General features: G+C 45.7%; 2 protein-coding genes across 2 annotated transcripts; both read left to right on the top strand.

Annotated features, from left to right (window-relative positions):
* Positions 1 to 14,236: 14,236 nt before the first annotated feature.
* LOC140209573 (SLAM family member 7-like) lies at positions 14,237 to 31,156 on the top strand. Its single transcript, XM_072277848.1, has 4 exons — positions 14,237 to 14,291; positions 20,531 to 20,851; positions 28,334 to 28,619; positions 30,982 to 31,156. Exons 1-4 carry the CDS (start codon positions 14,237 to 14,239, stop codon positions 31,154 to 31,156), a joined length of 837 nt encoding a protein of 278 aa, XP_072133949.1.
* Positions 31,157 to 45,557: 14,401 nt separating this feature from the next.
* Positions 45,558 to 61,470, top strand: LOC140209572 (CD48 antigen-like). The gene is made up of 6 exons (XM_072277846.1): positions 45,558 to 45,663; positions 50,617 to 50,997; positions 57,746 to 58,030; positions 58,433 to 58,564; positions 58,723 to 58,811; positions 60,182 to 61,470. The coding sequence occupies exons 1-6, from the start codon at positions 45,609 to 45,611 to the stop codon at positions 60,296 to 60,298; spliced, it is 1,059 nt and encodes a 352-aa protein (XP_072133947.1). The 5' UTR covers positions 45,558 to 45,608; the 3' UTR covers positions 60,299 to 61,470.
* The last annotated feature ends 10,619 nt before the right edge of the window (positions 61,471 to 72,089 follow it).

Genomic DNA, 72,089 nt, shown 5'->3' with positions numbered 1-72,089 from the left:
AAATCTCATTTGGGTGGATTGTCACATACCCCGTGACGAGTTAAAGAACCAGCAGAAATGCAAAACACTTTGGAGTCCAGTATTGCTATTAACTAATGGTATTTATTAGTAACTATGCAATACAGTAATGTAAATGCAGATAAATCAAACAGGTTAGCAATGATTATATATATATATATATATATAAAAATGTAAGTGTGGAAATATATGAAAACCAAGCTTCTTCAAGTCTAGGGGTAAATGGATACAGTCTTACAGTGACGAGTAAAGTTCAGTTCAGTTCGTGGTGTTGAGTTGAGTATTGATGGAGAGAGAGAGAGAGAGATTTGAGTCATCAGGTGAGCTGACGCCGTCGATCTTCCCGTTGCCCTCCAAAATCCTTTAGAAGTCACCAACCATGACCACAACAAAGGGGACTGTTCTTCTGTGGTGGAATTATCAACCCAGGCGAGGGCTGCTATCTCATCAGGGGTGATTGGTAAGTTCGTGGCCTAAGGTAGAAGGAGATGAGTTATTAACTTCAAACTTTCTGCATAATCACTCAAAGAGTTGAACTGCACAAGCATTTAACGAGAGCTGTACAACTTATCCCCTCTACCCTAGGCCACGAACTTATCAATCACCCCTGCGGTCGACCACTTCTGGAGGTCCAAGACACCGATTTCTACGAAGGAGGGACCTGTGTGCTCCACTACCGCTGGACTAAGTGTGTAAATGTAGGAGGGGACGCTGTTGAAAAATAAATGTATTAGGTTTTCTAAAATTGACTCCTTCTGCCCTTGGCCACGAACTTACCAATCACCCCTGGTACTAGCTGATAGTGGTCCTTCACGATGGATGTCACCTTTCAGGATGGCTTGGGTAGTACAGAGGCTAGTAAGCAAGATGGAGCTGACTAATTTTACAACTCTCTGTATCTTCTTTTGGTGCTGTACAGCACCCCACCCCCTCCATACTAGACAGTGATGGAGCCTGTCAGAATGCTCTCCATGGTGCATCTATATACATACGAGCTTTGTGGCTGTGTCTGGTGATTCTGGAAGCAGCTGTTTTCACTGGCTTTTGCTAGAGGGAGAGGGAGAGATGAAGAGAGAAGACACGAATGGAGTGATTTGGTAGTCTGCCGGATGGGGTGGACTCGGAGCGAGGGACCGAAGGGCAGGGACGATCGAAGGAGGATCAGTGAAGGGGAAACCGTGAGCTCTAACTTTGTGCACAGAAAGGTTAATAAGATTTGGGCCCTTTTTCTTCTATATTTTGTTTCTCTACTAACCATATAGTCAAAGTAAGAGTCATAAAGCTTAATTGTTTAGTCACATATTGTGTACTCTTTGTTATTTCGGGGTACTGATTTGTAACAGGGGACGTATCGCGCAGCATCCACCCAAATGAGATTTCTTAAGTTTGGCAGGGCAGGGGGTTATCGCCCCCTATATTAAGCCACTAGGCGAAGCGAGTGTAACACATATATTATACAAGCTTGAGATTCATCTCCTTATGGACAGTCACAAAACAAGAATCTTAAAAGAACCCATGAAACAGAACGACAACAAACACCCAATGTGCAGAGAGAGATAGAGAAACAACACACCAATTGTGCAAACAATAAAAGGCAGCCAAAGCATTCAGAATGAAAGTGAGCCCAGAGAGCATCCGGAGCAGGCCACACCCTCAGCCTCAGTTCATCACACAGCAGGGCAAAACGTCACGGAGTTGGCATACATGAACCCTGGACCACTCGGAGCAGACCCAAGCCTCAGTCTCAATATGCAACAAAACATGTGACACTCACCTCCAGACCCAACGCACGGCCTTTTCAATCCATCTGGCTCAGCGTTTAAATCATCCACTGAAACACCGCACACAGTTCCAGCCATGATCTGTGCCGATCAAAGTCCCAGGTTTGCTGCTCTTGGACCAGATTCAGACACGGTCTGGGCTGGGTCACACCTGGGTGTAGAAGGGAAACTGGGACAAGAAGACAATAAGATATAGGAACAGAAGTAGGCCATTTGGCCCATAGAGTCTGCTCTGGCATTCAGTCATGAACTGATCCAATTCTTCTATTCATCCCTACTCCCCTGCCTTCACCCCATACCCTTTGATGCCCTGGCTAATCAGGAAACGCTGCCTGGGCAGGGCGAAATGCATTACCAGTGACGCATCTCACCCTAACCATGGACTTTTTACTCTCCTCCCTTCTGGTAGGCGCTACAGGACCCTCTGCTCCCGCACCAGCAGGCGCAGGAAGAGCTTCTTCCCTGAGGCTGTGACACTGCTGAACCTCTCATCACAGCACTAAGCAGTATTGCACCCGTATTGTACTGTCTCAGTACTTGTATATTTGTGTGCTGTAGCACTTTTTTTATTCGCAGTTATTTTGTAAATAACATTATTCTTTGCATTTCTGGTCAGATGCTAAATGCATTTCATTGGCTTTGTATCTGTACCCGGCACAATGACAATAAAGTAGAATCTAATCTAACCTAATCTAAATACACCCAATGACTTGGCAACCACAGCCACTCGTGGCAACAAATTCCACAGATTTATCACCCTCTGATTAAATTAATTTCTCCGCATCTCAGTTCTAAATGAAAGTCTTTCAATCCTAAAATCGTGCCCTCTTGTCCTAGACTCCCCTACCATGGGAAATAACTTTGCCATATCTAATCTGGTCAGGCCTTTTAACATTTGGAATGTTTCTATGAGATCCCCCCTCATTCTCCTGAACTCCAGGGAATACAGCCCAAGAGCTGCCAAACATTCCTCATACAATAACCCTTTCATTCCTGGAATCATTCTTGTGAATCTTCTCTGAACCCTCTCCAATGTCAGTATATTCTTTCTAAAAGAAGAAGTCCACAGCTGCACCCAATACTCCAAGTGTGGTCTCATGAGTGCCTTATAGAGCCTCAGCATCACATCCCTGCTTATATATTCTATACCTGTAGAAATGAATGCCAACATTGCATTCACCTTCTTCACAACTGACTCAACCTGGAGGTTGCACTTACAATAGTGACAACAGATGTGGGCCGGAGAGGCTCGCTGGGAATCAAAGCTATAAACAGGGCACTGTGGATTTTTTATGGATGGTTGTGGGCAGTGGTTGAGGAAGTGGGAACTTACTCCAGCAACAACTGCTGAAATGAAGGTTGACGGAAGGGCTAAAGTGTTAGTTGGAATGAACTGGGACTGGCTTAAAGTTCACTTGGGACTGTCGGGGACAGAATGCAAGAATCGGGGATCAAGGTGTCCATGAGGATCTCCTTAACTCATCTTTCATTGTTCCTGCTCAACCTCAGACTCTGTGTCAGGAACATACATTATGGTTTATTCATTTTCATAGATGCTGCCTGACCCATTGAGATCCTACAACATTTTGTGTGCTTGCTTGTGGTTCTGAACATTACTGGGACCTTTGACCTCTCCTGAACCTGTTCCATGACCTTCAGCGCCCCATCAGCTTCAAGTGGTGAAGGGAGGAGAAGATGTGAGAGACACCAGCATACATCACCTCTGGAATCATGAAGAAATGGTGGAGGTTCATCACACAGCTTAACCCGTACATGGGCAGTGTGATGGGACAGTGTAGATGGAGCTTCACTTTATGTCAAACATGCACACTTATTTTGCAAAGAGTGGTTTATTTACAATAATTACACTTCTCTTTTCACTCTCTACAAATATTTATACAATTGAAACATCATGTTAAATCATGATTATCCTTCTCCAGGATGCAACCCAGCCCTTGTAATGCCCACTGCCACCTGAACGCATCCAAGGTGCCAGTGAACAATACGTACTCTTTCCAAAATCCCTAAGGATTGAGCCGAGTTACTGATTCTCAGCAGATCTGCTGCACTGGAGCCAGATTCAGTTAGCAGTTTGCAGTGTCCTGCCATTTTTCAGTTGAGTAGCAGTGCACAATGTGGACTGTTGCCTCAATTGAAAGACTATTCTGAGTGATCCCCAGAGGGGATGATCCCTCAGTATGTACTTCTGTCTTTCATGAGGACCGTGGGTCTCTTAATTGTTGTCCAACCTAGAATTGTTAAAGCCTTGTACATTCTGTTTAATCTTGTCAAGCCTATTCTGACTGACACAGGTTTTCTATGCACTGTGATTATTTAAAATGGAGTCCCAATTAACACCCAATCGTGGGTCCTTGTGTTTCGACAATGATTCGTTTCACAGAGTCGCTCGCACATGCCACCGATGTTCTGTTGGGATTCCAATGCATGAACTCATCTTCTATCTCCACATGGGAGTCTGTTGCTCCTCTGCACCTGGGCTCATTTGTCTCCCAGCACACACTGTGACACACACTGTGACACTGTCTGCTACAATGGAGGTAATCATCACCTAGGTCCAGGTATAACTCTAGGCTCAGCAGATTTTTTTTTTTGAAATGGTTCATCTCAGACTTCTGTCTCTTTGTCGTGCTCTTCTTGTACACTTAATAGAAGTGAAGGTCATGAGTCTTGCCCACATCCCACCTAGACTTCAAAAAGGGAAGGTCCAGAAACTTTGGAATGAATCCTGGAGTTGGCCACCTTCCAGCAGCCAGTTGTGTCACAATGGGGTGCTAGGAACAGACCAAAATGCGAGACGCAGACACTGAAGTACAAGGAACAGGACTTGATGTGACAGGATTCAGACCAGGAGCAGGGACAAGAGCGCAGACTTGGGCTAGGGAAAGAGGGCCAGGACTAGAAACCATGGACTAGGAGACAAGGCTTCAACTCAGAGTCTGAGACTGGACAAGGACCCAGAACCTGGGTATTGCCTCGGGCTCGGACCCCAGAACCAGGCAAGGACATGACATAGCTTCAGGACAGGATGTGGCTGGGGTCTAGAGGCTGGAGGCTGGGGACGTCAGGCTAGGGCTCTTGGAGCTCGGCCGCGGCATCCTCGAGGCTAGGGCTCTTGGAGCTCGGCCGCGGCATCCTCATCTTGAAATATGTAGGCTGATAACTTGGAGACTGGAGCTGAGAGAGACTGGGAACTGAACATCAACATAGAGCCAGGACTCATCTTTAACATGACACCAACATGAGACAGGACAGTACATAGACATAGTGCCAGGACTTATACTTAGACAAGCCAGGACTGAACTTCATCTCCACACCAAGGTGGGACAGGTCCCTCCATCAGCTAACAGCAGAACAGCCAGACTTACCCAACAGAGGCGAGGACAAGACAAGATCAGACAGGACCCCCCACAGGGCAACAGCAGAACAGTTGGACTTACCCCACAGAGGCAAGGACAAGACAAGACAGATCCCCCCACAGGGCAACAGCAAAATGGCCTGGCTTACCCCACAGAGGCAAGGACAAGAGACAAAAACCAAAGAACAACAGACAATTCCATCTCTGCTGCAGGGAAGCTCCAAGTTTCAGTTCAGCCAGCAACCTCAGCTGGCTACAGAAACAGCTGGATCCCTACCTAGCTCAGAGTGGCTGGCAGCTACTCAGCTGGCCCAGGAAACAGCCAAATCCATACCACAAAGACAGCTCCAACTACCAACAGCAAGGCTTCATGAAGCAATCATTCTCCAACACAGCCTAAAGATGGTAAGTGGCCACTCCAGCCCTCCACCAGCAGCATGCTCCCAGGGGAACTGACAAGACAAACCAGCTACTCACACTCAACCCCAAGGCTACTTATATTCCAAGCTGCAAGATGGGAATCAGGTGCCTATGATTAACTCAAACAAGGGACAGCTGGAAGATCCGGAGTCCTTAGTCCACGGACCGGACTGTGAACTGGAATGCGGACTTCACAGACCGGACCATGACAAGTTGTCAAAGTGCTTACGTGGACCCCACTTGTGTGCACGGCAGGATGAACTCTGCCCACACCAAGTGATAGATTGAGTATGATACTCACCTTGTTGTGGATATCAGAGATGTTTGCTGCTCAAATTATAGATGGTCTCCTCCTTCAGCCCCCTTCAACTGTTACACCAATGCTTGATCACACTGGGACTGGAGCAACACCCCCTCTGAGGGGTAGATTTGAATTTCAACAAGGAGGCACTCCCACTGGAAATTAAAATGGAATGATTCATGTTGAGCTCCCCCCCCCCCCCGCCCCCTGGCACCCAGGGAGACAGGTGGCTACAATTAAAATGGGCTCCATGGGGTGTGGAAACTTGGCACAACCCGAGTGAGACTCACCACTTTTTATAGATGCACCGTAGCAAGCATCCTGTCTGGATGCATCACAGCTTTGTACGGCCACTGCTCTGAATATGAAATGGCAGAGAGCTGTGAGTGCAGCCCAGTCTGTCACACAAAGCAACCTCCCTTTCATGGACAGAAACACGAGGAATTCTGCAGATGCTGGAATTTCAAGCAACACACATCAAAGTTGCTGGTGAACGCAGCAGGCCAGGCAGCATCTCTAGGAAGAGGTACAGTTGACATTTTGGGCTGAGACCCTTCGTCAGGACTAACTGAAGGAAGAGTTAGTAATAGATTTGAAAGTGGGAGGGGGAGGGGGAGATCCAAAATGATAGGAGAAGACAGGAGGGGGAGGGATGGAGCCAAGAGCTGGGCAGGTGATTGGCAAAAGGGATATGAGAGGATCATGGGACAGGAGGCCTAGGGAGAAAGAAAAGGGGGAGGGGGGGAACCCAGAGGATGGACAAGGAGTTACAGTGAGAGGGACAGAGGGAGAAAAAGGAGAGAGAGAAAAAAATTAATAATAATAATTAATAAATAAATAAATAACAGATGCGGTACGAAGGGGAGGTGGGGCATTAACGGAAGTTAGGGAAGTCAATGTTCATGCCATCAGGTTGGAGGCTACCCAGACGGAATATAAGGTGTTGTTCCTCCAGCCTGAGTGTGGCTTCATCTTTACAGTAGAGGAGGCCATGGATAGACATGTCAGAATGGGAATGGGATGTGGAATTAAAATGTGTGGCCACTGGGAGATCCTGCTTTCTCAGTGGCGTGTGTGTGTGTGTGTGTGTGTGTGTGTGAGAGAGAGAGAGAGAGAGGAGTCGAGAGATCTTGAGAACTGAGGAAAAATGCAGACAGAGAGGGAGAGACACAGACTAAGAAACCGAGAGAGGAACGTGGACACAAAGACTTCTGAAGAGAAATTAAAGGTACATTGAAAGAGATGTGTGGTCAGAGACTATGAGAAAGAGGGAGAATCAATGGACAAGAGAGATAGACAGAGAGGTTGTGGGTAAAGGTATGGAGTCTGAGAGAGGGAGAGAGCAAGAGATGGACAGAGACTGTGGTTGGAGATTCAAAGATTCAAAAATTCAAAAAACTTTATTGTCATTGTAACTGCACATCAGCTCTGCAGGGCAGAATGAGACAGCGTTTCCCAGGAGTAGTGCAATCATAACATAACAAACGCAACACTAAATAATAAACATAACAATAAATAGTAAAACACAACAGCCACATGTCCGTTAAAATCAATTTATAATTATCCAGTGCAAGTTAAAAGTGTCCAAAGCAGAGTTAGGTGGAGCAGCTATTTAGCAGTCTGACTGCCTGTGGGAGGAAGCTGTTTAGTAGCCTTGTGGTTTTAGTTTTGATGCTCCTGTAACGTTTGCCTGATGGCAGAAGAACAAACAGTTCATGGAGAGGGTGTGAGGGGTCTTTAATGATGTACCATGTCTTCTGGAGGCATCGACTCTGAAAGAGGTCTTGGACAGAAGGTAGGGAGACCCCAATAACCTTCTCTGCTCCCCTAACCACCCTCTGCAAGGCTCTGCACATCTTTGCAAGATGTGGAGAGAGTTAATGGGATGTGTTTGAGTTTACTGCTTGTGCGCTTTGCTTGTTTGGAGTAGTATTGCCAGCTCCCCATCACACTGTATTGGATAGGTGTGACAGAGCCAGTTTCCATGCCTTTAGTTACTACCCCTCGACCAGCAAGCTCTTGTATAAAAGTGGATAACTACCCTCATTGTCCCATCATTAAATGTTCTTCCACCAAAGATCTCACTTTAAAGATTCATAATCTCATTATCTCATGTTCCCAACATTCATTGCTATTTATTTATATTTGCATTTGCACAGTTTTTTTTGTCTTTACTCTGGTGGATCTTTCATTGATTCTGTTTTAGTTACTATTCTGTAGATTTGTTGTGTATGCCCAAAGGAAAATAAATCTCAGGGCTGTGTATGGTGATATATATGTACTTTATTAATAAAGTTTACTTTGATCGCTTTGAAGTTTATTTGATTCTAATATTTGTTCTCCAAGCTGAACCAAATGAAATACAAGTTTTAAATTCAAGCCCAAGTTTCAACTTTAATTATCATTCAAATATACATGGATAGAGCCACACGACAAGGTGCAAAACACATACCAACAGCATAGCGCATTGCTTAAATCACACATTTGTTTATTCATCAGTTCAGAAAAACACAGTCACAAAGAGAAAAAAATACATAGCCGAAGACTTTGAGTTGTCCTGGTCCAGCTTGTTCTTCCAGCAAGTGAACACTGGAGGGCAGCACAGACAGGAGGTTTCAGACCCCAACCCAGTATGAAATCTGATTTAGACAATCCACATAGTGGAGTGAGAATGATTGCGGGGGCAGTGTATTCTGTGTGGTATGTGGGAAGTCTGGGACACCTCCAGTCTCCCAGATAAACACAACTGCACGAAGTACACCAGGTTTCAGCTCCTGAGAGAACATATTAAGTAAAGGATCTCAGCTTGATGACCTTTGACTCATACGGGAGAATGAAGAGGAGATAGAAAAGAACTAGAGAGAGGTAATTACCCCTGGATTGCAGGAGTGAGGTAACTGAGAGACTGCCAGGAGAAGGAGGGGAAATGCACAGCCAGTGCAGAGTACACCTGTGGCCATTCCCCTCAATAATAACTTCAGATACTCTTGAGGGGGATGACTTACCAGGGAGGAGCCACAATGACCGGGTCTCTGTCACTGAGTCTGGTGCTGTGGCTCAGATGAGCAGAGAGGTGAAGAGAACTGCAGTACTGATAGGAGATTACTTCGTCAGAGGAACAGAGATGAGGTTCTGTCGGTGAGTTAGAGACAACCTGTATGTTGCCTCTCTGGTGCTAGGGTCAGGGATATCTTGGTTTCTGACCATGGCATTCTCCAGGGCGAAGTTGAGCAGCCGAAGTATTGGTACATCTTGCCACTAATGACATAGGTAGATAAGGTGAGGAGGTCCTGAAGAGAGGTTTTATGGAGCTGGGTAGAAAGCTGAGAAACAGGACCATCAGGATGGTAATCACTGGATTGTTGCCTGTGCCATGTGCCAGTGAGGGTAAGAATAGGATGATTTGGCAGGTGAATATGTAGCTGAGGAATTGGAGCGTGAGGCAAGAGTTCAGATTTATGGGTCTTTGTGATCTCTCCTGGGGCAGCTATGACCTGTACAAAAAGGATAGGCTACACCTGATCCCGAGGGTCTCCAATATCCTCGTGGGCAGGTTGGCTAGAGTTGTTTAGATGGGTTTAAACAAGTTCAGCAGGGGGTTGGGAACTGGAATGATAGTGCTGAAGATAAGCCCTATCAGATGCAAACAGATGCAATGTGTAGTGAGACTCCTAGCAGGGAGAGCTACATGATAGGGAATAATTGCAGACAACAGGAAGAGTTGTAATGTAAAAGGTGTTCAAAATCGAGAAAGGTGAATAAAGAACTAAACGTATTAAATTTAAATGCAGGCAGTATATGGAATAAGGTTGAAAAACTTGTAGCACAGTTACAGATTGGCAAATATGATATTGTAGGCATCACTGAATAGACAGGAAGGCAGAGGAGCTGGCATGGCTTTGTTGGTAAAAAATGAAATTAAATCATTAGAAAGAAGTGACATAGGGTCAGAAGATGTTGAATTGTTGTGGATAGAGCTAAGGAACTGCAAGGATAAAGACACCCTACTGGGTGTTATCTATAGACACCCAAACAGTAGTAAGGATGTGGTCTACAAGTTACAATGGGAGATGGGAAATGGCTGCAAAAGGGTAATGTTACAGTCGTCATGAGGGATTTCAATATGCAGGTAGATTGGGAAAATCAGGTTGGTGTGGGATTCCAAGCGGGGGAATTTCTAGCATACCAGATATCTTTCTAGAGCAGCTTGTGTTTGAGCCCAGTAGGGGATCAGCTATTCAGGATTGTGTGTTGTGCAATGAACCAGAATTGATCAGAGAGCTTAAGGTAAAAGAAACCTGAGGGGTAAGGTATCATTATGTAGTCAAATTCACTCTAAAATTTGAGAAAGAGAAGCTAAAATCAGATCTTTCAGTATAACAGTGGAGTAAAATATATCACAGAGGTATGAGAGAGGAGTTGTCCAGAAATGATTTGAGAAAAAAAAATCACAGGTAGGGATGACAGCAGAGAAGCAACGGTTGCAATTTCTGAAAGCAATTCAGATGCTCAGGATATATAAGTCTCAAAGAGTGAGAAGTATCTTAAAGGCAAGATGACACAACCATGGCTCACCAGGGAGGTCAAGGCCAACATGAAGGCCAAGGAAAGGGCTTATAATAGAGCAAAAAAATTGGACAGAAGGCAACTAAAAGTCATTAAGAAGGTAAATATGGAGTAAAGCTAGCCAATAATATTAAAGACAATACCAACAATTTCTTCAGGACCATAAAGTGTAAAAGAGAGGTGAGAGTGGATATTGGGCCACTGGAGAATGATACTGTTCTGGGGACAAGGAAATGGCAGACAAACTGGATAAATATTTTGCATCAGTATTACTGTGGAAGAATCAAACAATGTGGTGGCAGTTTCAGATATCAGGGGTCATGTAATGTGTGAAGTTACCACGACTACAGAGAAGGTCCTTGGGAAACTGAAAGGTCTGATGGTGGATAAGTCACCTGGAACAGATGGTCTACACCCCAGGCTTCTGATAGAGGTGGCTGAAGAGATTGTGGAGGCATTAGTAATGACCTTTCAAGAATCATTGGATTCTGTAAAGGTTCTGGAAGACTGGAAAATTGCAAATGACACTCCACACTTCAAGAAGGGAGAGAGGCAGAAAAAAAGGAAATTACAGACCAATTAGTCTGACCTCAGTGGTCGGGAAGATGTTGGATTCAACTGTTAAGAATGTGTTTTCAAGGTATTACAAGAAAGATTCGTGCATGGTTAAAGCAGTAGCTGATAGGCAGGTGGCAAAGGGTAGGAATAAAGAGAGCCTTTTCTGGTTGGCTGCCGGTGAGTATTGATGTTCCATTAGGGTCTCTGTTGGGATTAATTCTTTTTACATTATATGTGAAGGATTTGGATGGTGGAATTGATGGATTTGTCGCAAAGCTTGCAGATGATATGAAGATAGGTGGAGGGCAGGTAGTTTTGAGGAAGTATAGAGATTACAGAAGAACTCAGATTAGGTAATGGGCAAAGAAGTGGTGAATAGAATACAGTGTTGGGAAGTGTATGGTCATGCAAATTTGGTTGAAGACATTAAAGTACTGATGATTTTCTAAATGGAGAGAAAATACAAAAATCTGAGGTGCAGAGAAATTTAGGAGTCCTTGTATAGGATTCCCTAAAGTTTAAGTTGTAAGTTGAGTCTGATCACATTCATGTTACAAGGACTACAACGTAAAAACAAGGATAAAATGTTTAGTATTTATAAAGCCCTGGTGAGACCACTCCTGGAGTGTTGAGAGCAGTTTTGGGACCTTTATCTGAAAAAGGATGTGCTGAAACTGGAGAGGCAACAAAGGAGGTTCAAGAAAATTATTCCAGGATAAATCAGCTTGTCATATGAAGTGCGCTTGATTGTTTTGGCCCTATAGTCAATGGAATTTAGAAGAATGAAGGATGACCTAATTAAAAACCACCAAATAGTAAAAGGTCTCGATAGAATGGTTGTGGAGAGGATGTTTTCTTTGGTTGGAGTTTTGGAGACCAGAGGGGACAGACTCAAAATAGATTGGCATTCTCTTTGAACGGAGTTTAGGAGGAATTTGTTTAGCTAGAGAGTGGTGAATCAGTGGTATTTGTTGTCACAGGCAGCTGTGGAGGCCAATTCTTTATGTATATTTAAGGCAGAGGTTGATAGATTTTTCATTGATCAAAACATGAAGTGATACAGGGGCAAAGCAAGTAATTGAGGCTGATAGGAAAAATGGATCAGCCATGATGAAATGACAGAGCAAACTTGATGGGCCAAATGGCCTAATTCTGTTCCTATATCTTATGGTCATCTGGAGATCCAGCAGCACATCTTGCTCACGTAACAACTAAGTCAATGCACCTCCCCGTCATTGGTCTTTCCAAAGAGCGAGTAAACTTCATGCTGTGGACACTCCCTCCTCTGCTCAGCTGCTTTGTCCATTCTCTGACTTCCTCTGCTGTCCATAGTGTCAAACAGCACCAAAACCGGCCCTTTGATCCATGAGTGAACACCGATCATCAAACACCACTTTACAGCAATACCATTTCATTCATCCCATCACCTCCCCCACATTCTACCCCTCACCCTCTCAGTGGGGGCAATTTATAGTGGCCAATTAACCCACCACCCTTGTCTCTTTGGAATCTGGGAGGAAATGGGATCACCCGGGGTAAACTGAGCCTTCACTGGGAGAACATGCAAACTCCACACAGATGGAATCTAAAACCAGGTTTAAACTGGGTTTGCTGGAGTTGTGAGACAGCAGAGCTTCCTGCTGCCCATCTGTATGTGTTTTCTCTCTCACTCCAGAGACAACTGGACTCCAGCACCATTTTCTGTTTCACAGCCTCAACCACTTCCTGCCACCATGTTACAACTTTGCAAGACTTTCACCAAGGTCACACACTTCTTGTGTCGCTGAAACCCTTCATTCGTATTCTCTGCCTTGTCGATTAAACTGTTGTGTTTCGATTTCAGTGGCTCTGTTTCATCTGACTGACCTGTGCCAGCCTCTCACTGGATCTGGCACAAGGCCACAAACAGTATTAATTTATTGCTCTTGCCCCATGTCACTTCCTTTGTTCAACCCAGTTCATCCAAATACGCAGCTCAGTCTTCCTCAGGTCACACAGGCTGTTTCTTTGATAAGCCTGTCAGTCTGACGAAATCAAAATGAGCTTTTTATTTGGAAATGATCTCTTATTTATCAGATTGTTGACCCCACTGCATCTACTTTTTGCTGCTCTGATGAAACCATCCCCGGGTGGAGCCAGCTCACAAAATGGTGGCCGCAGAGAACACACATAAAATGGCAGCTTCCATTCCTTCCACTACAAAGAATATATTTGTTTGTACTGCTTCCCTGTCCCTGGCTCATTTGGTGTTCTAAAGTTTTTTAATCCCTTCATGACTGACAATCAGGTCTGCTTTCAATCTCTTGCTTTGTTGTATGAAAGCTTCAGACATCAGGGAGATGAGATTGTTTGGTCAGGTGGGCAGAGGAAGAGGCAAATGGAGAATAAAATGGAGTTTGTGTTGGATCAGGGTAAATGGACATACCTGTATTCGGAGGCTGTGTCCTCTTGTCCTACACTTCTCCACCATAAGAAGTACGGTCTTAAGAGGACTCTTATGCCCTCTGTTGAAGTCTTTCAACGTTCGATAGGTTTCAATGAAATTCCCACTCATTCTTTCAAATTTCAGTGACTCCAGGCATTAAATACTCCTCATATACTCTACAACATGAAATCCTTGAAAGTGAGTCCATCGATTGTGGAATCAATTCAGAGTGGCGGTGTGTGAAGTTATCCACGCTGGTTCAGGAGTCTGATGTGTAACTGTCCCTGAACCTGGTGGTGTGGAACCTGAGGTCCGTACCTCCTTTCTGACAGCAGCAATGAAAGGGGATTATGGACTGGATGATTGGAGTCCTTGATGATGCACGTTGCTTTCTTGTCGCAGTGCTCCTTGTAGATCTGCTCAGTGGTGGGGAGGGTTTTTCTTGTGATGGACTGGGCCATATCCACCACTTTATGTTGGCTTTTCTATTCTTTTGGTCAGGACTGTAGAGATGAGATAAAAGATCAGTCAGAGTCTCATTGATTGTGTAGCAGGAGCAAGGGGCCAAAAATTCTCCTGGTTTTATTGTTCTTATTTGGTGTGGGGTGAAATACTGACATCAGTCAGTCCGCTCTTGATGTCAAGCGCTGTGGCTTTCTGCTTCTGATCACACCTCTGTATTTCACCTTTTACACAACACCTACTTTCTTGTCAACTGCTCATCACAACGTACCCACTAGGAGAGGAAGCTTTGTGCAGCCCACCAGCGTCTATACTGTTCTGTGAGAACAATGAACACCAGGCATCTGCTGATCTCCTGCTGGCTAACTCTTTGCGCCTCACTCTGTAAGTTTGGTTCAGAGCAAGTTTTTGTCTTTAACATCCTTCTCTCCAGGTTCGCTGTTACTTTCTGGACTCGGGTATTTCTGGATCCCACACTACCAGGGCAAGGAGAGTGTAGGTTGGGCACAGTGAAGCTGCTTCTCCTGTCACAGTTTCATAAAACACGAGATTGACATAGAGGGCAAGAAAAGTTTGGTTACTGGTGGGTATTGGGACAGAGAATTGGCTCTTTCTGTAGCCATAGAACCATCCTGCTTCTAATTCTGGAAATGGAGCTTGAGAAACAGGTATCAGTTGTTCACAGGATTGAGAAGGATTGGCAGAGATGTGGAATTAAGTACATATGACCCAGGACCCCTCAGATCCCTGGAACTGGGTCCTGGTCTGGAGATGTTTCTTTCTTTTTAAATCTTTTTATTAATTTTTCAAAATTATAAACTCAGTAACAAAGTTGGTACAAAGAGATTGGAAAAATGTTCATCAGCATATATAAAATGAATTTTAAGTAACATAGATATAGAAGACTTCCAAACTCATAATGAGATTAAACATTAAAAAAAAATAAAAAGCAAGAAAATATATATATAAACAAAAAAAAACCCCAAAAGAAAAAGAGAAAAAAAAAACCCAAAAAAAGCAGAACAGGGCTAGACCAACATCTTGTATCAGACACGTTCAATAATGTTGTTAACTCCGCTCCACTGATTATATAATTTAAATTTAGAAAAAAGATTCGGAAAGGTCAGATTACATCATTATGAAAATGTTGCATAAAAGGTTTCCAAGTCTCTTCAAATTTAACCGAAGGGTCAAAAATATCACTTCTAATTTTCTCTAAATTTAAGCCTAATATGGTTTGAGAAAATCATTGGAATGTAGTTGGAGGATTAGTTTCCTTCCAGTTCAATAAAATAGATCTTCTCGCCATTAAAGTAACAAAAGCTATCATTCGACAGGCTGAAGAAGACAAAGATCTATGTTCTACCATTGGCAATCCAAAGATTGCCGTAATAGGATGAGGTTTTAAATCGAAGCATAGAACTGTTGAAATAATATCAAAAATTTCTTTCCAATACTTTTCTAAAAGAGGACAGGACCAAAACACATGAGTTAAAGAAGCCACTTCAGAGTGACATCTGTCACAAGTAGGGTTTATATGGGAATAAAAATGAGCTAGTTTATCTTTGGACATATGAGCTCTGTGTACTACTTTAAATTGTAATAATGTATGTTTTACACATATAGAAGAAGTACTAACTAATTGAAATTTTTTCCCATATCTCTATAGGTAGGGAAAGTTGAAGTTCCCTTTCCCATTCATTTTTGATTTTATCAGATATATCTGGCTGTAATTTCATAATTATATCATAAATTATTGCTATTAATCCCTTCTGCAAAGGATTACAACCTTTAAAAGTATCCCAGAGTATCCCACTGGAAATATCATCCGTGAAATTCGTTGTAAAGGAAAACTTAATCTGTTCATCAATAAGCCTAACAAAATCTGAACCTTAAGGCAAAGTGGTATTAAATCGCCAAAGGGAATTAGTAGATGTATCCCTTAAGTTAATAAATAATTTCAACGGTGCATGGTCAGAAACAGCAATAGAATCATATTCGCAAAGGAGATGTTTCATGGGAAAAGATCCTCATGGGGAATCGCTGTAGGAATGGTGGATGGTGGGGGCAGGAAGTGGTGGAGGGGCACTGGAATGGAGAAAGAGAGTGGAAATTGTTAACAGTCATCCTCGTTTTTGGTCCCAAGTGCTGGTTTTCACTCTCTCTCGGCAGACAGACTGTCGATCTGTCAATAGCCCAAATCACAATATTGGACATACAAGCAGTGAGAGAGAATGATAAATAAAATCCTGATATCATTGCCCGAAATGGTTGTTAACCTGCAGAATTAGTCATAAGCCTGAGGATTGAGATTGATTACGAACACAGCAAAGGGTAACAGATATATCGTTGAAGAAAGCGAAAATGGAAAGTTGAAGGATATTAAGGACAGACTGTGAGAGCCGGAATCAGGACATGAAACAAACACAGCAGCAGGTACAACTGTAGTTCCCTTACAGACAGACGTGGGTCTTTGTAATGGGGAATGAAGGAACAGTAGAGGAAATAACCATGGCTTTTTGTGTGTCTTTGTGGAACACACAAAAACCTGCCAGAAATACAGGATAGACAAGTGTTGAATGCAAGTGTAGAAATAAAATCAATTCAGCGTCAATGATGAAATAACATCATGAAAATGGATAATTGACACAGGCCTGATGATCTCCATCCCGGAGTCTGTGGCAAGGTGTCAGTAGAGTTACTCAACTTTCTGGTTATCATCTGGCAAACTCTACAGTTTCAGGAATGGATCCTACAGACTGTTTCAAAAAGGAGGGAGAGAGAGAAAACTGGGAACCACACATCTCCCCAGCTGACACTGGGAGTGGGGAGAATGTTGGAATCTGTGATAATGGGTGAGAAATGGAAGCTGAAGGGGAATTATCACAAAGATTCACCAGACTGGTTTCTGATGTGGTGGGTCTGACATGTCACTAGTGTGGGTAATAGACTGGGTCTCTATTCAAAAAGTTCAAAATAAGTTTTATTATCAGAGTACGTATATGTCATCACATACAACTCTGAGATTCTTTCTCTGCGGGCATACTGAGCAAATCTATAGAACATGAACTGTAAACAGGATCAATAGACAACAAACTGTCCAAATACAAATATAAATAAATATCAATAAATAACCTGTTCTTGAAGCTGGTGGTGTAAGTCCTGAGGCTCTTGTACCTTCTTTTTTTTTACAGTATATCAATAATAATAAAAAAACAAAATGTTAAAGCCTCTTTTTATGGAAAAATAAAGAAAAAAAGAACCCCTACTAACTAAAACAGAAAAAAAACCCTAATAACAAAAAAAACAGGGGAAAAAAAACCCATTTGGAGCACAAACCCAGAACTATATGCCATACAAGCTTCTATAAAAAAACATCAATCCGCCAACCACATTTATAAATTTATTAATTTAGTTATTTATAAATTAATTTAATTTTTATTTGTACCTTCTACCTGATGACAGCAGTGAGAAAAGAGCATGGCCTGGCTGGTGAGGATCTTTGATTATGGCAATGTTTCACGTAGATGCTTTCAGTGGCTGGGAAGGTTTTATCCGCAATGTACTGGAACGAATTCGCTACATTTTGTAGGATCTTCTGTTCAAATACATGGTGCTCCCATACCAGGTCATTACGAAGCCAGCCGGCATACTGTGGTAAATCACTGGGATTCTCCGGTGATCTAGAAATTCTTCTTTCATTGATAGATTTCTATATATTAAGGAAATCAAGGAAAGTGGCAAGAAAATGTTTTAGCCAGGGGCAGGTGAATATGTTGTATGGTTCAGTGGTAGCACGTCCGCTTCCTGCTCCTGCTCGTCATGTTGACACGAGCTCAGCAAAGTGTTTGTGAACCCGGATCACAAAATGGAACAACAGAGCAGAGAGTGTGAGTGTTTGCATATGTGTGTGTGTGTGAGTGTGTGTGTGTGTATGTGTGTGTTAGAAAGAACATGTAACACACAATGGGAAACTTGAGTAAGGTGTCTGTGTCAGAACTATGGGTTGTTTTTAAAGAAGAAAGGGATTTTATCAGTTTGTATGTGGATTGTATTTTCTCAGTGTCACCTCATGGGTACGTAGTGTTCCTTGGACTGTGAACTTTTCGTGTCTAATTGTTTCTCTTTGAACAAAGTAGGTTTTCACTTTGTGTTGCAGGTGTCTCATTTGGGATCACAGGGATTGTTAAGCTCTGTTTGTATTGATCACTTTTATTCAATTTGGGTTGATGTGCTTTCTTGGTCACTGTGTGAGTTGGAGAGACCTGGAGACTATGCTGTTGATAAGGATGTCTGCTTCGAATCTGTCAACCATCTCTACAGTAGCTGTTTTGATCAGGACAGGGTTGTGTATACACTCACGCACTTCCTTGGGTCAACAACTAGATCTTCTGTCTTGATTATGTTGAGGTCTATGTTGTTCTGACACCATGACAAAAGCATCATGATCACTTTCCTGCAGAGTGAACTCTCACATATGATCTTCAGTAGTTTGTTTAGGTTTAGACAAATTCAGTTTGTACTCCTCCTGTTTATCGAGACCCCTCTCCCCTTCCTTGTTGCTCCTCTTCAACCTTCCAGATTTCCCAGCATTGGGGTCCTCCTCCCAACACAGTTTTATGGAATTTCAACTCAGTCTACCTCCCTCGTGATTGGATTCAGTGGAAGTCTGATCACAGTCTGTCCCAGTGGAACAGTGCTCTCCTTCTCCAGTACTAATGCCAGTGCCACAGGAACTGAAAGCCACACCAGACTCTGAGTCACTCCTCCCTGATCCCATTAACCGCGTTAGGATGTGTTTGTGGGTTGGGTAATAATACAAAGATTAAGACGTTTGTGGTCATGTTTGCGAATGTAACCCCGGTTGCTCAGTGTCTGGGGAGATTTTACACTCTGCGGCCATTTATTGATAACATCCTGTATCTTATAAAGTGGCCACTCAGGGTATGTTCATGGTCTTCTGCTGCTGTCGCCCATCCACTTCAAGGTTCAAGGTGTTGTGCATCAGAGATGTTCTTCTCCACAGCACTGTTGTAATGTGTGGTTATTTGAGTTTCTGTCACCTTCCTGTCAGCTTGGACCACTCTGGCTATTCCCCTCCATCCTTTCTTATAAACAAGGCACGTCTGCACAAAGAAATGCAGCTCAATGGATTTTTTTAGTTTCAATCACCATTATCTGTCGTATCTAGAGTTTGATGTGTGTGAAAATCCCAGCAGATCAGCATTGAGTTGCTGCCACGTGATGGCTGATTTGGTATTTGTTAACGGGCAGGTGTCGGGTTGTATTGAATAAAGTGACTATTGAGTGTGATCCAGGCACAGCCCTGCAGTGCATTCAGTGACCAGCATCTCAGTGTGGAGAAGCCATCCACAGTGAGACAGAGAGAGATACTGCAGGGAACTCGTACCTTCAACCCACCAGGTCAATGCTAACCATCAACCACCTGTTTACACTCATCCTACATTAACGTGTCTGGTCCAGACAGCGTACCTGGCCGAGTACTAAAGATCTGTGTGGTCCCACGAGCAGGAGTATTAAGCACTTTCTTCACTGTACAGTCGCACGTGGCTGGGAAATGGGTGAGATCCAGAGAAGCTGCCCCAAAGACACTCTGATCCATTTTTTAAAATATCTCTGTCTCCATCGTATGATACAGGAGAGGGAAGCAGTCAGCAGTTCAGGACACGTTTGTGGAATGAGAAAAGAGCCAACATTTCAGGTCAAAGACTCTTCATTAGAACTGTGATGAAGAAAAAACTATAGGGAAAGCAGGTGTAGGGGTGTCTCTGACAGGGTGCCATGGGGATAAGCTGGCTACAAGATTATCTGGTCAATGGGTGACTGGGAGCAGTTGGAACAGGGAGAACATGCACGAAAGGATGTTGACGACAATGTATAGACGTGAACTATTCAACAGGAAGCCTGGTCTGGTAGGTCAGGCTAGACACCATCTCCACTACCACATCCAGCTAGATTCTCTTACACCCTTCTTAAGCCAATCACCCCTGGTGGGGCACAGGCTGCTGACAGCAGCTCACTAGAGACCTCTATCCATCTAAACAGGGAATTCTGACCCTCTCGGACAACAGAAAATGTAGCATTGGACTGTACACCCTCTTTGCTCCAAGGTCATATGAGGAGTGGCAGAGTCCTCACAGACAGACTCTAACTGGGACTCCACCTTCACCACCTGACACTGGATGTCCAGGCAACAGGTGAAGGTCGGACAGTGCAGAGTGTACAGGAGCAGCCAGTGCAAGGAACCCCCTGGGGACGGGAGGTGCAGCCTGTGAGACATTTCCCAGAGATGGCTCAAGTTGTGCTGAACCAGCTCTTTAGGAGAGCTTGGGGGACCCAGATCCAGGGACAATTCTGGCTGAGTGGTAGTCACCTTGAGTCTGATCAGTTGACCTCCTGACCCCTGCACACACACAGTGAGGGTATCCCAGTATCCCAGTGTCTCGGCATGAAACAACACTAACTTTGTGCTGTCTGTCTCACAGGGCTGGGAACAACATGATGGGCCGGTTGGCTTCCTCCTGTGTCTTTGATTTTCCCAGGTCTGATTCCTCTTCCTATCACTGACCTCACCTACGGACTGTCTTGTCTTGTCTCCTCAGCTGGGACTGGGACTCCTCCCACCACTGTGACCGGAGCTCAGGGACAGTCAGTCTCCTTACTTTTTGGGATCCCAGTCAGTCCAGACTTTGAGGTTCATTGGATTCGGGTATCGCCCAGAATCAAGATTGTGAAGTACTCGAAAGAGAACATCAGCTACTTCAGTAATGAGCAGTACAAGAACAGGATAACCTTTCATCCTGGGAACGTCAGTCTGGAAATCCATGATCTACGGAGAGAGGACTCTGGTGATTATGAGGTGATTTGTACAGCAGCAAGTTCAGGAAATGAATATAAAACAACAGTGCGACTGGAGGTGTACGGTGAGTGAGACCGGTCCCTGAAACACCCCTAATGGATGGGTGAGGGCAGATCCTGTGTGTTTCCCTGTTTACTGAACCCCACTGACTACCCGTGTCCAGATCTGGGCTCACGGTCCCAGTGTAGTGAGGCTGAGTCAGTGTGAGGTTGGAGTACACACCTGTCATATCCACCCAGACTGAGACAGGAGCCGGAAGGGATCGAACCAACATTAGGGAATCTCATGTATCTGAGACAGAGGGAGCTCAGCACACAGGGAGAATGGACCTGCTGTGAATGGCCTGAACAGTCTGTATCTGTTTTTACACACTGTATCTCCAGTCAAAGGCCTGGTCTGTCATGTTCAGGGATCCCAGTTTCCCAGACCACTGCTTGTTAATTCCCTAGACTGAGGTCTGAGCTCAGCAAGGTGTTTATTCCTCAGCCTTCATGCTGTGCTGTGCTGAGTGAGACCCTGTGTATTCATTACACTGAATATAGTGTCCCAGTGAGTGACACAGTACACGGACACAACAGCACACTCACACACAGTAATATGGTTCCTGACTCACTCTAACAGTAATATCACATTCACAATAATCTCACTCAGCAATGTTTGGCTGAGAAACCTTTTCTCCTCTGTTAGGACGTATTGTGTAGTTAGGGAATACACAAATATTAATCTCACCAGAACCCATCTTCAGATATGAAGGTGGATTGTAGATTGAATTTAAAATGCAGCTCTGAACAGTACTTTTCCTGTAGCTGTGGACTGGAGTTGATTGCAGACCAGACAATTCTGATGAACATTCATTTTGTGTGTCTGGAGTGTGGGTGTGAACGACAAGGTAGGTGAAAAATCTATGTAGGGCCAAGGAAGCATTGTTGGTACATTGTAACGGTACAATTATCCTGCATTTACCTTTGACCTTTAGCATGTCACAGTATTATGTAATATTGAATCGGGAGGCTGTTTCCTCCAAGATTGTCTCAATATGACGCCTGTTTTTGGAAATCAGACATTTCTATATCCAGCAGCTTTGGTGTCTCTCCGGTGACTTCACCTTACAACATCCTCCATCCCAGTGTTAATGTTCACCATTTGAAGGAGGAGAACATCAGAAGGTGAGAAATAGAAAACAGAAGATAGAAAATCATGAACATGGGTTAAAGACAGAGACCTCCTCTGGGATCGAGTAGGGGAAGAAAGGGATTGAGGTTTACAAAATTATGAGGGATACAGATCGTATAAATGCAAGCAGGATTTTTCCACTGAAATTGGGTCAGAGTGGAATTAGAGGTCATGCGTTAAGGGTGAAAGGCAAAATGTTTAAGAGGACATCCTTCATGACACGTGCTGAGCATGTTGTATGATCTTCCAGCAGAAGTGATGTATGTGAGTTTGATTTCAAAATTTAAAAGAAATTTGCAGAGGTACATGAATGGAATGGTTATGGGGGCTACGTTTTGGGTGCAGGTTGATGTGACAAGGTGGATTAAGAAATCGGCATGGACTAGATGGGCTGAAGGGCCTGTTCCTGTTCTGTAGTATTCTGGGACTCTATGACTCTCTGAATCAGACAGTAGTCAACAAAACTTTTCATACAATGAACCTGTTCTGAACATCAGCTCTATAAAGGAGGGAGAGCCACAAGTTCTGCATCTCATCCAGCTGGAGATGGGCCCTTGTCTATACATTGGTCTCACTGGAATAGTGTCAGAAGTCAGAATCAGTGTGTCAGAGTGGGAGCAGGATGGAGAATCAAAGTGACAGCAACTAGAACTTCTGAGTTACAATTGTGCCTGAACTGAGATGTCCCTCAAGGTGGTCAGTGACACTGTGCCTGGTTTCTCAGTGGAGAGGAGGCCACCGTGTGGACACTGAGTGCAGTTCACTGCATTGGGAGTGCTCGTCAATCTCTGTTTCAGCTTTTGGTTCCCTGCATGGAGGGAAGGGAAACTGTGAAAGTTCATATGAAGCCCCCCTCCTCTGGATGTCCAGAAAGTGGAGTGGGACATGGAGTGGTGGGAGTTGTGGGTTTGGCAGAAGAGCAGAGCGAGGTGTTACTCAGGGAGAAACTGGTCAAAATATGTAAGAAAGAGGGAAGGGAGTGGAATGTAAGTGGATCATCAAATTTGCGGATGACAGTAGTTGTGGGTATAGTGGACAGTTAAGAAGACTATCAAAGCCTGTAGCAGGATTGGGACCAGCAGGAATAATGAGCCAAAAATTGTCAGGTTGAATTTCATGCAGACGAGTACGAAGCCTTGACCCTTGGGAAGTAAACCAGCGTGGAACGTACATGATGAGCAGTCGGGCACTGAAGAGTGCGGTAGAATAGAGAGATCTGGGAATGCAGAAACATAATTTCTTGAAAGTAGTGTCTCAGGTCGATAGGGTCATTAAAAAAAGCTTTTGGCACATTGGCCTTCATAAATCAAATTATTGAGTACAGGAGTTGGGATGTTATGTTGAAATTGTACAAGACCTTGGAGAGGCCTAATTTGCAGTATTTGTGCAATTCTGGTCACCTACGTACAGGAAAGGTATCAATAAGATTGAAAGAGTGCAGAGTATCAGGACTCGAGGACCAGAGTTATAGGGGAAGGTGGAGGAATTTCTTCACTCAGAGGGTGGAACAAGGTGCAGGTGGAAGTGTTGGAACCAGGTTCGATTTCAATGTCTAACAGAAATTTGGATAAATATTGGGAGGAATGTGGAAGGCGATGTCCAGATAAGTATCAATGGGACTAGGTATGGACTAGATGGACTGAAGGGTTTGTTTTGGCACTGCAATACTCTATGATTCAATGGAGTCTCATTGAAAGGGCCAGGAAGCATAGATGTTGATGCACTGAAGGTGGAGACCAGTGGGGTAGAAGGATCGGGTCAGAGGAATCTTCTCCTTGCTTTCGGTGGGAGAGGGTGTGAGAACAGAGACGTAAGAAATGGCTCAGGTTTCAGGATCTCAAGACGTCATCATAATCTGGGCAGGCAGAGTGGAGATTGAGAGACTGACAGAATAGAGTGGGCTGTGTCTTGTTTTGGACCAGATTAGGGCAGGTCAGGGCTGGGGCTCACTCAGGTTTCGAAGGGATGCCGGGGCCACACACAGGAGGAACAAAAGACATGGAAATGGAGAGAATTCCTGGAATAGAGTGCTATAAACAGGACATGATGGAGAGTTTGTCGATTGTGTTTGTGGATTGTGCTTGGGAAAGGGGGCTCAGCACGTGGAAACTTCCACCAGCAACAAGTGATGAACAGAAGGGTGAGGGATCGTTGGGTAAAAATGAGGTGGGCGTTGCTTGAAGTTTACTCTGGACTGTTGGGGATGGGATGGGGGAGATGGGGATCGAGGTGTCCACAAGAATCTCCTTTAGATCACAAGATCACAAGACAAAGGAGCAGAAGTAAGCCATTCGGCCCATCGAGTCTGCTCCGCAGCTCCCCCATGAGCTAAACTATTCACCCATCTAGTTCCATTTTCCGGTTTTTTCCCCATATCCCTTGATACCCTGACTAATTAGATACCTGTCAATTTCCTCCTTAAACACCCTCAATGATCGGGCCTCCACAGCCATATGTGGCAATGAATTCCACAAATCCACGACCATCTGGCTAAAAAAATTTCTCCTCATCTCTGTTTTAACTGGGTACCCTCTAATTCTAAGACTATGGCCTCTTGTCCTGGACTCACCCACCAAGGGAAACAACCTTTCCACATCTACTCTGTCCAACCCTTTCAACATTCGAAACGTTTCTATGAGATCCCCTCTCATTCTTCTATACTCTAATGAATACAATCCAAGAGCCGACAGATGCTCCTCATATGTTAGCCCCTGCATTCCAGGAATCATCCTCGTAAATCTTCTCTGATCTCTCTACAACATCAATGTATCCTTTCTAAGATAGGGGGCCCAAAACTGCACACAGTATTCCAAATGAGGTCTCACTAATGCCCCATAGAGCCTCATCAACACCTCCTTACTCTTAGACACTATTCCTCTTGAAACGAACGCCAACATAGCATTCGTTTTCCTTACCGCCAATCCCACTTGGGGGTTAACCTTTTAGGGTATCCTGCACGAGGACCCCCAAGTCCCTTTGCACTTCCAATTTTTGAATTTTCTCCCCATCTAAATAATAATCTGCCCGATTATTTCTTCTTCCGAAATTACAACTGTACATTTGTCAACGTTGTATCCCATCTGCCATTTCTTTGCCCACTCTCCTAAACTGACTAAGTCTCTCTGCAACCTTTCCGTTTCTTCAACATTTCCTGCTTCTCCACCTATCTTGGTGTCATCCGCAAACTTGGCCACAAAACCATTTAATCCATAATCCAAATCATCGATATACATCGTAAAAAGAAGCGGCCCCAACACCGACCCCTGCGGAACACCACTAGTAACCGGCAACCAATCAGAATAGGATCCCTTTATTCCCACCCTTTGCTTTCTGCCTATCAGCCAATGCTCCATCCATTTCAATTCTTTCCTATAATTCCATGGGCTCTCATTTTGTTAAGCAGCCTCATATGCGGCACCTTATCGAAGGCCTTTTGAAAATCCAAATACACAACATCCACAGCCTCTCCCTTGTCAATCTTATTCGAGATTACCTCAAAAAATTCCAATAAGTTGGTAAGGCAGGATCTTCCCTTCATGAAACCATGCTGGCTTCGGCCTATCTTGTCATGCACCTCGAGGTATTTCATAACCTCGTCCTTGAGGATTGACCCCAATATCTTTCCAACCACCGATGTCAGACTAATAGGTCTGTAATAGGTCTTTTTGCTGCCTCCTTCCTTTCTTAAATAGTGGAACTACATTTGCGACCTTCCAGTCCTCTGGAACCATGCCAGAGTCTATTGATTCCTGGAAGATCATTTCCAATGCTTCCACAATCTCCAAAGCCACCTCCTTCAGAACCTTTGGGTGCACCTCATCCGGGCCAGGAGACTTATCTATTCTTAGTCCACTTAGCTTCCCAAGCACTTTCTATCTAGTTATCTTGACTGTACCTAATTCTATTCCCTGATACCTCTGGCTATCAGGTATATTGCTCATGTCTTCCACTGTGAAGACTGATGCAAAATATTCATTCAGTTCCTCTGCCATCTCTTTGTTATCCATTATAATTACTCCAGCATCATTTTCAATCGGTCCCATATCTACCCTTGTCACTCTTTTACTCTTCATATATTTAAAAAAACTCCTAGTATCCTTTTTTATGTTAATCACCAACTTCCTTTCATAATTCATCTTTTCTTTCCTAATGACTTTCTTAGTTTCTTTCTGTAAGTTTTTAAAGGTCTTCCAGTCTTCATTTTTCCCACTAATTTTTGCTTCCTTGTACGCCGTTTCTTTTGCTTTTATTTTTGCCTTAACCTCTCTCATTAGCCACATTTGTGCCATTTTTCCATTCATGATTTTCTTTTTTCTTGAAATATATTTTTCCTGCATTTTCCTTATTTCTTGTAGGAATTTCATCCAATTCTGCTCTGCCGTCCCTCCATTTAGTTTACTTTTCCAATTGACTTGGGCCAGTTCCTCTCTCATACCACTGTAATTTCCCCTGTTCCACTGAAATATCGATACACCTGATACCAGCTTCTCCTTTTCAAATTTGGAACTGAACTCAATCATATTATGATCACTACTTCCAAGGGGTTCCTTTACCTTCAGCTCCCTAATCGCCTGAGGTTCGTTACACAGCACCCAATCCAAAACAGCCAGTTCCCTGGTGGGCTTCTGGACAAGCTGCTCCAAAAAGCCATCCTGTAGGCATTCTACAAACTCCCTCTCCTGAGATCCATTACTTTTCCGACTTTCCCAATCCACTTTCATATTAAAATCCCCCATAATTGTCTTGACATTTTCCTTCTGACACGCTTTTTCTATTTCCAGCTGCAACTTGTAGTCCACATCCCGACTGCTGTTTGGAGGCCTGTATATAACTGCTATTAGTGTCTTTTTACCCTTGCCATTTCTTAATTCTACCGATAAGGATTCTACCTCTTCTGATCCTATGTCCTTCTTTCTATTGATTTGATATCGTTACTTACCATCAGGGCCACGCCACCCCCTTTACCACCTTCCTATCTTTCCTATGCACTGTGTATCCTTGGATATTCAGCTCCTAATCACATCTGTCATTTAGCCATGACTCGGTGATGGCCACAATGTCATATCTTTTAACCTGCAGCCGTGCAGCAAGGTCATCCACTTTATTTCTAATGCTGCGTGCATTTAAGTACAGTACATTTAGATCAGTATCTGTTGTCGATTTTGCTATATTTCTATTTTGCAGCAAATTACCCTGTATATTCACCAGCCTGTCCTTCTTACCATCTTTGCTGAACAGTATTTTTGACTTATTTCTATTTTCCTCTTCCTCGACCCTAACACCTTGGTTTCCTTCCCCTTGCCAACTTAGTTTAAACCCTCCCTAATAGCTATAATAAACAATCCTGCCAGGATATTAGTACCTTTTGAGTTCAGGTGTAATCCATCTTTTTTGTACAAGTCATACCTTCCCCAAAATAGATCTCAATGATTCAAGAATTTGAAACCCTGCCCCCTGCACCAGTTACTTAGCCACACATTCATCCGCTTAATTTTGCTATTCTTATCATCAGTAGCGTGCAGCTCAGGTAGCAATCCTGATATTATTACTCTGGAGGTCCGGCTTTTCAATTTTCTTCCTAGCTCCCAGTAATCTTTCTTTAGGACCTCCTCTCTTTTTCTGTCTCTGTCATTGGTACCAACATGTACCAAGACTTCCGGCTGCTCGCCCTCTCTCCTCAGAATACTCTGGACTCGATCTGAGACATCCCGTACCTTGGTACCAGGGAGGCAACACACCATCCGGGTATCCTTGTCCGGCTCGCAGAATCTCTTGTCCGTCCCCCTTACGATGGAGTCCCCTACAACTACCGCATTTCTTCTTGCTCTCTTGATTTTGGCACTGGGTGGAATGCTAGAGTCTCGTTCACTGTGGTCCTCCTTTGTCAGGTCTGCCTCTTCAACAGAATCCAAAACGATATATTGATTTCTGAGGGGGACTGTCATGGGGTGCTATCCACTACCTCTCTATAGGTAGTATCTATCACCTCCTCACTTTCCCTAATTAGCCGAAGGTCATCTATTTCCATCTCCAGCACCTTAACACGGTCCTTCAGAAGCCTCATCTCAGTGCACCTGGTGCAGATGTAATCCTTGGGGAGGCTGGGGGTCTCCCAGGGTCCCCACATCTGGCACTCCAAGCACAACACTAATCCTAGATGCATACCTCTAATGCTACTGTTCGTACCAAATACCAGAAGACTGTAACTTATTCCGTTACTATGAGACTCAACGGTTGCAGGAAGCCTCTTCCCGTCTCCATCAAAGCCCGTTGAGCCAAAGCCCTTTCATGCTGCACCCTCTCACTTCTCAACCCACTCCGACGTTGCCCGCTGGATATTTACTCATCTTTCATCTCTTTCTCACACCCTCAGAGCCCGTGTCAGGAGTAAACATCACGCCTCAGAACATCACTGGAATCTGTATCGTCACCCTGACCTGCTCCGTGACCTCTGGCAACCCCACCAACTTTAGTTGGTGGAGAGAAGTTACAGGAGACAACAGCAGCCATCACATCTGGAAAGACGGAAAGACGATACGGGTTGATTGCACAGCAGAGATGGAGGATGTTGTGTACAGGTGTGAGGCCAGAAACCCTATCAGTGAGGACACCGCACAGGTCTGGCTGGGGGACGTCTGTAATCTGGACACATGTCGTGAGTGTCAGAGGAAGAAGTTGCAATTTAGTTAGATCCCCTGTCCCAGGAGTGTGAGACAGGACAGCGTAGAGGAGCTTCATAAAAACATAAAAAATTTACAGCAGATTACAGACCTTTTGACTCACAATGTTGTGCTGACCATGTACCTACTCTAGAAACTGCCTCGAAATTCCCTACAGCATAGCCCTCGATTTTTCTAAGCTCCAAGCACCTATTGAACAATTTCTGAAAAGACCCTACTGTATTCACCTCTACCACCATTGCTGGCAGTTCCATGCACCCACCACTTTCTGTCTGAACACTTACCTCTAACACCCCCCTTGTACCTACTTCCAAGCACCTTAAACGATGCCCCTTTGTGTAAGCCATTTCAGTCCTTCGAAAAAGCCTCTGACTATCCACACGATCAATGCCCCTCATCATCTTATACACCTCTATCAGGTCACCTCTCATCCTCCGTCGCTCCAAGGAGTAAAGGCCGAGTTCACTCAACCTATTCTCATAAGACATGCTCCCCAATCCAGGCAACATCCTTGTAAATCTCCTCTGCACCCTTTCTATGGCTTCCACATCCTTCCTGGAGTGAGTGAGGCGACCAGAACCGAGCACAGTACTCCAAGTGGGATCTAACTAAGTGTATCACCACTGATTTTAATCCAGCTCCCTCACATTGGCCCTCAGTAACCCCTCTCCTCGAGCTCAGCCTCCACCTCCCTGACCACTCGATGCCTCAGCCATCCGAAATAATCCTTCTCTCCAATCGAATCACTCCCTCCCTCCAGCAACAGTGCACAGTTGATTCAGTGTGGACCTTCTGCAAAATGTACTGCAGTTCCTCACCCAGGCTGTGCTGACAAATATGAGCAGAGGCCTGAGTATAAAATACAAAAAATGATGGTTGCCGATAAAGTAAATGGTTCTCTACAGTATCCTGTCAGACAGAATACATACAGACTGGAGTTGTTGAGAAGGCATATGGTACATTAGCCTTCTTCAACCATGGGATTGAGTTCAAGAGCCGAGAGGTAATGTTACAGCTATAGAGGACCCTGGTCAGACCCCACTTGGAGTACTGTGCTCAGTTCTGGTCACCTCACTACAGGAAGGATGTGGAAACCATAGAAAGGGTGCAGAGGAGATTTACAAGGATGTTGCCTGGATTGGGGAGCATGTCTTATGAGAATAGGTTGAGTGAACTCGGCCTTTTCTCCTTGGAGTGACGGAGGATAAGAGATGACCTGATAGAGGTGTACAAGATGATGAGGGGCATTGATCATGTGGATAGTCAGAGGCTTTTTCCCAGGGCTGAAATGGCTAACACAAGAGGACACAGTTTTAAGCTGTCTGGAAGTAGGTACAGAGGAGATGTCAGGAGGAAGTTTTTTACGCAGAGAGTGGTGAGTGCGTGGAACGAGCTGCCAGCGATGGTGGTGGAAGCGTATACGATAGGGTCTTTTAAGAGACTCCTGGACGGGTACATTGGAGTTCAGAAAAATAGCGGACTATGGTACCCAAGGTAATTTCTAAGGTAAGGGCATGTTCGGCACAACTTTGTGGGCCGAAGGGCCTGTATTGTGCTGTAGGTTTTCTATGTTTCTATGTTTGAGAAGATGGGCAATCACAGTTTTGATTCCTCCACCATTTCCTTAATTCCTGTCACAAACATTTCCAAATGTGTCCGTCAACAGTATTGTTCTTTTGTGTCCCACTGGGAGCACCATAGAGTAGGAGTGGTTGGAGGGCAGTGATCTGATAGTGACTGGAGGAAATAGGGGATGAGGGGACTGAGGGGTATTGGAGGGGAGGGGTGCAGGTCAGTGATGCTATGTTAATTAGAGGGAATGGGGGATGAGGGGACTGAGGGGTATTGGAGGGAAGGGGTGCAGGTCAGTGATGCTATGTTAATTAGAGGGAATGAGGATGAGGGGACTGAGGTGTATTGAAGGGGTGGGGTACAGGTCAGTTATGCGATGTTGATTAGAGGGAATGGGGGATGAGCTGACTGATGGGTATCAGAGGGGAGGTGATGGGTTTGGAGGTGAGTGATTTGATGGTGATTGGAGGGAATAGGGATGGAGGGATTGAAGGGTATTGGAGGGGAGGGGTGGGGTGGAGGACAGTGAGGTGATAGTGATCGGAGAGAATGAAGACTCAGGGGACTGAGGGATATTGGAGGGACTGAGGGATGCTGGAAGGGAGGGGAGCGGGGTGGAGAGGTGGGGTTTGGAGGGGAGTTATGTGATGGTGATTGTAGGGTACTGAGGGACCGTGTTGAGGTGACAGGGAGTTTTCTCCGACTGAGGAGGGATGGAGTGAATTCATCAATCCTGTGTCACTGGGAGCATGAGGACTGAATTCATTAGGAAACCTCTTCTACTCTCTGTTACAGCAGTGCCAGATGCAGTGATCCTGGTGATCAGATTGTTCAAGATGGGGACCCTCCTGATCTTTGCTCTCACAGTGATCCTCACGGTCACACGGAGGAGAAGACCTGAGGGAAGGGAAGTAACTTCAGGGACTGAAGGCAAGTGGATCTGACACCCTGTCGTTGAGTCTGGTATTTGGGGGAGGGAGGGAGAGGGGCTGGGCAGGGAGGTGACAACAGGGGTGGGAGAGAGGGCTCAGATAAAGTGGGGAATGGTTTCAGTACAGATCCTGTCACCTCTCCTTTCTGTCCCACAGACCAAGCGGAGACAGGCATCATTTACACAAATCTTCAGAGAATGCAGAAGAATCACAGTGTCTGGCAGCCCCCCAAGGGGAATGACAGGGTAATGACAGACACGTTACCCCTGGAAAGAGGTCACTCCGGGTCACTCTCCCTCCTTGGGGCAGACTGAACATAAGGCCTACATGTAATCTGCACAATCCCAGGATCAACCACAGGTCCCCGTCACCGGAGATCATTCCAACCACCACTGCGGAACTCAGCAGCGCACACACGGGGGCACAGCAAGATCCCACATACCACTGAGGAGTCAATTGAAACTTTGCCTCAGTGATCTCCAGGCCTGGATTGTACACACCGCACAGTCACTGAGTGCACTGTCCCCACACATCCGGTTACTGGGGTACACTGTCACCCCACACACAGTCACTGGGGTTCACTGTCCCTCACACACCCGGTTACTGGGGCACACTGACACCCCACACCCAGTCACTGGGGTTCACTGTCCCTCACACACCCGGTTACTGGGGTACACTGTCACCCCACACACAGTCACTGGGGTTCACTGTCCCTCACACATCCGGTTACTGGGGTACACTGTCACCCCACACACAGTCACTGGGGAACACTGTCCCTCACACACACAGTCACTAGGGTACACTGTCCATCACACACATCCAGTGACTGAGGTACTCTGCCGCCACACACCCGGTCCACCCAGTGTGTACATTTCCGATGATTAGTCGCGGATTTAATATTTGTGTCGATGGGCAGTTAGTGAGTTCATTCCGAATGCACTGAGAGTGAGACCGTGTTGATGCTGGGTCAGTATGATTGTTTGTCAGTTGATTGGTGCTGACTGTGTGATCTGAGTTTCCATCATTGTGTGTCGCTTTGCATGTCCAGGTCTTTTGTGTCCATGTGTCACGTGTCGATGTGCCCAGTCTCAATGTCTCCCCTCTCCAGAGTCCTTATCTCTGTATCCAGTCTCCATGTCCTGTCACTAGGTCCTGATCTATATCTCCCTGTCTCTGTGTCTTGTCTCCCGGTCCTGGTCTGTATCTCCTTGCTTCCGTGTCCTTGTCTAAATCTCCATGCCTCTGTGTCCTCATCTGTATCTCCCTGTCCCAGGGTCCTGGTCTGTATCTTCCTATCTCGATGTCCTGTCTACGGCTCCCAGTCTGTATCTCCTTGTTTCTGTGTGCTGTCTCCAGGTCCTGTCTCTGTGTTCTGGTCTCTATCTCCCTGAATGGGTCCTGGACTCTATTTCCCTGGCTATGTTTCCCAGTCTCCAAGAATTCCTGACACAGTGTGTCCTGTCCCTGTTTCCCTTAAATCGGCCAGAGCTGACAGGTTCTGTTTCTTTTGTAGTTTGCTGGTCCGGAGGTCGTTGCGGAGACTAATCCCACTGAGTATGCTGCAGTGATGCACCATGCCAGACCCCCCATGGATGGGCTGAGGACAGAACCCCTGGACAGTATCCTGTGGCAGGATCTCCCAGTGGCCACACATTTTAATTGCACATCCCATTCCCATTCTGATACGTCTATCCACGGCCTCCTGTACTGTCAAGATGAAGCCACACTCAGGTTGGAGGAACAACACCTTATATTCCGTCTGGGTAGCCTCCAACCTGATGGCATGAGCATTGATTTCTCAAACTTCCGTTAATGCCCCTCCTCCCCCTCGTACCCCGTCCATTATTTATTATATATATATATACATATTCTTTTTCTCTCTCTCCTTTTTCTCCCTCTATCCCTCTCACTATACCCCTTGTCCATCCTCTGGGCTTCACCTCTCCCCCTTTCTTTCTCCCTAGGCCTCCTGTTCCATGATCCTCTCATACCCCCTTTGCCAATCACCTGTCCAGCTCTTGGCTCCATCCCTCCCCCTCCTGTCTTTTCCTATCATTTTGGATCTCCCCCTCCCCCTCCCACTTTCAAATCTCTTACTAGCTCTACTTTCAGTTAGTCCTGACGAAGGATCTCGGCCCGAAATGTCGACTGTACCTCTTCCTAGAGATGCTGCCTGGCCTGCTGCGTTCACCAGCAACTTTTATATGTGTTGCTTGAAATTCCAGCATCTGCAGATCTCCTCGTGTTCCTGTAGCCTAGGATGGATCGTCCCTCCCTCGGCACTGGCACACGGAGGATACGGACTCTCAGGGAGATCTGCATGTGGAACGGTGGCTTGGAGATGCAGGTTTCCTCTGTGTCCCACTGTCGTAGTGAGGGGTGAGGTCTATGGGACAAAAGCATGGCTGCTCTTTGCTGCTGTGCTTTGTAAGTGTTGAATGTTAGTTCAAAAATAGTCTCCAGTTTTATCTGGTGGAAGAGATTTTGTCAGAATGTTCCCCTGTAGATTATCACCTTGATTAATCTTACTCAAACAGTAGTCAATAATTAAATGAATAATGTGAGCCTGTGCCCAGTTTCCAAATGCTCACCACTCTCCCATCTTGAGTGATCAACTGTCAAACACTGGTTCACACCGAGGGTGCGGAATTATCACTGGGGAAAGATGGGGATCCAAGAGACTCTGTCAACCTTCTGCCAGAAATCAGGAAGGGAAGGAAGAGGGCGGAGGGGAGAAGATTTCAGACTGGTATTGGATTTATGAGGAATGTTTATGAGGTGGGACTCAGTGGAGAACAGGGATTTAAGGGACGGAGGAAAATGGAAAGGTTTAAGGGAGCAACAACACACACAAAGTGCTGGAAGAACTCAGCACGTCAGACAGCATCTCTGCAGGAGAATAATAGTCAACAATTCGGCTGCCTGCTGCCTGAACTGCTGAGTTCCTCCAGCATGGAGAGTGTGTTGCGCAAGATTCCCAGTATATGGATGTGTCTCGGGTTTAAGGGAGAGGGAGTTGTTGGAAAGTGAGGAGAACGAGAGACAGGGATTTAATATAAACGATGCAGGAATACAGCATAGACGGGGAGCGACTATGTTGTGCAGGATCTGGGCCAGTGATCTCATACTGCCACATGACCATTCGAGCTCTCTACACCTCACTAGGATGTGGAAGGCATGTCTAAATGTTTAAACTCCTAGGATCCAAGCAAGTTGGTACATTAATTACAAAGTGAGCTTGGTAATAGGAGGCAGAGAGTGATAGTGGGCTGTTGCTTTTGTGTTTGGAAGCCTATGGCCAGTTTTGACCAATAGGGGTTGTTGCTGGACACTATTTGTGTGCGTTGGATGCGATGTTTCATTGATTCTATTGTGTTTCTTAGATTTACTGTGTGTGCCCTCAAGAGAATTAATCTCATGTTTCTATACGGTGACATATATGTACATTGATAATAAATTTACTTTGAATTTTGAACGTACATTAATGATTTTCGATATGGATGTAGGAGAGATCCAAAGACACTGATGGAGATCTACAATAGGGCAGCAGAATAGACATGGAGGTTTGTAAATTTTTCATAGAACCATTGAAACATAGAAAATCTGCAACACAATACAGGCCCTTCAGCCCACAATGCTGTGCCAAACATATCCTTAATTTAGAAATTATCTAGGGTTACCCATAGCCCTCTATTTTTCTGAGCTCCATGTACCTATCCAGGAGCCTCTTAAAAGACCCTATTGTATCCAGCTCCACCACCATCGCCGGCAGCCCATTCCACGCACTCACCGCTCTGTGCGTAAAAAACTTACCCCTGACATCTCCTCTGTACCTACTTCCAAGGACCTTAAAACTGTGTTCTCTCGTGTTAGCCATTTCATCCCTGGGAAAAAGCCTCTGATTATCCACACGATCAAAGCCTCTTATCATCTTATATACCTCTTTCAGGTCACCTCTCATCCTCCGTCAGTCCAAGGAGAAAGAGCCATGTTCACTCAACCTATTCTCATAAGGCATGCTCCCCAATCCAGACAACATCCTTGTAAATCTCCTCTGCACCTTTTCTGTAGTCTCCACATCCTTCCTGTAGTGAAGTGTCCAGAACTGAGCCCAGTACTCCAAGTGGGGTCTGACCAGGGCCCTATATAGCTGTAACTTTACCTCTCGGGTGTGGGTTTGACTACAGGGAACATTCTCAGCCTACAATAACTTTGGCTCTTCACAAGTACACTTTAGTGTTGAGCAACCAGTGATGTAAGAGCCAAAACCAGCTCAGAACTTACAAAGGTAAATTAACAGCTGAATGACCTATTACACTTTTCATATCAGACAAAATCTTCAACTCACTTCGCAGAAAATAGAGCATCTTGCCATTAAAATATTCATCCTCTATGTCTAAAGATATGAACTGGCCAGGGCCTGCCTTTCTAGGTACCCCTATTCTATCGGTCAGCGTGACTTCAGTTACATCACTGGTATCGCATTGCTCCTGACCTTAATCTCTTTGGCATCCATAATAAAATATCTCACACCAAAAAGCACTGCCCTAGACAGACAATTAAGCAGCTTAATCAATCCTTACACAGCATTCATACAGCATTCCAATCCCGGAAGAGCCCCCAAAAATGGAACCCTCTCACTGTGACTTGTAACAAACTTGGCTGGTTAACTAACTCTGGCTAATAACTACGTGACTCAGCTTTGCATGGGTAACGGTGAGAAAGCCACCCTCAGTAAGTTTCATACGACTAAGGTCGATATGATTTGGTTTCAGCAGATACCACAACTTTGACAATCGCAGAAGAACTACTAAAATTAAAATATATCACATCATAGCAGTAGAAATAAAATAAAATAGGGCCTTAGCCTGGACATTACACAGGTAAATATGTCGAGTGCGATCAGGTGTTGGATGGTGATCATGGATATGATGGGCCGAAAAGCCTGCTTCTGTGCTGTGTGTCTCTATGACTCCATCCTCCTTGACTTCTTTCACGATGTTACACATCCCGTGAGCTTGATGTAATTACCTCGTAAGCATTATGTCATTATCTCGTGATGGTCATGATTTAATGGTCTCATGATAGCGGGGTGATGTGATGTCACGTGATAGCATGCTCCAAACGGTATTTAAACATAGTCCGCCAGTGTGACGCAGTTCTCATTTTTACTTTTAGTGCAACGTTGTTGTTGCTGGTCGGATGTTTGTTGCACATTTATTTTTCCCTTACTGTCCAGTATCAGAGAGTAAAGGCATTACCAGAGTTATCCAAGTTCAAAGGATTGGGTATAGATAATGTCATTCAGCGTCTTGGGTATGATCAACCTTTTTGAATTTTTGTTCGAGAATTATGACATGCACATTTGAGTGAAACCCCTGCAAGGTCTGGACGGTTTCTGCAGAGTCCACCCTCCAGTCAAAAGGTCAGTTCCTTTATTTCTTCGTGATTTCTTTGGAGAAGGCATCTCTCGTCTATGATCGGCAGGTTCGTCATTACTTCGAAGGAACCGTTGTTTTGGGGAAGTCTCTCCTTAATGACTGTATAAATCACATGGACTTTTGAATTTAACACTTTAAGTCTGTGCTTGGTTGAGAACTCTTTAAGAACAGTTTATAAGTTTGACTGTTTGTTCGATACAGTCGCCTAACTGTTAACTTCCGGTTAAGTTAGTCATTCATTTACTTTTCGATGTTTTGAGCATAGGTTAATAAATATCATTGTTTATTTTGTAAAAACTCGACTCAAATTCATCTCCATTGCTGCTGGATCATAACAGCAACACCTCCAATTTCAAAGTACATGTATGATCAAAGTGTGCATACGTTATATAACGTTGAGATTCATCTTTTTATGGACAGTCACAAAACAAGAATCTCAAAAGAACCCATGAAAAAAGAATGACAACGAACACCCAATGTGCATAGAGACAGAGAAACAACACACCAATCGTGCAAACAATAAAAGGCAGCCAAAGCGTTCAGAATGAAAGTGAGCCCAGAGAGCATCCGGAGCAGGCCACAGTCTCAGCCTCAGTTCATCACACAGCAGGGCAAAACGTCACGGAGCTGGCATACATGAACCCTGGACCACTCGGAGCAGGCCCAAGCCTCAGTCTCAATATGTAACAAAACATGCGACACTCACCTCCAGACCCAACGCACGGCCTTTTCAATCCATCTGGCTCAGTGTTTAAATCATCCAAACATCGCTCGACGACCAGGCCCTGTCACGTCAACATGATGTAGCCTGGACCCTGCCACCATGTCTCAGCTCGTACCCGAGCTTTCAACGTTGGCCCAGTGCTAGATCGATCAGACATCGCTCTTGGCTGAGGTGGGCGGGTTCTGATCCCTCTTCACTCCAACTTTTCTCTGTTTTGCCAACCCCAACTCCATCTCAACCATGTCTCAACCTCGCTCCAACCACCTCTCCCCAACCATGTCTCCACCTCACTCCAACTTCTCACTCCTGCACGCCTCGACCCTCGAGTCAGCCTCGTCTTCCATGTTTGCGGAGATCATTTACCACACTCACCTGACAAATAAGACAGCTGTCATTCTTGTCCATAGCCTCATGTCTGGGAAACCCTCCTGTTCCAATGCAGAACAAACATTCCACAATTTATGGAACTTTATATGATGATAACTGTAGCACCTCATTTCTGTTGCCATCTCCTCCTAAAGCACAGGGATGTAGATCATTGGGTCCTTGGGATTTATCGACATCAACCTGTTTCAATGGACTTATTGAATCATACCTATTCCCATCAATTTTTCATTCTCATGTGACTCTTGGTTCTCTGATACTTGCAGGTTTGATTTTGCCCTTACCCTTAAAACAGATACAAAGTAAATGTTTAACTCCTCTGTCCCACATCCCTGCCCCTATCCCTGTGACTGATCCCCTATTCCGCTCCTTGTTTCCCGTCTCAGAATGTGTCACATCACCAGATTGGAATTAACTTCCTGATTCCACCCCCGATCTGTGAGCCGATGAATGTCCCTGTAGGGGAGAGGGTGTGTGACTCAGTGCCAGGTTCACACTGAAGCATTGCACACAGTCCTGGTCACAGTCGGTGCTGATCACAGTTCTGGGTCTGCTGCTCTTGGACCAGATTCAGACACGGTCTGGGCTGGGTCACACCTGGGTGTAGAAGGGAAACTGGGACCACTTATGATGGTGACAACCGATGTGGGCCTGGACAGCTGGGATTGCTGGGAATCAAAGCCATAAACAGGGCACTGTGGATTTTTTATGTAGGCAATTTTTCAATGAGATCCCCCCTCATTCTCCTGAACTCCAAGGAATACAGCCCAAGTGCTGCCAATGGTCCTCATATGGTAACCATTTCATTCCTGGAATCATTCTCGTGAATCTTCTCTGAACCCTCTCCTATGTCAGTATATTCTTTCTAAAAGAAGGAGACCAAAACCGCACACAATACTCCAAGTGTGGTCTCATGAATGCCTTATAGAGCCTCAATATCACATCCCTGCTCTTATATTCTATACCTCTAGAAATGAACACCAACAATGCTTTCACCTTCTTCACAACCGGCTCAACCTGGAGGTTGCATTTACAATAGTGACAACAGATGTGGGCCGGAGAGGCTCGCTGGGAATCAAAGCCATAAACAGGGCACTGTGGATTTTTTATGGATGTTTGCGGGCAGTGTTTGGGAAAGTGGGAACTTACTCCAGCAACAAATGCTGAAATGAAGGTTGAGGGAAGAGTTAAAGTGATGGGTGAAATGAACTGGGATTGGCTTAAAGTTCACTTGGGAATGTTGGGGATGGAATGCAGGAATCGGGAATCGAGGTGTCCATGAGGATATGCTTAACTCATCTTTCATTGTTCCTGCTCAACCTCAGACCCCGTGTCAGAAAGATACATCATGGTTTATTCATTTTCATGGAGACTGCCTGACATGCTGAGATCCTACAGTAGTTTGTGCGTGTTTCTCATGGTTCTGAACATTACCAAGACCTTTGACCTCAGCTGGATCTGCTCCTTGACCTTGGGCATCCCACCAGCTTCAGCTGGTGAAGGGGAGGAGAATCTGTGAGAGATGCCAGCATACACCACTTCTGGAATCATGGAGCGATGGAAGAAGTTCATCACACAGCTTAACCCATGCATTGACAATGTGATCGGACAGTATAGATGGAGCTTCACTTTATGTCAAACATGTGCTCATTTATTTTCCAAAGAATGGTTTATTTACAATAATTACGCTGCTCACAGTTCACTCCTTACAAATATTCATGCAATTAAAACATCAAATTAAATTATGATCATCCTTGCCCAGGATGCAATCCAGCCTTTGTAATGTCCACTGATACCTGAACGCATCCAACGTGCCAGTGAACAGTACGTACTCTCTTTCCAAACCCCCATCAAAGGATTGAGCTGAGTTACTGATTCTCAGCAGATCTGCTGCACTGGAGCCAGAAACAAAAATATAGCCCAAGTCTTTGAGTTGTCCTGGTCCAGCTTGTTCTTCCACCAAGTGAACACTGGAGGGAAGCACAGACAGGAGGTCTCAGACCCCAACCCAGTATGAAATCTGATTTGGACAATCCACATAGTGTAGTGAGAATGGTTGCAGGGACAGTGTATTCTGTGTGGTATGTGGGAAGTGTGGGACACCTCCAGTCTCCCAGATAAACACAACTGCATCAGGTGCACCGAGTTTCAGCTCCTGAGAGAATATATTAAGAAACAGGAGTTCAGCTCGATGTCCTTTCACTCACACGGGAGAGTGAAGAGGAGATAGAAAAGAACTAGAGGGAGGTAGTTACCCCCGGATTGCAGGAGTGAGGTAACTGAGAACTGCCAGGAGAAGGAGGGGAAATGCACAGCCAGTGCAGAGTACACCTGTGGCCATTCCCCTCAATAATAACTTCAGATACTCTTGAGGGGGATGACTTACCAGGGAGGAGCCACAATGACCGGGTCTGTGTCACTGAGTCTGGTGCTGTGGCTCAGATGAGCAGAGAGGTGAAGAGAGCTGCAGTACTGATAGGAGATTCCTTCGTCAGAGGAACAGAGATGAGATTCTGTCGGTGAGATAGAGACACACGAATGGAATATTGCCTCCCTGATGCCAGGATCAGTGATGACTTGCTTTGTGTCCATGACATTCGCAAGAGCAAGGTTGAGCAGGTAGGTATTGATACATGTTGGAAGCAATGACATAGGTAGATAAGGTGAGGAGGTCCTGAAGAGAGATTTTATGGAGCTGGGTAGAAAGCTGAGAAACAGGACCATCAGGATGGTAATCACTGGATTGCTGCCTGTGCCATGTGCCAGTGAGGGTAAGAATAGGATGATTTGGCAGGTGAATATGTAGCTGAGGAACTGGGGCATGAGGTAAGGGTTCAGATTTATGGGTCTTTGTGATCTCTCCTGGGGCAGCTATGACCTGTACAAAAAGGACAGGTAACACCTAATCCCGAGGGTCTCCAATATCCTCGTGGGCAGGTTGGCTAGAATTGTTTGGGTGGGTTTAAACAAGTTCAGCAGGGGGCTGGGAACTGGAATGATAGTGCTGAAGATAAGCCCTATCAGATGCAAACAGATGCAATGTGTAGTGAGACTCCTAGCAGGGAGAGCTACATGATAGGGAATAATTGCAAACAACAGGAAGAGTTGTAATCTAAAAGGTGTTCAAAATTGAGAACCGTGAATATGGAACTAAAGGTGTTATATTTAAATGCGGGCAGAATATGGAATAAGGTTGATAATCTTGTAGCACAGTTACAGATTGGCAAATATGATGTTGTAGGCATCACTGAATTCAGGCTGAACGATGATTATAGCTGCATTTATGTCCAAGGATACACAATGCATTGAAAGAATAGGCAGGAAGGCAGAGGTGGTGGCGTTGCTCTGTTGGCAAAAAAGAAATTAAATCATGAGAAAGAAGTGATTTAGGGTCAGAAGACAATGACTCATTGTGGATAGAGCTAAGGAGCTGCAAGGGTAAAAAGACCCTGATGGGTGTTATCTACAGATGCCCAAACAGCAGTAAGGATGTGGTCTACAATTTACAATGGGAGATGGGAAATGGTTGCCAAAAGGGCAATGCTACAGTCGTCATGAGGGATTTCAATATGCAGGTAGATTGGGAAAATCAGGATTCCAAGTGGGGGAGTTCCTAGCATATGAGATGGCTTTTTACATCAGCTTGTGTTTGAGCCCAGTAGGGGATCAGCTATTCTGGATTACGTGTTGTGCAATGAACCAGAATTGATCAGAGAGCTTAAGGTAAAAGAAACCTAAGGGGAAAGTTATCATAATATAGATACATAAAGTGTAAAAGAGAGGTGAGAGTGGATATTGACCACTGAATAATGATACTGTAATTGGGGACAAGGAAATGGCAGACAAACTGTATTTTGCATCAGTCTTACTGTGGAAGAATCTAGCAGTGTGGTAGAAGTTCCAGGTATCAGGGGTCATGTAATGTGTGAAGTTACCATGAGTAGAGAAAAGGTCCTTGGGAAACTGAAAGGTCTGGTGGTAGATAAGACAGCTGGAACAGATGGTCTACACCCCGGGTTTCTGATAGAGGTGGCTGAAGCGATTGTGGAGAAATTAGTAATGATCTTTCAAAAATCACTGGATTCTCTAAGGGTTCCAGAAGACTGGAAAATTGCAAATGACACTTCATTCTTCAGGAAAGGAGAGAAGCAGAAGAAAGGAAGTTATAGGCCAATTAGTCTGACCTCAGTGGTTGCGAAGATGTTGGTTTCGGTTGTTACGGATGTGTTTTTGAGGTACTCAGAGGCGCATGATAAAATATGCCATAGTCAGCATAGTTTTCTCGAAGGAAAATTTGGCCTGACGTATCTGTTGGAATTCTTTGAAAAATAACAAGCAGGACAGAATGAATGAGGGATGACCTAATTGAATCCTACGAAATGGTAAAAGTACTTGATAGAGTGGATATGGAGAGGATCTTTTCTATCGTTGGAGTTTTGAAGACCAGACAGTACAACTCAGAATAGATTGGCATCACTTTCGAATGGAGTTGAGGATGAATTTGTTTAGCTAGAGTGTGGTGAATCTGTGGTATTTGTTGCAACAGTTGGCCATGGAGGCCATTTCTCTATGTATATTTAAGGCAGAGGTTGATAGATTTTTGATTGGTCAGAGCATGAAAGGGGAAGGCAAGTAATTGAGGCTGAGAGGAAAAATGGATCAGCCATGATGAAATGACAGAGCAGACTTAATGGTCTAATTCTGCTCCTAGATCTTATGGTCATCTGGAGATCCAGCAGCACATCTTGTTCACGTAACAACTAAGTCAATGCAACTCCCCCGCCATTGGTCTCTCCAAAGAATGAGTAAACTAAACTTGCAGTATTTGTTGTCCAACAGGGTCTTGCTATCACTATACTAAATGTCCAAGGCAATCAACCATACCTTTTTAGGACTGCGCACAGTCTGGGCACAAATTTACGCAACAAGTCCAGCTCCATCAATATCAAGCAAGTCGCTAATGGGGTAGTCCAGCAGTAACTGATGTCCTGAGTCTCCGGCATTGACTTGTGGATGTAAAATAGACGTACAGGATGAACAAATACACCGGAGTGGCCGCTGTGTCTGAGCACGCCGCCATTGTTCCAGAAGCAGATGTAGAGTCTGTACGTGGTGGGGCCCCTCCCTCCTCTGTGCTCTCTCATGTCTGCTTGGTGGGCAAGACCAGTTGTAATGGGGGACTCTGAGTAGAGAGCTGGAACATATGTTTGAGACTTGTTGAGTGGGTGAGCAGACCCATCATCATTGTAGTCACTCCTGGGTTCTCTGCTTGTCCACACCCTGAATCAGAAAGCACTGACAACTCCATCCCTCCCGCTGTTTCTTTCTTCTCCGGAGACATTCTCGAGCTCTCTCACTGGGAATTCCCATCCAGGAAGCTCTTTGTCTCCTTCAACGTCTCTGTCTGCTGCTCTCTCAGCTGCCTTGTCCATTCTCTGAATTCCTCTGCCGTCCATGGGGTCAAACAGCACCGAAACCGGCCCTTTGATCCATGAGTGAACACCGATCATCAAACACCACTTTACAGCAATACCATTTCATTCATCCCATCACCTCCCCCACATTCTACCCCACACCCTCTCAGTGGGGGCAATTTATAGTGGCCAATTAACCCACCGCCCTTGTCTCTTTGGAATCTGGGAGGAAATGGGATCACCCGGGGTAAACTGAGCCTTCACTGGGAGAACATGCAAACTCCACACAGATGGAATCTAAAACCAGGTTTAAACTGGGTTTGCTGGAGTTGTGAGACAGCAGAGCTTCCTGCTGCCCATCTGTATGTGTTTTCTCTCTCACTCCAGAGACAGCTGGACTCCAGCACCATTTTCTGTTTCACAGCCTCAACCACTTCCTGCCACCATGTTACAACTTTGCAAGACTTTCACCAAGGTCACACACTTCTTGTGTCGCTGAAACCCTTCATTCATATTCTCTGCCTTGTCGATTAAACTGTTGTGTTTCGATTTCAGTGGCTCTGTTTCATCTGACTGACCTGTGCCAGCCTCTCCCTGGATCTGGCACAAGGCCACAAACAGTATTAATTTATTGCTCTTGCCCCATGTCACTTCCTTTGTTCAACCCAGTTCATCCAAATACGCAGCTCAGTCTTCCTCAGGTCACACAGGCTGTTTCTTTGATAAGCCTGTCAGTCTGATGAAATCAAAAACAGCTTTTTATTTGGAAATGATCTCTTATTTATCAGATTTTCGACCCCACTGCATCTACTATTTGCTGCTCTGATCAAACCGACCCCAGGAGGGAGCCAGCTCACAAAATGGTGGCCACAGAGAACACACATAAAATGGCAGCCTCCATTCCTTCCACTACAAAGAATATATTTGTTTTTACTGTTTCCCCTGTCCCTGGCTCTTTCAGTGTTCTACAGTTTTTTATTTCCTTCATGACTGACAATCCACAGGGTCTATATTCAATCCCTTGGGTTGTTGTAAGAAAGCTTCAGACTTCCGGGAGATGAGATTGTTTGATCAGGTGGGCAAAGGAAGAGGCAAATGGCGAATAAAATGGAGTTTGTGTTGGATCAGGGTAAATTGACGTTCTTCTTTTCGGAGGAACTATTCCTCTATTCCTCTATTGGTTTTCGGTAGGGCGCTGGACGCTCGGAGAGATTCGGCTGGGGATGGGTGCCCGACATTCGATCGGGCGCTGTGGTCAATTGATCAGCGACTTGGCCGGCTCCCACACTGGATTTGGACTGTTCAGGAGGGTGTGAGGACACCCGGCAGGACTAAAAAAAAACAAGACCTGATAAAGGGCGGATGAGCTCCTTGTGAGCCAACGGCCATCTTCCGTGGAAGAGATTAAAGCCTCACCACGTATCTACGAATCGTATGCTATGCACCTAGTTAGAAGAGACATGATGAACTTGGGCGCTGCACCGTATGCCCGGACCTGCCCAAGGCCTCCGCCTAAGGAAGGGCTGAGCTCGAAGAAGCGGCCGCGGCTGGAGGCCAACATTGTCTCGGGCTCAAGTTCGGCAGGGGCGGCGCAGGGCAGTGCCAAGGCGGCCAGTGAGAACAAACTGGAGGAGAGGCTGTACTCAGTGCTGTCGCAAGATGGAAGAAGATGGAGGTGCATAGCCCCCAACCCCAGATTCGAATGGCACCCGCTGACTGACTGACAGATTCGGAGGCTGTGTCCTCTGGTCCTACACCCCTACACCATAAGAAGCGTTCTCTTATGTCCTCTGTCGAGGTCTTTCAACATGCGATAGGTTTCAATGAAATTTCCACTCATTCTTCTAAATTTCAGTGAGTACAGACCCAGAGCCATCAAATGCTCCTCATATGCTCTACAACATGAAATCCTTGAAAGTGAGTCCATAGGTTGTGGAATCAATTCAGAGTGGCGGTGTGTGAAGTTATCCACACTGGTTCAGGAGTCTGATGTGTAACTGTTCCTGAACCTGGTGGTGTGGAACCTGAGGTCCGTACCTCCTTTCTGACAGCAGCAATGAAAGGAGATTATGGACTGGATGGTCGGGGTCCTTGATGATGCACGTTGCTTTCTTGTCGCAGTGCTCCTTGTAGATCTGCTCAGTGGTGGGGAGGGTTTTTCTTCTGATGGACTGGGCCATATCCACCACTCTATGTTGGCTTTTTTATTCTTCTGGTCAGGACTGTGGTGATGAGATAAAAGATCAGTCATAGTCTCATTGATTGTGGAGCAGGAACAAGGGGCCAAAAATCCTCCTGATTTTATTGTTCTTATTTGGTGTGTGGTGAAATACTGACATCAGTCAGTCCGCTCATGACGTCAAGCGCTATGGTTTTCTGCTTCTGATCACACCTCTGTATATCACAGCACGTACTCTCTTGTAGACTGCTCTTCACAACGTACCCACTAGGAGAGGAAGCTTTGTGCAACCCACCAACGTCTATACTGTTCTGTGAGAACAATGAACACCAGGCAACGGCTGATCTCCTGCTGGCTAACTCTCTGTGCCTCACTCTGTAAGTTTGATGTTACTTTCTGGACTTGGGCATTTCTGGGTCCCACACTACCAGGGCAAGGAGAGTGTAGGTTGGACGCAGTGAAGCTGCTTCTCCTGTCACACTCTCATAAAACACGAGTTTGACATAGAGAGCAAGAAAAGTTTGGTTACTGGTGGGTATTGGGACAGAGGATTGGCTCTTTCTGTAGCCGTAGAACCACCCTGCTTCTAATTCTGGAAATGGAGCTTGAGAAACACGTATCAGTTGTTCACAGGATTGAGAAGGATTGGCAGAGATGTGGAATTCAGTACATGTGACCCAGAACCCAGAAACTGGGATCTGGTCTGGAGATGTTTCATGGGAAAAGCTCCTCATGGGGAATCGCTGTAGGAATGGTGGATGGTGGGGGCAGGAAGTGGTGGAGGGGCACTGGAATGGAGAAAGAGAATGGAAATTGTTAACAGTCATCTCCCTTTTTGGTCCCAAGTGCTGGTTTTCACTCTCTCTCGGCAGACAGACTGTCGATCTGTCAATAGCCCAAATCACAATATTGGACATAGAAGCAGTGAGAGAGAATGATAAATAAAATCCTGATATCATTGCCAGAAACAGTTGTTAACCTGTAGAATGAGTCGTAAGCCTGAGGATTGAGACTGATTATGAACACAGCAAAGGGTAACAGATATATCGTTGAAGAAAGCGAAAATGGAAAGTTGAAGGATATTAAAAACAGACTGTGAGAGCCAGAATCAGGACATGAAACAAACACAGCAGCAGGTACAACTGTAGTTCCCTTACAGACAGACGTGGGTCTTTGTAATGGGGAATGAAGGAACAGTAGAGGAAATAACCATGGCTTTTTGTGTGTCTTTGTGGAACACACAAAAACCTGCCAGAAATACAGGATAGACAAGTGTTGAATGCTAGTGTAGAAATAAAATCAATCAGCGTCAATGATGAAATAACATCATGAAAATGGATAATTGACACAGGCCTGATGATCTCCATCCCGGAGTCTGTGGCAAGGTGTCAGTAGAGTTACTCAACTTCCTGGTTATCATCTGGCAAACTCTACAGTTTCAGGAATGGTTCCTACAGACTGTTTCAAAAAGGAGGGAGAGAGAGACAGCTGGGAACCACACATCTCCCCAGCTGACACTGGGAGCGGGGACAATGTTGGAATCTGTGATAATGGGTGAGAAATGGAAGCTGAAGGGGAATTATCACAAAGATTCACCAGACTGGTTTCTGATGTGGTGGGTCTGACATGTCACTAGTGTGGGTAATAGACTAGGCCTCTATTCAAAAAGTTCAAAATAAGTTTTATTATCAGAGTAGAGATGTCACCTCATACAACCCTGAGATTCTTTCTCTGCGGGCATACTGAGCAAATCTATAGAACAGTAACTGTAAACAGGATCAATACACAACAAACTGTGAAAATGTAAATATAAATAAATATCAATAAATAACCTGTTCTTGAACCTGATGGTGTAGGTCCTGAGGCACTTGTACCTTCTATCTGATGACAGCAGTGAGAAAAGAGCATGGCCTGGGTGGTGAGGATCTTTGATTATGGCAATGTTTCATGTAGATTCTTTCAGTGGCTGGGAAGGTTTTATCCGCAATGTACTGGACCGAATTCATTACATTTTGTAGGATTTTCCACTCAAATACGTGGTGTTCCCATACCAGGCCATTACGAAGCCAGCCGGCATACTGTGGTAAATCACTGGGATTCTCCGGTGATCCGGAAATTCTTCTTTCATTGATAGATTTCTAGATATTAAGGAGATCAAGGAAAATGTCAAGAAAATGTTTTAGTCAGGAACAGTTGAATATGTTGTATGGTTCAATGGTAGCACGTCCGCTTCCTGCTCCTGCTCGTCGTGTTGACACGAGCTCAGCAAAGTGTTTGTGAACCCGGATCACACAATGGAACAACAGAGAAGAGAGTGTGAGTGTTTGCATGAGAGTGTGTCTGCATCTCTGTGTCTGTGTGTGTGCACCTGTGCGCACTTGTGTGTGTGTTTGTGCGTGTGTGAGTGCGCACGTGTCTAAGCATACGCAATTGTCTGTGTGTGTGTGTTTCTGTGTGTCTGTGTGCGTGTGTTTCTGTGTGTCAGTTTGTGTGTGTTTCTGTGTCTGAATGTGTGTGTGAGAGAGTGAGAGAAAGAACATGTATCACACAATGGGAAACTTGAGTAAGGTGTCTGTGTCAGAACTATGGGTTGTTTTCAAGAAGAAAGGGATTTTATCAGTTTGTATGTGGATTGTATTTTCTCAGTGTCACCTCATGGGTATGTAGTGTTCCTTCGATTGTGAACTTTTCATGTCTAATGGCTTATCTTTGAACAAAGTGGGTTTTCACTTTGTGTTCAGTGTCTCATTTGGGGTCACGGGGATTTTTAAGCTCTGTTTGTATTGATCACTTTTATTCAATTTGGGTTGACGTGCTTTCTTGGCCACTGTCTGAGTTGGAGAGACCAAGAGACTATGCTGTTGATAAGGATGTCTGCTTCGAATCTGTCAACCATCTCTACAGTAGCTGTTTTGGTCAGAGCAGGGTTGTCTACACACACACACTTCCTTGGGTCAAAAACTAGATCTTCTGTCTTGATTATGTTGAGGTCTATGCTGTTCTGACACCATGACAAAAGCATCATGATCACTTACCTGCAGAGTGAACTCACACATATGATCTTCAGTAGTTTGTTTAGATTTAGACAAATTCAGTTTGTTCTCCTCCTGGTTATCGAGACCCTTCTCCCCTTCCTTGTTGCTCCTCTTCAACCTTCCAGATTTCCCAGCATTGGGGTCCTCCTCCCAACACAGTTTTGTGGAATTTAAACTCAGTCTACCTCCCTCGTGATTGGATTCAGTGGAATTCTGATCACAGTCTGTCCCAGTGGAACAGTGCTCTCCTTCTCCAGTACTAATGCCAGTGCCACAGGAACTGAAAGCCACACCAGGCTCTGAGTCACTCCTCCCTGATCCCATTAACTGCATTAGGATGTGTTTGTGGGTTGGGTAATAATACAAAGATTAAGACGTTTGTGGAGAAGAAGAAACTGTGGGGAAAGCAGCTGTGGGCATGTCTCCAATAGGGATAAGCTGGCTACAAGATTATCTGGTCAATGGATGATTGGGAGCAGTTGGAACAGGGAGAACATGGACAAAAGGAGATTGACGACAATGTATAGACGTGAACTATTCAACAGGAAGCCTGGTCCGGTAGGTCAGGCTAGACACCATCTCCACTACCACATCCAGCTAGATTCTCTTACACCCTTCTTAAGCCAATCACCCCTGGTGGGGCACAGGCTGCTGACAGCAGCTCACTAGACACCTCTATCCATCTAAACAGGGAATTCTGACCCTCTCGCACAACAGAAACTGTAGCATTGGACTGTTCACCCTCTTTGCTCCAAGGTCTGATGAGGAGTGGCAGAGTCCTCACAGACAGACTCTAACTGGGACTCCACCCTCACCACCTGACACTGGAGGTCCAGGCAACAGGTGAGGGTCGGACAGTGCAGAGTGTACAGGAGCAGCCGGTGCAAGGAACCCCCTGGGGACGGGAGGTGCAGCCTGTGGGACATTTCCCAGAGACGGCTCAAGTTGTGCTGGACCAGCTCTGGAGGAGAGCTTGGGGGTCCCAGATTCAGTGACAATTCCGGCTGAGTGGTTGTCACCTTGAGTCTGATCAATCAACTTCCTGACGCCTGCACACTCACAGTGAGGGTATCGCAGTATCTCACCCCAAACTTCCTAGTGTGACGGGACCCTGAAGTACCCCTATGAACTGTGCTTTTGAAAAGAGAGAGAGAGAGTTATTTACCACCGATAGCTTCTTTGTAAAAGAGAGAGAGACAAAGACTCTCTGTGGGACTGTCACTTTAAGGAACGTGAAAGAACTGGTTAACTGTTGGATTTCTGCTGGAGTTGGAGACAGCACCAAGCAGTTCGTAAGTTGCTATGGTGACCGAAGGCAGTGTTATTTAATGGATACTCGATGTTATGATTTTTGGCAGGTTGTTGATACTTCTTCAAGGACTTTTTGCCTGCTTGCATTTCTTCACAGAGAGAGGAAGGAGGAGTTATTTGAGTGACAATTGATGCTCAGCACGAGAAGATAAATAGGAGGTCAGATGATACAGACCTCAGACACATGTTTGGACACTGAATGAGCATTGTTGTGCCTGCAGAAAAAGTGGGTGTTGGAGGATCGATCAGGCGGATCGATCCATCGCTCTTGCAGTGAAAAGAGGAAAGGGGTTGACTGGTGTGTAGTTGTCCATGTGTCCACCCTGGCCTGGGGCATAGCTCCACCACAGAAAACCAGTCCCCTTTGTTAAAGTCACAGTCGGTGACCTTTAAAGGATTTCAAAGGACAACGAGAAGATCGACGGCGTCAGCTCACCTGAAGATTCAAATCTCTCCCTCTCTCTCTCTCTCTCCATCACTACTCAAATCAATACCACGAACTGAACTGAACTGAACTTTACTCATCATCGTAAGATTAATCTATTTACCCCTAGACTTAAAGAAGCTTGGTTTTTCATACATATATTTCCACACTTACCGATACTTACTTATATATATAAAATCATTGCTAACCTGTTTGATCTATTTACATTTATATTACTGTATTGCATAGTTACTAATAAATATTATTACTTTATAGTAATACTTGACTCCAAAGTGTTTTCCATCTCTGCTGGTTCTTGATTCCTGTCACGGAGTTCGTGACACTAGAAAATATCTGTGACCTCCCCCCCCCCCCCCACCTGACCATTGATATCGGGCTGCAGGCTGCAACTTCATTTCTGAGTGCTGGGTACAGAGAGTCTGGAGTCCCGATGAAGGGTCTCGGCATGAAACAACACTAACTTTGTGCTGTCTGTCTCACAGGGCTGGGAACAACATAATGGGCCGCTTGGCTTCCTCCCGTGTCTTTGATTTTCCCAGGTCTGATTCCTCTTCCTATCACTGACCTCACCTACGGACTGTCTTGTCTCGTCTCCTCAGCTGGGACTGGGGCTCCCTCTACCACTGTGACCGGAACTCAGGGACACTCAGTCTCCTTACCTTCTGGGATCCCAGTCAGACCGGACGATGAGGTTCATTGGATTCGGGTATCGCCCAGAATCAGGATTGTGAAGTACTCGAATGGGAACATCAGCTACTACAGTAATGAGCGGTACAAGAACAGGATAACCTTTCATCCTGGGAACGTCAGTCTGGAAATCCATAATCTACGGAGAGAGGATTCTGGTGATTATGAGCTGATTTTTACAGCTGCAAGTTCAGGAGCTGGAAATAAAACAACAGTGCGACTGGAGGTGTATGGTGAGTGAGACACCGCGGAGGGGCCTGGGTTTCACCAGTTCCTGAAGCACCCCTAATGGATGGGTGAGGGCAGATTCTGTGTTTCCCTGTTTATTGAACCCCACTAACTACCCGTGTCCAGAGCTGGGCTCACGGTCCCAGTGTAGTGAGGCTGAGTCAGTGTGATACACCCGTCACATTCACTGAGACTGAGACAGGAGCCGGAAGGGATTGAACCAACATTGGGGAATCTCATGTATCTGAAACGGAGGGAGCTCAGCACACAGGGAGAATGGACCTGGTGTGAGTGGCCTGAACAGTCTGTATCTGTGGGTCACAGTTACACACTGTATCTCCAGTCAAAGGCCTGGTCTGTCATGCTCAGTGATCCCATTTTCAGAAGGCACTGCCTGTTAATTGCCCAGACTGAGGTCTGAGCTCAGCAAGGTGTTTATTCCTCAGCCTTCATGCTGTGCTGTGCTGTGCTGAGTGAGACCCTGTGTGTTCATTACACTGAATTACTCCTCTGTTAGGGCACATTGTGCAGTTAAGGAATTACAAATATTAATCTCACCACAACCCATCTTCAGACATGAAGGTGGATTGTAGATTGAATTTAAAATGCAGCTCTGAACAGTAGTTTTCCTGTAGCTGTGGACTGGAGTTGATTGCAAACCAGACAATTCTGATGAACATTCATTTTGTGCGTCTGGAGTGTGGGTGTGAATGACAAAGTAGGTGAAAAATATATGTAAGGCCAAGGAAGCATTGTTGGTACATTGTAACTTTACAATAATCCTGCATTAACCTTTGACCTTTAGCATGTCACAGTATTATGTAATATTGGGTCAGGAGGCCGTTTCTTTCAAGATTGTCTCAATATGATGCCTGTTTTTGGAAATCAGACATTTCTATATCCAGCAGCTTTGGTGTCTCTCTGGTGACTTCACCTTACAACATTCTTCATCCTCATGTTAATATTCACCATTTGAAGGAGGAGAACATCAGAAGATGAGAAATAGAAAACAGAAGATAGAAAATCATGAACATGGGTTGGAGACAGAGACCTCCTCTGGGATCGAGTAGGGGAAGAAAGGGATTGAGGTTTACAAAATTGAGGGATATTTATAATGTAATTGCAAGTAGGCTTTTCCCTCTGACGTTGGGTCAGAGTAGAATTAGAGGTCATGGGTTAAGGGTGAAAGGACACACAAATACACAGTTCAATTGGAGGTACTGACAGTTCCCTCACCTCTACATACACCTCCTGGCATCACAACAGGTAGAGCTGGGTGCTGACGTCAAAAGTCCCTGATGAGAGAGAGGTCCAGGATGTTACAGGTGGGGTGATGAGAGAGAGGTCCAGGATGTTACAGGGGGGTGAACTTTCAGGAATCCACCTGGAGGGGCAGGTCTCGGGTTGAAAGCCACATACGCTGTCCCTCATGGTAACGTGGGGCCTTGCAGCGATGGCGGTCAGCTTGACGCTTGATCCTAGCGGAGGCACGGAGAAGGGCAGAGCGAGTGTGCCTCCATGTCCACTGACAACAGCGGATGAATGCCTCGGCAGATGGAACGCCAACCTCCTCCTCCTGGGCAGGAAACAGTGGAGGTTGCTAGCCAAGGCAGCACTCGAAGGGGGACAGACCAGTGGAAGAGGACGGATGAGAGTTTATGGCGTACTCGTCCCAGGGTAGCTGCTGACTCCACGTGGAGGGGTTCTGGGAGGCCAGGCACCGCAATACAGTCTCCAGCTGTTGGTTTGCCCACTCGGTCTGGCCGTTGGTCTGTGGGTGGAATCCATACAAACCGCCGACTGATGAAGGCCTGAGTACGCTTGGTTCCAGGGTGACAGGATAACTGGGATCAATGACCCCACTGCAATACCTGTGAGCGGACAGAGCTGGGAACATCAACACGATTAGTGGGGCATTGACTAGGGGCTGCCTTGATCTGTTGAGCAACTTACACAATGGATTCAATGTCCCTTTGCACTGCACCCATGAGACAGTGAGCAGGGAGGATGACATCAGGTACCTCAGGGGTCTTAGTGGAAGGAAATCTTCAGGAGAGGGCATCAGGTTTTCCATCCTTGGAATCGGGGCAGAAGGACAGAGTAAAATTGAATCTTGAGAAAAACTGGGACCAACAAGTTTGACGGGAGTTGAGGTGCTTGGCCATATGGATATATTCCAGATTCTTGTGATCAGTCCAGACTAAGAATGGCACCTTGGCTCCCTCCAGCCAATGCCTCCACTCCTCCAGAGCGAGCTTCACAGCCAGCAGTTCCCGGTTTCCAACATCGTAATTCCGCTCGGTGGGAGTGAAGCGGTGAGAGAAGAATGTGCAGAGGTGTACCTTCTCATCCTTGGCCGAACGCTGAGAGAGAACAACTCCTACACCAATGTCAGATGTGTCCACCTCCAGAATGAACTGCCAGTTGGTTTCGTGTTGAATCAGGATGGGGGCAGAGGAGAAACATTCATTCAGGTCAGAGAATGCTTTTTCAGCAGCAGGGGATCAGGTAATCTGACAGGCAATGACGTAAAGCAGTGAGGGATACAGCCAGTGTACTGTAATTTCTGATGAAGCGGCAATAGAAGTTACCAAAATCAAGAAGCGTTGCAACTCCTGACAAGTCAAAGATGGAGGCCTTTTGACCACTGCCTTGACCTTCTGTTGGTCCATCTGAATGGAACCGCCTGGAATTACATACCCCAGAAAGGAGACTGTATTGCGATGAAGCTCACATTTCTCAGCCTTCACAAAGATCTGATTCTCCAGAAGGGGCTGGAAAACACTGTGGACATGACCTGTGTGCTCAGCAAGGGCCTTAGAAAATAAATCAAAATGTTGTCGAGATACACAAAAACAAATTGGTTCAGCACGTCCCTGAGAACGTCATTTACCAGGGCTTGGAAGACGGCCAGGGCATTGGTGAGACCAAATGGCATAACCAGATACTCGTAATGGCCTGAGGTGGTGTTGAAGGCTCTCTTCCACTTGTCCACTTTGCGCATGCGGACAAGATGGTCGGCGTTACGGAGATCAAGCTTGGTGAAAACTGAGTCTCCTTGCAGTAGTTCAAACACCGAGGTCATGAGTGGAAGAGGGAAACGGTTCTTAACAGTGACTTCATTCAGTCCCCGGTAATCAATGCATGGACGCAAGGAGCCGTCCTTCTTTTCAAGAAAGAACAAACCGGCACCAGCAGGGGAGGAAGACGGCTGGATGATGCCTGCAGCCAGGGACTGTTGAATGTACTTATTCATGGCTTCTGTTTCAGGTACAGACAGGGAATACAGGCTCCCCTTGGGGAAGATGTGTCAGGCAAGGGGTCAGTGGCACAATCATATGGACGATGAGGCGGCAGGGAAGTGCCCGGGACTTGCTGAATACAGCCTTGAGGAGGGATGGCATTAAGGTCCGGAATTCCTCGAGGGGGATCTGGGCTTGGAGACAAGGGGATCTGAGCATGGCGGAGACAGTGGGAGTGACAGAATGGGCTCCAGCCTACAAACCTGTGACTGGGACAGTCAATGTGGGGGTTGTGTTTAACTAACCAGGGATGTCCAGGACAATAGGAGTTTGAGGAGTCAATAACATAAAGGGTTAACTGTTCATGATGGTTGCCAGATAAACTGAGACTCACTGGGGCCGTGACATGGGTGATATCAGCCGGTCTCTGACCGTTCAAGGCATTGTTCATCAATGGTGACTGGAGAGCAGATGTGGATAATCCCCACTGGGCAGCCAACCCAGAATCGATAAAACACCCCTCCACACCAGAGTTGACCAGGATGGAGACTGCTCGCTGTTGGGTGTCCCACTCCAGAGAAGCAGGTATGAGAGTGAGTGGCATCAAGGAGGGCCAGACAGGGGTCACGCTCACCAATACTCCTCATCCTACTGGTGAGCACTTGGAGATGAAATGGAGATTCAATGGAGATGAGGTGGAGATGAAATGTCCTGGTTGGCCACAGTACAGACAGGAGCGGGTGCTGATTCTCCTTTGTCTTTCAGTCGGCCTCAGGCGGGTACAGTCAACGTGCAGAGCCTCGGGCTCTGGTACGGGAATTGTAGATGAGGTCAAACAGCAGGGTAACGTAGACTGACGAGGAGCTTGGAACCCCTCGCTCTGCAGCGCTGCTGAAAGCGAACATCAATACGGATGGCCAAATTCGCCAGGGCTTCAAAGGTCACAGGAAGCTCCTGGGTGACCAGCTCATCTTTGATGTCTTCGGAGAGGCCGTTCAGGAAGGTGTCGTACTGTGCCTCCGAGTTCCAGCCACTGGAGGTGGAACTCTATGGCGTAATCTGACACAGATCTGCACCCCTGATGCATGTGCAGCATTTCATGGGCAGTGTCTCTCCCATATTTGGAGTAATCAAACACTTTTTCTCATCTCCTCAGAAAATAACTGAAAACTATAGCAGAAAGGGGAACCTGCCTCCCAGACAGCTGTTCTCCATTCTCTCGCCCAACCAGACAGTTGGGTGATGATGTAGGCTACCTTGGCTCGATCAGTCAGAAATGTTGTTGGTTGTAATTCAAAAATGAGGGTGCACTGGGAAAGTAAAGAGCGACAGGTACCGGGCTCACCTGAGTACCTTTCTGGAGGAGGCAGACAGGGCTTTTGGACAGGAGGAGCACGCGGGGACACAGAGGGTGGGGTAGAAGATGCAGTGACAGAATGTTGATGGATGCTCTGGGGCAGCTGGAGTGACTGAGCCTGGGCCACAAGGGGGGCTACATCAGCAGAAACCGACTCCGCTGCCCTGAACACCGACTCCAGCTGGTTCTGGGGTCTCACCAGCATCACTCCCAATTGTTCCAGGGCAGCTCTCAGACAACCAGGGTCTGTTGGTTCCATTCTGTCCAGATTGTACTGTCGGGACACTGGAGCAGGGATCCAATCACAGACCCAGTACTGTGCACACAGTGATATTATTGAGTTACAAATCCCAAGGTGCAAACAAGGTCAGTGTCAAAGTTCATGCATTGATCAGAAGTTCCAGAGAAATCCAAAAACCAGAATCAGCAAACAGGCAGAGTTGATATTCAGACAGACAGAGTACAGATACAAATGCTGGAAAGGCTCAGGAAAATTCATTGGCACAATCTGGCCATAAACAGGTGAAAACACAGGACTGAAATACACTGAGCAATAAACAGAGAGGCAGATGATAGGTGGAGCACAATGAGACACAGGGGGCAGCAATACAGGTAATAATGAGAAACAGGTGAGAGACGGAGTACTCAGTAATACCGGGGCCAGGTAGAGCAGGAGCGGGGACAGGAACACATGAGGCATGAAAACAAACAAGAGCACATGGAAATACAAAACCACAGACTGACGGCTAGGGGGAAACACACAAAAAGACAGTTCAACTGGAGGTATTGACAGAATCAGACAGTTGTCAAAGAAACCCTTCAGCTGGTTAAACTGTTCTGAACATCAGCTCTATAAAAGGAGAGAGAGCCCCACGTACTGCATCAGATCCTGCTGGAGACGGGCCCTCGTCCATTCAATGATCTCCACTGGAGCAATGTCAGAAATCAGAATCAGTGTGTCAGAGTGGGAGCAGGATAGAGAATCAAAGTGACAGCAACTCGAACTACTGACTCAGAATTGGCAAATGGAATTTAATGCAGACGAGTATGAAGCCTTGACCTTTGGGAACTAAACCAGGGTGGGACTTAAATGAGGAGCAATTGGGCACTGAAGAGTGTAGTAGAGTAGAGAGATCTGGGAATGGAAAACCATAATTTCTTGAAAGTGGTGTCACAGGTAGATCGGGTCATCATGAAAAAGCTTCATAAATCAACGTATTGAGTATAGGAGTTGGGATGTTATGTTGAAATTGTATAAGACCTTGGAGAGGCCTAATTTGGAGTATTTGTGCAATTCTGGTCACCTACTTACGGGAAAAGTATCAATAAGATTGAAAGAGTGCAGAGTATCAGGACTTGAGGACCAGAGTTATAGGGGAAGGTGGGGGAATTTCTTCACTCGGGGTGGAACAAGTTGCACGTGGAAGGGTTGGAACCAGGTTTGTTTTCAATGTCTAACAGAAATTTGGATAAATACTGGGAGGGATGTGGAAGGTGATGTCCAGATGTGTAACAATGGGACTAGGAATGGGCTAGATGGACTGAAGGGTTTGTTTTGACACTGCAATGCTCTATGTTTCAATGGAGTCTCATTGAAAGGCCAGGAATCATAGATGTTGATGCACTGAATGGGGAGGAGAGTGGGGTAGAAGGAGACGGCCAGAGGAACCGTATTGGTGCTTTTGGTCGGAGAGGGTGTGAGAACAGAGATGAAAGAAATGACACAGACTCAAGCCTTCATCATAATCTGGGCAGGCAGAGTGGAGATGGAGAGAATGACAGAATAGACTGGGCTGTGTTTTGTGTTGGACCAGATTCAGGGCAGGTTGGGGCTGGGACTCACTCAGGTTTCGAAGGGATGCTGGGACCACACACAGGAGTAACTAACGACATGGAAATGGAGAGAATTCCTGGAATAGAGAGCTATAAACAGGAAATGGAGGAGAGTTTGTCGATGAGTGTGGGTAGTGCACGTGGGAACTTCCTCCAGCAGCAAGTGACTGGTGAGGGAAGGGTTAAACCGTTGGGTAAAAATGAGGTGAGATTGGCTTGAAGTTCACTCTGGAGTGTTGGGGGTGGGATGGGGGAGTTGGGGATCGAGGTGTCCACAAGGATCTTCTTTATTCATCTTTCATCTCTCCCTCACACCCTCAGAGCCCGTGTCAGGAGCAAACATCACAGTTCAGAACATCACTGGGACTTGTAACCTCACCCTGACCTGCTCCATGACCTCTGGCAACCCCTCCAGATTCAATTGGTGGAGAGGAGAAGTTACAGGAGACAACAGCAGCCATCACATCTGGAAAGACGGAAAGATGATACAGGTTGATTGCACAGCAGAGATGGAGGATGTTGTGTACAGGTGTGAGGCCAGCAACCCCATCAATGAGGACACCGCACAGGTCCGGCTGGGGGACGTCTGTAATCTGGACACACGTCGTGAGTGTCAGAGGATGAAGTTTGGATTTAGTTATCTCCCCGTCTCAGGAGTGTGAGATGGGGCAGCACAGAGGAGCTTCAGTTTGTATCTATTCAGCACTCTGACACTGTTTGAGAGGATACTGTAGAGAACCATTTACTTTATCGGCAACCTTCATTTTTTGTATTTTATACTCAGGCCTCTGCTCATATTTGTCAGCACAGACTGGGTGAAGAACTGCAGTACATTTTGCAGAAGGTCCACACTGAATCAACTGTGCACTGTTGCTGGAGGGAGGGAGTGATTAGATTGGATGGAAGGATTATTTCGGATGGCTGAGGCATCGAGTGGTCAGGGAGGTGGAGGCTGAGCTTGAGGAGACTGTTTACTCATTAGGAAATATTTTCTCCTCTGCATTATAGCACCTAACACAAGAGCAGCAGGAGATGCAGTGACCCTGGTGATCGTACTGTCAGCGGTGGGGACACTCCTGATCTTTGCTCTCACATGGAGGAGAAGACCTGAGGAAAGGGAAGTAACTTCAGGGACTGAAGGCAAGTGGATCTGACACCCTGTCGTTGAGTCTGGTATTTGGGGGAGGGAGAGAGAGGGGCTGGGCAGGGAGGTGACAACAGGGGTGGGAAAGAGGGCTCAGATAAAGTGGGGAATGGTTTTAGTACAGACCCTGTCACCTCTCCTTTCTGTCCCACAGACCAAGCGGAGACAGGCATCATTTACACAGATCTTCAGAGGATGCAGAAGAATCGCAGTGTCTGGCAGCCCCCCAAGGGGAATGACAGGGTAATGACAGACACATTACCCCTGGGAAGAGGCCACTCCTGGTCACTCACCCTCCTCGGGGCAGACTGAACATAAGGCCTACATGTAATCTGCACAATCCCAGGATCAACCACAGGTCCCCATCACCAGAGATCGTTCCAACCACCACTGCGGGACTCAGCAGCGCACACACGGAGGCACAGCAAGATCCCACGTACCACTGAGGAGTCAATTGAAACTTTGCCTCAGTGATCTCCAGGCCTGGTCAGGCAGATCTAACAGCAATTGTACTCTCCGCACAGTCACTGAGTGCACTGTCCCCCACAAATCCGGTTACTGAGGTTCATGTCCCGCATACTCCCAGTCACTGGGGTACACTGTTCCCCACACACATAGCACTGGGGTTCACTGTCCCACACACACCCAGTCACTGGGGTACAATATCCCACACATCCAATCACTAGGATACACTGCCCCACACACACACACACACACACACACACACACACACACACACACACCCTGTCACTGGGGTACAGTACCCACACACCCAGTCACTGTGGATCCCTGTCTCATACATCCTGTCACCAGAGTACGCAATCCCTCATTCTCCCAGTCACTGGGTTACCCTGTCCCCACACTCCCAGTCACTGGGGTACCCTGTCCCCACACTCCCAGTCACTGGGTTACCCTGTCCCCACACTCCCAGTCACTGGGGTACCCTGTCCCCACACTCCCAGTCACTGGGTTACCCTGTCGCTGTACATGAGGTTATGCCCAGTAGTATGTGCATTTCTGATGATCAGTCGTGGTGTTAATATTTGTGTCGATGGGCGGTGTGTGAGTTCATTCCGAATGCACTGAGAGTGTGACCGTGTTGATGCCGGGTCAGTATGATTGTTTGTCAGTTGATTGGTGCTGACTGGGTGATCTGAGTTTCCATCATTGTGTGTCGCTTTGCATGTCCAGGTCTTTTGTGTCCATGTGTCACGTGTCGATGTGCCCAGTCTCAATGTCTCCCCTCTCCAGAGTCCTTGTCTCTGTCTCCAGTCTCCATGTCCTGTTACTAGGTCCTGGTCTATATCTCCCTGTCTGTGTCTTGTCTCCCGGTCCTGGTCTGTATCTCCTTGCTTCTGTGTCCTTGTCTAAATCTCCATGCCTCTGTGTCCTCATCTGTATCTCCCTGTCCCACGGTCCTGGTCTGTATCTCCTTGTCTCTGTGTGCTGTCTCCAGGTCCTGTCTCTGTGTTCTGGTCTCTATCTCCCTGAATGGGTCCTGGACTCTATTTCCCTGTCTGTGTTTCCCAGTCTCCAAGAATTCCTGACACAGTGTGTCCTGTCCCTGTTTCCCTTAAATCGCCCAGAGCTGACAGGTTCTGTTTCTTTTGTAGTTTGCTGGTCCGGAGGTCGTTGCCGAGACTAATCCCACTGAGTATGCTGCAGTGATGCAACATGCCAGACCCCCCATGGATGGGCTGAGGACAGAACCCCTGGACAGTATCCTGTAGCCTAGGATGGATCGTCCCTCCCTCAGCACCAGCACAAGGAGGGTGCGGACTCTCAGGGAGATCTGAATGTGGGACGGTGGCTTGGAGATGCAGGTTTCCTCTGTGTCCCACTGTCGTAGTGAGGGGTGAGGTCTATGGGACAACAGCATGGCTGCTCTTTGCTGCTGTGCTTTGTAAGTGTTGAATGTTAGTTCAAAAATACTCTCCAGTTTTGTCTGGTGGAAGAGATTTTGTCAGAATGTTCCCCTGTAGATTATCACCTTGATTAATGCTACTCAAACAGTAGTTAATAATTAAATGAATAATGTGAGCCTGTGCCCAGTTTCCAAATGCTCACCACTCTCCCATCTGGAGTGAATAGTTCTCAAACACTGGTTCACACCGAGGGTGCGGAATTATCACTGGGGAAAGATGGGGATCCAAGAGAATCTGTCAACCTTCTGCCAGAAATCAGGAAGGGATGGAAGAGGGCGGAGGGGAGAAGATTTCAGGGTGGTATTGGATTTATGAGGAATGTTTATGAGGTGGGACTCAGTGGAGAACAGGGATTTAAGGGAGGGAGAAAAATGGAAAGGTGTAAGGGAGCAACAACACACACAACGTGCTGGAAGTATTCAGCACGTCAGACAGCATCTCTGCAGGAGAATAATAGTCAACGAATCGGCTGCCTGCTGCCTGAACTGCTGAGTTTCTCCAGCATGGAGTGTGTGTTGACCAAGATTCCCAGTATATGGATGTGTCTCGGGTTTAAGGGAGAGGGAGTTGTTGGAAAGTGAGGAGAACGAGAGACAGGGATTTAATATAAACGATGCAGGAATACAGCATAGACGGGGAGCGACCATGTTGTGCAGGATCTGGTCCAGTGATCTCATACACCCACATGACCATTCGAGCTTTCTACACCTCACTAGGATGTGGAAGGCATGTCCAAATGTTTAAACTCCTAGGATCCAAGCAAGTTGGTACATTAATTACAAAGTGAGCTTGGTAATAGGAGGCAGAGAGTGATAGTGGGCTGTTGCTTTTGTGTTTGGAAGCCTATGGCCAGTTTTGACCAATAGGGGTTGTTGCTGGACACTATTTGTGTGCGTTGGATGCGATGTTTCTTTGATTCAATTGTGTTTCTTGGATTTACTGTGTGTGCCCTCAAGAGAATTAATCTCATGTTTGTATACGGTGACATATATGTAAATTGATAATAAATTTACTTTGAATTTTGAACGTACATTAATGATTTTCGATATGGATGTAGGAGAGATCCAAAGACACTGATGGAGATCTACAATAGGGCAGCAGAATAGACATGGAGGTTTGTAAATTTTTCATAGAACCATTGAAACATAGAAAATCTACAACACAATACAGGCCCTTCAGCCCACAATGCTGTGCCGAACAGGTACTAACTTTAGAAATTATCTAGGGTTACCTATAGCCCTCTATTTTTCTGAGCTCCATGTACCTTTTCAGGAGCCTCTTAAAAGATCCTATCGTATCTCCCTCCAGCACCATCGCCGGCAGCCCATTCCACGCACTCACCACTCTCTGCGTAAAAAACTACCCCTGACATCTCCTCTGTACCTACTTCCAAACACATTAAAACTGTGTCCTCTCGTGTTAGCCATTTCATCCCTGGGAAAAAGCCTCTGATTATCCACACGATCAAAGCCTCTTATCATCTTATATACCTCTTTCAGGTCACCTCTCATCCTCCGTCACTCCAAGGAGAAAGGGCCAGGTTCACTCAACCTATTCTCATAAGGCATGCTCCCCAATCCAGGCAACATCCTTGTAAATCTCCTCTACACCCTTTCTATAGTTTCCACATCCTTCCTGTAGTGAGGAGACCAGATCCTAGCCCAGTACTCCAAGTGGGGTCTGACCAGGGTCCTATATAGCTGTAACATTACCTCTTGGGTGTGGGTTTGACTACAGGGAACATTCTCAGCCTACAATAACTTTGGCTCTCCACAGGTACACTTTAGCGTTCAGCAACCAGTGATGTAAGAGCCGAAACCAGCTCAGAACTTAAATTAACAGCTGAATGAACTATTAGACTTTTCACATCAGACAAAATCTTCAACTCACTTCACAGAAAATACAGCATCTTGCCATTAAAGTATTCACCCTCCATGTCTATAGATATGAGCTGGCCATGGCCTGCCTTTCTAGGTACCCCTATTCTATCGGCCAACGTGACTTCAATCGCGTCACTGGTATCGCATTGCACCTGACCTTAATCTCTTTGGCATCCATAATAAAATATCTCACACCAAAAACCACTGTCCTTGACAGACAATTAAGCAGCTTAATCAATCCTTACACAGCATTCATACAGCATTCCAATCCCGGAAGAGCCCCCAGAAATGTGAGTTGTAACAAACTTGGCTGGTTAGCTAACTCTGGCTAGTAGCCACGTGACTCAGCTTTGCATGAGTAACGGTGAGAAAGCCACCCTCAATATGTTTCATACGCCTAAGGTCAATATGATTTGGTTTCAGCAGAAACTACAACTTTGACACTCGTAGAAGAACTACTAAAATTAAGATATGTCACAGCATAGCAGTAGAAATATAGTAAAATAGGGCCTTAGCCTGGACATTACACAAGTAAACATGTCGAGTGCGATCAGGTGTTGGATGGTGATCATGGATATGATGGGCCGAAAGGCCTGTTTCTGTGCTGTGTGTCTCTATGACTCCACCCTATTTGACTCCTTTCACGATGTTACACATCCCGTGAGCTTGATGTAATTACCTCGTAAGCATTATGTCATTATCTCGTGATGGTCATGATTTAATGGTCTCATGATAGCGGGGTGATGTGATGTCACGTGATAGCATGCTCCAAACGGTATTTAAACATAGTCCGCCAGTGTGACGCAGTTCTCATTTTTACTTTTAGTGCAACGTTGTTGTTGCTGGTCGGATGTTTGTTGCAGATTTATTTTTCCCTTACTGTCCAGTGTCAGAGACTAAAGGCATTACCAGAGTTATCCAAGTTCAAAGGATTGGGTAAAGTTAATGTCGTTCAGCGTCTTGGGAATGTTCGACCTTTTTGAATTTTTGTCCGGGAATTATGACATGCACATTTGAGTGAAACCCCTACAAGGTCCGGACGGTTTCTGTAGTGACCACCCTCCAGTCAAAAGGTCAGTTCCTTTATTTCTTCGTGATTTCTTTTTACAAGGCATCTCTCGGCTGTGATCGGCAGGTTCGTCATTACTTTGAAGGAATCGTTGTTTCGGGGAAGTCTCTCCTTAATGACTGCATAAATCATATGGACTTTTAAATTTACCACTTTAAGTCTGTGCTTGGATGGGAACTCGTTCAGAACAGTTTATAAGTTTGACTGTTTGTTCGATACAGTCGCCTAACTGTTAACTTCCCGTTAAGTTAGTCGTTCATTTACTTTTCGATGTTTTGAGCATAGGTTAATAAATGTCCTGATGGCATGAACATCGTCTTCTCTAGCTTTCGCTAATGCTCCACCTCCCCCTTGTACCCCATCTGTTATTTATTTTTATACACACATTCTTTCTCTCACTCTCCTTTTTCTCCCCCTGTCCCTCTGAATATACCTCTTGCCCATCCTCTGGGTTCCGCCCCCCCCCTTGTCTTTCTTCCTGGACCTCCTGTCCCGTGATCCTCTCGTATCCCTTTTGCCTATCACCTGTCCAGCTCTTGGCTCCATCCCTCCCACTCCTGTCTTCTCCTATCATTTTGGATCTCCCCCTCCCACTTTCAAATCTCTTACTAACTCTTCCTTCAGTTAGTCCTGACAAAGGGTCTCGGCCTGAAACGTCGACTGTACCTCTTCCTAGAGATGCTGCCTGGCCTGCTGCATTCACCAGCAACTTTGATGTGTGTTGGTTAATAAATGTCGTTGTTTATTTTGTGAAAACTCGACTCAAATTCATCTCCATTGCTGCTGGTTCATAACAACAAACACCTCAAAGTTCAAAGCACATGTATGATCAAAGTGTGCATACGTTATATAACCTTGAGATTCATCTCTTTATGGACAGTCACAAAACAAGAATCTCAAAAGAACCCATGAAAACAGAACGACAACAAACACCCAATGTGCAGAGAGAGACAGAGAAACAACACACCAATCGTGCAAACAATAAAAGGCAGCCAAAGCGTTCAGAATGAAAGTGAGCCCAGAGAGCATCCGGAGCAGGCCACAGCCTCAGCCTCAGTTCATCACACAGCAGGGCAAAACGTCACGGAGCTGGCATACATGAACCCTGGACCACTCGGAGCAGGCCCAAGCCTCAGTCTCAATATGCAACAAAACATGCGACACTAGTTGTTTCTCAAACTTCACTAGTGTATCTGGCTCCACCACTGACTCAGGCAGTGCATTCCATGCACCAACCACTCCCCAAGTAAAAAAACCTTCCTCTAATATCCCCCTTGAACTTCCCACCTCTTACCTTAAATTCATGTCCTCTTGTATTGAGAAGTGGTGCCCTGGGGAACAGGCATTGGCCATCCATTCTATCTATTACTCATAATATCTTATACACCACTATCATGTCTCCTCTCATCCTCCTTCTCGCCAAAGAGTAAAGCCCTAGCTCCCTTAATCTCTGATCATAATCCATACTCTCCAAACCAGGCAGCATCCTGGTAAATCTCCTCTGTACCCTTTCCAATGTTTCCACATCCTTCCTATAGTGATGCAACAAAACATGTGACACTCACCTCCAGACCCAACGCACGGCCTTTTCAATCCATCTGGCTCAGTGTTTAAATCATCCAAACATCGCTCGATGACCAGGCCCTGTCACATCAACATGATGTAGCCTGGACCCTGCCGCCATGTCTCAGCTCGTACCCGAGCTTTCAACGTTGGCCCAGTGCTAGATGGATCAGACATCGCTCTTGGCTGAGGTGGGTGGCTGTGAATCCTCTCCACTCCAACTTTTCTCTGTTTTGCCAACCCCAACTCCATCTCAACCATGTTTCCACCTCACTCCAACTTCTCACACCTACACGCCTCGACCCTCGAGTCAGCTTCGTCTTCCTTGTGTGTGGAGATCATTTACCACAATCGCCTGACAAATAAGACAGCTGTCATTCTTGTCCATAGCCTCATGTCTGGGAAACCCTCCTGTTCCAATGCAGAACAAACATTCCACAATTTATGGAACTTCATATGATGATAACTGTAGCACCCCATTTCTGTTGCCATCTCCTCCTAAAGCACAGGGATGTAGATCATTGTGTCCTTGGGATTTATCGACATCAACCTGTTTCAATGGACTTATTGAATCATACCTATTCCCATCAATTTTTCATTCTCATGTGACTCTTGGTTCTCTGATACTTGCAGGTTTTAATTTGTCTTTACCCTTAAAACAGACACAAAGTAAATGTTTAACTCCTCTGTCCCACATCCCTGCCCCTGTCCCTGTGACTGATCCCCTATTCCGCTCCTTGTTTCCCGTCTCAGAATGTGTCACATCACCAGATCGGAATTAACTTCCTGATTCCACCCCCAATCTGTGAGCAGATGAATGTCCCTGTAGGGGAGAGGGTGTGTGACTCAGTGCCAGGTTCACACTGAAGCATTGCACACAGTCCTGGTCACAGTCGGTGCTGATCACAGTCCTGGGTCTGCTGCTCCTGGACCAGATTCAGACACGGTTTGGGCTGGGTCACACCTGAGTGTAGAAGGGAAACTGGGACCACTTATGATGGTGACAACCGATGTGGGCCTGGAGTGGATTGCTGGGAATCAAAGCCATAAACAGGGCACTGTGGATTTTTTTATGTAGGCAATGTTTCGATGAGATCCCCCCCTCATTCTCCTGAACACCAGGGAATACAGCCCAAGTGCTGCCAATGGTCCTCATATGGTAACCATTTCATTCCTGGAATCATTCTCGTGAATCTTCTCTGAACCCTCTCCTATGTCAGTATATTCTTTCTAAAAGAAGGAGACCAAAACCGCACACAATACTCCAAGTGTGGTCTCATGAATGCCTTATAGAGCCTCAATATCACATCCCTGCTCTTATATTCTATACCTCTAGAAATGAACACCAACAATGCTTTCACCTTCTTCACAACCGGCTCAACCTGGAGGTTGCACTTACAATAGTGACAACAGATGTGGGCCGGAGAAGATCGCTGGGAATCAAAGCCATAAACAGGCACTGTGGATTTTTTATGGATGTTTGCGGGCCGTGGTTGGGAAAGTGGGAACTTACTCCAGCAACAACTGCTGAAATGAAGGTTGAGGGAAGAGTTAAAGTGATGGGTGAAATGAACTGGGACTGGCTTAAAGTTCACTTGGGAATGTTGGGGATGGAATGCAGAAATCGGGAATCGAGGTGTCCATGAGGATCTGCTTAACTCATCTTTCATTGTTCCTGCTCAACCTCAGACCCCGTGTCAGGAAGATACATCATGGTTTATTCATTTTCATAGACACCTTCGAGATCCTACAGCATCTTGTGTGTGTTGCTCATGGTTCTGAACATTACCGAGACCTTTGACCTCAGCTGGATCTGCTCCTTGACCTTGGGCGTCCCACCAGCTTCAGGTGGTGAAGGGGAGGAGAATCTGTGAGAGGCTCCAGCATACACCACTTCTGGAATCATGGAGCGATGGAAGAAGTTCATCACACAGCTTAACCCATGCATTGGTAATATGATGGGACAGCATAGATGGAGCTTCACCTTATGTCAAACATGTGCACATTTATTTTGCAAAGAATGGTTTATTTACAATAATTACACTGCTCACAGTTCACTCCTTACAAATATTTATGCAATTAAAACATCAAATTAAATTATGATCATCCTTGCCCAGGATGCAATCCAGCCCTTGTAATGTCCACTGATACCTGAACACATCCAAGGTGCCAGTGAACAGTACGTACTCTCTTTCCAAACCCCCATCAAAGGATTGAGCTGAGTTACTGATTCTCAGCAGTTCTGCTGCACTGGAGCCAGAAACAAAAACATAGCCAAAGTGTTTGAGATGTCTTGGTCCAGCTTGTTCTTCCACCAAGTGAACACTGGAGGGCAGCACAGACAGGAGGTCTCAGACCCCAACCGAGAATGAAATCTGATTTGGACAATCCACATAGTGTAGTGAGAATGGTTGCAGGGACAGTGTATTCTGTGTGGTATGTGGGAAGTCTGGGACACCTCCAGTCTCCCAGATAAACACAACTGCACCAGGTGCACGAGTTTCAGCTCCTGAGAGAATATATTAAGGAACAGAACGAAAGGTGTCATATTTAAATGCAGGCAGAATATGGAATAAGGTTGATAATCTTGTAGCACAGTTACAGATTGGTAAATATGATGTTGTAGGCATCACTGAATTCAGGCTGAATGATGATTATAGCTGCATTTATGTCGAAGGTTACACAATGCATTGAAAGAATAGGCAGGAAGGCAGAGGTGGTGGCGAGGCTCCGTTGGCAAAAAATGAAATTAAATCATGAGAAAGAAGTGATTTAGGTTCAGAAGACAATGAATCATTGTGGATAGAGCTAAGGAACCGCAAGGTTAAAAAGACCCTGATGGGTGTGATCTACAGACATCCAAACAGCAGTAAGGATGTGGTCTACAAGTTATAATGGGAGATGGGAAATGGTTGCCAAAAGGGCAATGTTACAGTCGTCATGAGGGATTTCAATATGCAAGTAGATTGGGAAAATCAGGATTCCAAGAGGGGGAATTTCTAGCATACGAGATGGCTTTTTAGAGCAGCTTGTGTTTGAGTCCAGTAGGGGATCAGCTATTCCGGATTAGGTGTTGTGCAATGAACCAGAATTGATCAGAGAGCTTAAGGTAAAAGAAACCTAAGGGCAAAGTTATCATAATATAGATACGTAAAGTGTAAAAGAGAGGTGAGAGTGGATATTGACCACTGAATAATGATACTGTAATTGGGGACAAGGAAATGGCAGACAAACTGTATTTTGCATCAGTCTTACTGTGGAAGAATCTAGCAGTGTGGTGGAAGTTCCAGGTATCAGGGGTCATGTAATGTGCAAAGTTACCACGAGTAGAGAAAAAGTCCTTGGGAAACTGAAAGGTCTGATGGTAGATAAGACACCTGGAACAGATGGTCTACACGCCAGGTTTCTGATAGAGGTAGCTGAAGCGATTGTGGAGACATTAGTAATGATCTTTCAAAAATCACTGGATTCTCTAAGGGTTCCAGAAGACAGGAAAATTGCAAATGACACTTCATTCTTCAAGAAAGGAGAGAAGCAGAAGAAAGAAAATTATAGGCCGATTAGTCTGACCTCAGTGGTTGGGAAGATGTTGGATTCGATTGTTAAGGATGTGTTTTCGAGGTACTCGGAGGCAGATAATAAAATATGCCATAGTCAGCATAGTTTTCTCAAAGAAAACTTTGGCCTGACATATCTGTTGGAATTCTTTGAAAAAATAACGAGCAGGACAGACAAGGGAGAATTGGTTGATGCTGTAAACTTGTGTAACACCCTGGGAAAGGGTTCACTGCTCACGTAATGGTCTTTCTGTAGAAGCAGTGTTTGGGTTATGGTTAGTGATAACGGGTGTTTTGGAATCTGAGCCGTCCAATGAAGGGAGTGAGTTTTCGTGTTGTGTGCCTGACACCAGTGTGAGCTGGGTCTTTGGTTTGGTGGAGATGAAGGGAGAAGACACTGGAGAGAAAAGGTCGTAGGACTCGACCTGGAGCGGGGCCATGATTCGATGAAACCCAGGGAGATCGAAGGAAGATCAGCGAAGGGGAAACCGTGAGCTCCAACTTGTGCACATTAGGCTGTTCAATAAAATGGGTCGTCTCTTTTTTTTTGCTTTTTCTTTACGAACCCTTTAGTCAATTAAGAAAATATAAATTTAAATCATTTAATTGTATGCAGTGTACTGTCTGTTATTTCGTGGTACTTATTTGTAACAGGGTAACAGCTCACGCAGCATCCACTCAAACGGGGTTTTGGGGTCGGCATGCACCTCAATCTCACACGTTTGGTGGGGCTGGAGATTGTCTTCCCTAGACTTACGTAGCCGACGGAACCAAAGTGTTTCACGCGGATTTTCAGAAGGCCTTTGACAAGGTGCCACACATCTGGCTGCTTAACAAGGTATGAGCCCATGGTATTACAAGAAAGATTCGTGCATGTTGAAAGCAATGGCTGATAGGCAGGTGGCAAAAAGTGGGAGTAAAGAGAGCCTTTTCTGGGTGGCGGCCAGCGACTATCGGTTTTCCACAGGGACCTATGTTGGGACTAATTCTTCTTACATTATATGTCAATGATTTGGATGGTGGAATTGATGGCTTTGTTGCAAAGATTGAATATGATATGAAGATAGCTGTAGGGCAGGTAGTTTTGAGGAACTATAGAGTTACAGAAGAACTCAGATTAGGAGAATGGGCAAAGAAGTGGTAGATAGCGTACAGTGTTGGTACGTGCATGGTCATGCACTTTGGTAGGAGAAATGAATGGGCTGACGATTTTCTAAATGGAGAGAAAATACAAAAATCTGAGGTGCTGAGAGATTTATGAGTCCTTGTATAGCATTCCCTAAAGGTTAATTTGCAGGTTAAGTCTGTCAGCATTCACGTTAAGAGGACTACAATATAAAAGCAAGGATAAAATGTTTAGTCTTCATAAAGCCCTGGTGAGACCACACCTGGAGTATTGTGAGCAGTTTTGGGGCCTTTATCTTAAAAAGGATGTGCTGAAACTGGAGAGGGAACAAAGGAGGTTCATGAAAATTGTTCCAGGATAAATCAGCTTTATCATATGAAGAGTGTTTGATGGATCTGTTCCTGTAGTTAATGGAATTTAGAACAATGAGGGATGACCTAATTAAATCCCACCAAATGGTAAAAGGCCTTGATAGAGTGGATATGGAGAAGATCTTTTCTCTGGTTGGAGTTTTGAAGACCAGAAGGGACATACTCGAAATAGATTGGCATCCTTTTCGAATGGAGTTGGGGAAGAATTTGTTTCGCAACAGAGTGGTGAATCTGTGGTATTTGTTGCAACAGGTGGCCATGGAGGCCAATATTTTATATATACTTCAGGCAGAGGTTGACAGATTTTTGATTGGGCAGAGCATGAAAGGGGAAGGCAAGTAATTGAGGCTGAGAGGAAAAATAGATCAGCCATGATGAAATGACAGAGCAGACTTAATGGCCTAATTGTGCTCCTAGATCTCATGGTCATCTGGAGATCCAGCAGCACATCTTGTTCACGTAACAACTGAGTCAATGCAACTCCCCCGTCATTGGTCTCTCCAAAGAATGAGTAAACTAAACTTGCAGTATATTGTTGTTCAATAGGGTCTTGTGATCACTATACGAAATGACCAAGGCAATCGACCGTACCTTTTTAGGACCGCGCACAGTCTGGGCACAAATGTACACGACAAGTTCAGCTCCATCAATATCGAGCAAGTCGCTGATGGGGTAGTCCTGCAGTAACTGATGTTCTGAGTCTCCGGCAGTGACTTGTGGATGTAAAATAGACGTACAGGAAGAACAAATACACCGGAGTGGCCGCTGTGTCTGAGCACGCCGCCATTGTTCCAGAAGCAGATGTAGAGTCTGTACGTGGTGGGGCCCCTCCCTCCTCTGTGCTCTCTCATGTCTGCTTGGTGGGCAAGACCAGTTGTAATGGGGGACTCTGAGTAGAGAGCTGGAACATATGTTTGAGACTTGTTGAGTGGGTGTGCAGACCCTTCATCATCGTAGTCACTCCTGGGTTCTCTGCTTGTCCACACCCTGAATCAGAAAGCACTGACAACTCCATCCCTCCCGCTGTTTCTTTCTTCTCCGGAGACATTCTCGAGCTCTCTCACTGGGAATTCCCATCCAGGAAGCTCTTTGTCTCCTTCAACGTCTCTGTCTGCTGCTCTCTCAGCTGCCTTGTCCATTCTCTGAATTCCTCTGCCGTCCATGGGGTCAAACAGCACCGAAACCGGCCCTTTGATCCATGAGTGAACACCGATCATCAAACACCACTTTACAGCAATACCATTTCATTCATCCCATCACCTCCCCCACATTCTACCCCGCACCCTCTCAGTGGGGGCAATTTATAGTGGTCAATTAACCCACCACCCTTGTATCTTTGGAATCTGGGAGGAAATGGGAGCACCCAGGGTAAACTGAGCCTTCACTGGGCGAACATGCAAACTCCACACAGATGGAATCTAAAACCAGGTTTAAACTGGGTTTGCTGGAGTTGTGAGACAGCAGAGCTTCCTGCTGCCCACCTGTATGTGTTTTCTCTCTCACTCCAGAGACAAATGGACTCCAGCACCATTTTCTGTTTCACAGCCTCAACCACTTCCTGCCACCATGTTACAACTTTGCAAGACTTTCACCAAGGTCACACACTTCTTGTGTCGCTGAAACCCTTCATTCGTATTCTCTGCCTTGTCGATTAAACTGTTGTGTTTCGATTTCAGTGGCTCTGTTTCATCTGACTGACCTGTGCCAGCCTCTCACTGGATCTGGCACAAGGCCACAAACAGTATTAATTTATTGCTCTTGCCCCATGTCACTTCCTTTGTTCAACCCAGTTCATCCAAATACGCAGCTCAGTCTTCCTCAGGTCACACAGGCTGTTTCTTTGATAAGCCTGTCAGTCTGACGAAATCAAAAACAGCTTTTTATTTGGAAATGATCTCTTATTTATCAGATTGTCAACCCCACTGCACCTACTGTTTGCTGCTCTGATCAAACCGTCCCCGGGGAGGAGCCAGCTCACAAAATGGTGGCCGCAGAGAACACACATAAAATGGCTGCCTCCATTCCTTCCA

This window comes from Mobula birostris, chromosome 14 (assembly GCF_030028105.1).
Source record: "Mobula birostris isolate sMobBir1 chromosome 14, sMobBir1.hap1, whole genome shotgun sequence".
Classification (NCBI taxonomy): Eukaryota; Metazoa; Chordata; class Chondrichthyes; order Myliobatiformes; family Myliobatidae; genus Mobula; species Mobula birostris.
Note: the sequence above shows the minus strand (reverse complement) of the source record. Positions and strands in the feature narration are given on the sequence as shown.

Bases quoted from the DNA above. Each gene is read 5' to 3' on its own strand.
- LOC140209573 (XM_072277848.1), top strand. From the start codon at position 14,237: ATGAACACCAGGCATCTGCTGATCTCCTGCTGGCTAACTCTTTGCGCC. The intron at 20,852-28,333 runs GTGAGTGAGACC...TCACACCCTCAG, and splicing joins AGTGCGACTGGAGGTGTACG to AGCCCGTGTCAGGAGTAAAC. The intron at 28,620-30,981 runs GTGTCAGAGGAA...TGAATTCATTAG, and splicing joins AATCTGGACACATGTCGTGA to GAAACCTCTTCTACTCTCTG.
- LOC140209572 (XM_072277846.1), top strand. From the start codon at position 45,609: ATGAACACCAGGCAACGGCTGATCTCCTGCTGGCTAACTCTCTGTGCC. The intron at 58,031-58,432 runs GTGAGTGTCAGA...TCTGCATTATAG, and splicing joins CTGTAATCTGGACACACGTC to CACCTAACACAAGAGCAGCA. The intron at 58,812-60,181 runs GTAATGACAGAC...TTTCTTTTGTAG, and splicing joins CCCCCAAGGGGAATGACAGG to TTTGCTGGTCCGGAGGTCGT.